The sequence below is a fragment of the Danio rerio genome, chromosome 22 (assembly GCF_052040795.2).
Source record: "Danio rerio strain M-AB ecotype USA chromosome 22, GRCz13ab, whole genome shotgun sequence".
NCBI classification, from domain to species: domain Eukaryota; kingdom Metazoa; phylum Chordata; class Actinopteri; order Cypriniformes; family Danionidae; genus Danio; species Danio rerio.
This window is the reverse complement of record NC_141042.1, coordinates 14,302,640-14,374,728: the sequence shown is the minus strand read 5'-3', so window position 1 is coordinate 14,374,728 and position 72,089 is coordinate 14,302,640. Positions and strand designations below refer to the sequence as shown.

Below are 72,089 nucleotides of genomic sequence, written 5' to 3'. Positions count from 1 at the left end.
CACTTCCAATTTGAGATAGTATTAAATGCATGAAAAATCAGTTTCACAGTATCAAGTTCTGTACGTTCACACATCCACATCTGTGACCTCTGTCCAATTTTAGCCCTAATGTGCAGTATCAGAATAGCTTCCTTATCGTTTTCATTACTGAGTTCAAAGCACCTCGGAAGGAGATTGATGACAGGTTTATAAATGGTTTCCTCAAAAGTTTTGACGTTTATTTATAACAGGAGTTTCTCTGTTGTGCCGTTCTGCTGCTCGGCTTTATTGTTCTTGTGTAAGTCAGATTGGTCGAGGTCAAAAACGCCTGTAGCAATAACACAGTCCCTGGAGTCAGACCGCAACGTGACCTAATTTAAAATAGTTTTTGATTTATCTGTGGGCTAAAGCAAAGTCTATCAGCTTTAATTGTAAACTGCTTGTTTTTTCATTATCTGAATAATCATATTTACTCTCTCTCTCTCAAAAAAAAAAAAGAAAAAGACACAAAGAGTCTTACAAAAACATTAAAGGAGAAAAACTGCATCACATACAACAGTTAAAAATAGGAAATACAAATAAAAATAGATTAAATGAGTTAAGTTTGAACAGGTGAGTTTTAGCTGCTTTTAAAAATGATGGTGGATGTAAATATATATATATATATATATATATATATATATATATATATATATATATATATATATATATATATATATATATATATATATATCACTGTGCATATATATGCAGTTGAAATCAGAATTATTAGCCCCCCTAGATTTTTTTGTTCATTTTAAATATTTCCTAAATGATGTTTACCAGAGCAAGGAAATTTTCACAAGATGTCTTATAATATTTTTTCTTCTGGAAAAAAGTCTTTTTTGTTTTATTTTGGCTAGAATTTATTTTTATTTATTTATTTATTTTTTTACGTTTTTTAAACCCATTTTAAGGACAAAATTATTAGCCCCTTTAAGCTATTTTTTCGATAGTCTACAGAACAAACCATTGTTATACAATAACTTGCCTAATTACCCTAACCTGACCAGTTAACCTAATTAACCTATATATCTGCAAATGTCACTTTAAGCTGTATAGAAGTGTCTTGAAAAATATCTAGTCAAATATTATATTATGCTTAGAAATGTGTAGAAAAAAAATCTCTTCAATTGGGGAAAAAAGTATATTTTTATATATATATATATATATATATATATATATATATATATATATATATATATATATATATATATATATATATATATATATATATATATCTATGCACGTTTGTACTTCCTAGGAAGTTGATAGTTTTTACAGATTACCCGGCCCTCCGGCAGGCCCCTTAGAGCCCACACTAATGCACCATCCGATTACATTCTGTCTCCTCAGAAGACAGCAAGATGACTTCCAGAAGGGATTTCACAGCAAAAGGGCTACTTTTCTGCCATCCTTTTCAAATGACTACAACAATATTTTCAGTTTTCATAACTTTATGGCTGTCAATAAATTACAGGTCACTAAAAATACTAGACATGCTGATTAATTACAAGTACAAATTTATATATATATATATATATATATATATATATATATATATATATATATATATATATATATATATATATATATATTCTATTTCTGTTTATCGGAGAGAAGTTTTTTTTCAACACATTTCTAAACATAATAGTTTTAATAACTCATTTCTAATAACTGATTTATTTAATTTTTACCATGATGACAGTAAATAATATTTGACTAGATGTTTTTCAAGACACTTCTATACAGCTTAAAGTGATTTTTAAAGGCATAACTAGGTTAATTAGGTTAACAAGGCAGGTGAGGGTAATTAGGCAAGTTACTGTATAATGATGGTTTGTTCTGTAGACTATCGAAAAAAATATATAGCTTAAAGGGACTAATGATTTTGTCCTTAAAATGGTGTTTTAAAATGTATTTATTAAAATTACAAAACTGTTTTTATTCTAACTAAAATAAAACAAATAAGACTTTCTCCAGAAGAAATAATATTATCAGACATATTGTAAAAAAAACTCTTTGCTCTGTTAAGCATCATTTGGTAAATATATATATATATATATATATATATATATATATATATATATATATATATATATATATATATATATATATATATATATATATATATATAAAGAAACAATATAATCCAAAACTGTTCCTGAACTATCACTTTAAGGTTTTAACTTCTTAATAAAACAATTTAACATCATATATTTCTTAAAGATATTCAATTTTAACAGGCTATTTTCTACCCCAAGCATTCTTATTTCCCCTTGTGTAAGCCCAAATAGAATTTTAACAAGCTTTATTCACATCCGCCATCAAAAGTAACTTCGAAACTCATAAATAATTAGTACATAATGAAAATTGCAAAGGCAAATAATATGCTGTAGATTAGCTTGGGACTTTGTTGATGTTTTTAATCCTCTAGTAGCGGCGTGGGGCAGTGTGAGACTTCTTAGCCCCTGCCGACAATTCGAAGGCTGAATATGTACATCACAACAGAGTTATGTCTATTTACAAGCCTATGCACACACACACATGCAAGCACACGCACACTTATACACACTCATACTGTCTCTCTCTCTCTAAACCACTCACACATTAAGTTGCTATGAATTTTAAGGGCTTTGCATACACTTTCTTTTTTATATACTGACTAAATTATATATTTTTTACCCCAGATCTAACTCTAATCCTAAACAACATGGCCCTCTGAGAATATCTGTTTTATACTTTCAAATAAAACATAATTTAATATTATCTATATATAATTTATTTATTTTATTGCACACCAAACACTTAAAATAACATGGATTCAGGTTCTGAAAAGCATTTTTGAAGCTCAAACTGGGTGCCAGCGAAAGATGTCCAGTGTCTTTATCATAAATCAAAGTTTATCACTGTTTTCAACGTTCACTTAAGGTTTCAAACATTTAAATACACATAACTACTATAGGAAAACACTACATGAATGACTTGTAAAATACACGCAGATGTCAATTGACTGATTTCACGAGGCCACCATTTTAAACAGCGAAATCGAGGCTGCAGTGGGAGAAAAAACCTGAAAGTAATGCCTGAGTCACAGAGGAGTGTTGTGTACCTGGCTGTATATCGTATCAGCAAATAGAAAGTGACACCAATTTATAAATTCACTGCCTTCCAAGTGACCCGAAGGTCCATTCTGAATGAATAGTGAAAATAAAAAGGAATATTGGACCTCATTTTCAGCTAAGGGAAATGGCACTAGTTAGCTAACGTTTTGTTTCCCAAACAAAGTTTTAGATGCCTTTTAATAAACTTAAGTTAATGAACTGATTACTTCACTATATTTGACTTGTCACAATACTGAATTTCGGTACTGAAATGTTAAAAAAAAAAAAAAAAGGCAATTTCTTGTTAACTTTTAAGCACTGTTGATAGCAATCTTAAACAGCGCTGATTTGCCATGGTGTTCACAAGCTCAACATAAATGACTGTGATTGGCTGAGAAGGTCATCAGTTCTTCCACCACTGTTTATGAGTGAAAACAAAGACAATCGTTCTGCTAATGAATTGACAATTTTGCAGGACAAATAGAATTAGAAATTCTTTTATAATGGCGGCCATTAGGTCATTAAATGAGTCCAAGGGAGAGGGAGATGCACCTACAAAATAATGTATTTTTTGTGTGGTAATATTTTGTTAATATGTACATGGAACTTCGCCTGTGTTATGGCACCTTGCAGCAATTTTTGTTTCCCTTAACAGGATAATCTCTCAGACTCTGGAAGTTTGAAACAAAACTGTAAATAATGAACAAACAATCTGAAACAATGAAGTACATTTATAAATAGAATTCTATTAGAATATCAACTAAATTTAAATGGTCTGATGGTCAAATAACATTAATAGCCATGTTTTCTGATAATTCTAGGAAACAATCACAAAAAAGCAATAACCTCCTTAAAATTATAAATGCAAACATGGCAGAGGTGACACAACTTTTAAGAGCACACAAACTGTCAGACACCTGTCACTCAAATGGCCACTCCCATAATTATGCAGAATTTAAACTTTTAATACAATTTAAACAGATCACAAAAACCACTCCTACACAGTTTTCATGAAGTGAAAATTAGCTCCATGAACCAAAAACACTTCTCGCATTGCTTCTGCTGTCAAGTCAGCCATTTTAAAACTTGACGTCTATAGGATTTACTCCCTTTTAGAGCCTAGTGGCCAGTAAGGGAATTGCAGGCACTTTTGCAAACTTCAACGTATCAACAATGTTGAAAATTGAAAGTACCAAAACAAACGTGCCTAAAACCCAACAGAACCCCACCCTTATAATAATAATAATATATATAATATATAATAATTTTTAGTATTCTTAATAGACACGCCCCTTACCCCTGATTGGCTGTGTTTTGTGATGCTGTGATCAAAAGCGTTTTTCAAATATTGCTCAACGCACCTTTAAGTCACTTCCATAATGCTTCATGAGAGAGATAGAAACACAACACACACGCACACACATACACCCACACACCCACACAGTAGGACAATCAGACACGCGGCTGTATGGAGTGGAGCTTGTGTTCTCCTCTGGGACCTTGTTTCTTAGGAAAGATGGTTTATTTAGTTGTCTTTTTCTTTTCTTTCTGCCATCTTTTGGAGCAGAGGGCCCTTAAATGTATTAAGTCCATCAAAGTGTTTTTCAGACAAAATAAGAAAGGCATGGGCGCAAAAAAAAAGACAGGCAAACCTTTGGCTTTGAAGAAGAGAGCAGGGACGCGGTCGATGCCGGGCAAATTTGATCCCAGTAGTTACCCACAATCCTCGGCTTAAGAGGAGGGGTTTACTGGTTGGCTGATTTGTAGAGTTGTGGCATCTGCCATTGTAGATACAGAGTAGTGTTGACAGGAGACATGTACTGGGGAATAAAAGATAGTATGGGTAATATTAGTTATATATAATATAAAAACTGTAAGAAAAAATGCATGGAGTTTTAATTCAGGCTCAACTCAGTACTCAATGCTAATGATATATTTGGTTAGTGTTGTTAAAAAAACATTGATTTATTAGTGATTTTATGTGTATGTGTTTTATATTTTTATACTATTTAATAGGATGTATTTTTATTAGCATCATGATTATATCATATATTTTATAATTAATACAATTTATTAAAATAAATACAATTATTAATTCACATATTTTTAATGATTGTATCTTTTGTTTGCTACTAAAATATGTTTGTGCATTAATACAATTTCAATATATGTATTACTTTTGCTGTTTCATTCATTCATTCATTTTCTTGTTGGCTTAGTCCCTTTATTAATCCAGGGTCTCCACAGCCGAATGAACCGCCAACTTATTCAGCAAGTTTTACGCAGTGGATGCCCTTCCAGCTGCAACCCATCTCTGCGAAACATCCACACAACATTCACACACATACACACACACACACACTATAGACAATTCACCTTTACCGCATGTCTTTGGACTGTGGGGGAAACCGGAGCACCCGGAGGAAACCCACACGAACGCAGGGAGAACATGCAAACTCCACACAGAAACGCCAACTGAGCTGAGGTTCAAACCAGCAACCCAGGGACCTTCTTGCTGTGAGGCGACAGCACAGCAATAACTTAATTGTTTAGTTTAATTGTTTTCGAGAAATAGTTTTTTCAATCCACTTAAATTTGTATAAAGTAATACGCTAACTTAATTTCTTTATGTTGTCTTATCACAAATTGATTGTGTGGAACTCAAAAAATGATGTTTGCTGTTTGTTCAAAAAAAACGTATTTAAAATAAGCTGTAACAACGTAATTTTGTTTTTTGGGGGGAGACAACGTCATAATTTTATGTTAAATCCACTTAAATTTTGAAAAAAAAAAAACTTTATGTTGTCCCAATACGAATAAATTGTGTTGAACTTAGAAGTTTTTACACTGTTTAAAACATAAGAAACCAATAATACTTCTATAAATGTACACCAATTATATATGAATTATTAATATCAATAGTTTTACATTACAAATTTTAAATATTGTTGTGAGCTAAGCATAAATTACATCAAAAACACATTAAAATTATTTGCTGATTACATATATTGTTAGAGCTGAAAGTACACCTAATGCATATAATAACTGAATTTTCAAACATTATTAGATATATTTAAAATATAAATTGTCACTTATTTTTTTAGGAATCCTTTTTTTTTTACAAAGGATAAGCATCTTTTATAAAGCTGATACACAATGTCATGTTTCTAAATGTATGCTTTATAAAAGTGCAAGATTTTTAAAACTATTACATTATTGGCTTTTTACAAACATGTGATTTCTGAAAAGTATTGTGCTTCCATATTACGTATTTATATAGTGTTACGTGTTTATGTTATATTGGATGAGATGAAACATTAAGTGAGTTTCTAGTGCTGGATGAAAATACAAGAAATCACAATAAATATATATGTGAAACAAAACTAAAAAATTCTTAAGCAATCAATAAAGGAACCAAATCAATATAAGACCGAATCAAACGAAGAACGAAATAAATAAATGTAACAAAACAATTCAACCAAACCCCAACCTTCTAAACTAACTAACCAAAGAAAAATGTGGAAACAACTGCTCAGACTTAAGATTGAAGATTACCAAAACAAACTCTTTGTTTCCCTACTGGATTATCTTGCACAGATTAATTGTTTTGCTAAAGTACAACAATGTGCACTAACAAAATAAACATTATAAATTTTGATGTCACACAGACTTTAATGTGACGACCCTCTTTCTTTTATGCCAATAGAAAAGATGACATTGAGAATATGCAGAAACTGACTCAGTCTTTACAAAGGTTGTGTTCAGTATGCAGTGTTCAGTTTCAGTACAAAGTGACATCGCCAACTACTATCCTGATTCTTTTTTGCAATTGTTTTCACCATAAAAAAACAATATGTTCCAAAACATATACATTTATATACGTTCTATACTTTAAAATCTGTGTGAAACAGAAGTTGCTGAGACTTTAATTTAGTATGTTGACGTACATGTAATTGAAACAGAGTTTTGAGTAGGAGGCAGGGCTTTCATTTTGAGCATTATTCCCTCATAGCAAACTAACGGTAAGAGGGGCGTGGCTAAGCATATTGTGGCTGAGGACATCAAACTGACATCATAAGAAAAGGACTGCAACTCCAAACGCGGAAGCAAATGCTCACACTTTGATTGAAGATTATCAAAACAAACTCTATTTTTTTCACTGGATTAACTTGCACAGATTACGTGCACTAACAAAATAAACATTATAAATGTTGATGTCACGTGGACTTTAATGCGACTACCCTCTTTCTTTTATGCAAATAGGAAAGATGAAATTGAGAATATGCAAAAACTGACTCCGTCTTTACAAAGACGCATAATTCAGAAATTAAGCATTATAAAATAATTTTTAGATCAAAACAAGGCTTTTTCATCTCTCTGTGCTCAAGCCTGAAACAAAAAATGAATATACGTACAAAAATCTTCTCTTAGTTCATAGCAAAGAGTCTGAAATGCAGATTAAATGCTCTATTGGTATCTCATTACCGGCTTCGCTTTGAAACGAGCTTTGAGAATATTAAACAGTGAATAATCAAGACCTAACGTAATGTAAATGCATTTATTAAAGAAGTTTACACAAAGGTTGACCCTGAGCTGATATGCACTATAAATATCAGGAGGGTGTAGGAACAGATCAAAGGAAGCCCTGCAGACTTTTTTTTTTCTCCAAACCTTTAAAAATTCAGCAACACATACATCATGAAACCTCACTTTGATACAGATCTAGCGCTAAACGTCTGTGCTAAGTCTCTTATTCTTAATAAAGTGCCTCAAACAAAGTACCGGGAGATGCGTCTTCCGCTCGCGAGTCTTGCCTTAATTAAATCTTAAATCGAGTCTCAGCTCTAATCGTAATTTTTTCATGTTCGCTTTGAAAGATACATTAGACGACTCTCCTATTTTCAGGCGATGAGCCTTTGTTCCATATTCATCAGCTGATGTATTGTTTATTGCAGTCTCTTGAGCTTATGGTTGTGTCAATGTTTATCAGTAAGGTCCTCTGAGATATTCTGTCACATCCATAATTAATGCATATGATGGTCTTTAGAGGAAACAGACTCTCCCTGCTGCTAAAGCCAAGACATATTCATTAAAACCACAAAATCCTGAGTTTTCAACCATTTTAGACATGGCTTGTTACATTGTGCACTGAAACTGCTGTGGCCATTGTGTGGTAGAAAAGGTCCTTGTTTATTACATTGAAATTACAGTATAGTTCCTAGACAGTCATTCATTTTCTTTTTGGCTTAGTCCCTTTATTTATCTGGGGTTGCCATAGCGGAATGAACCGCCAACTTATCCAGCACGATTTTACGCAGCTGATGCCCTTCCAGCCGCAACCCATCTCTGGGAAACATCCATACACACATTCACTCTCATGCACTATACGGACAATTTAGCCTACCCAATTCACCTGTACCACATGTCTTTAGACTGTGGGGGAAACCAGAGCACCTGGAGGAAACCCACGCGAATGCATGGAGAACATGCAAACTCCTTACAGAAACGCCAACTGACCTAGGCGAGGCTCAAACCAGACACCTTTTTGCTGTGAGGCGACAGCACTACCTACTGAGCCCCTGCGTAACCAGTTCCAAGACATATCGACCTAAAATAGCAACTTTTAATTTCCCTCAGTCTTAGTACACAATGTAACTACAGAAAACTTAAGCTTTAAATAGGGAAATTATCTAAACTCTTTGGTCATTTTTTAACAAGACGCTAATGATTTAATCCAATTCAATGATCTATGCTAAGCTAAGCTAAAATTGCTTCCGCCAGACCCGAAATTCAGCTGAATGGATTAAACGATGGTAAAACCCAATGAAGTTTTTAACCATTTTATGCAATGCTTGTGGGTTCTTTTTATCAGAGTTTTGTTTTATATAATCTGTAGGTCTACACAGAGACAATTGCTCTGCAATACAATAAAAAAACACTCAGAACACTTCTTTAAAGTATACAAACAGATGACCCTTCACAATATCCTAAAATTGACAATCACAAAAGACTCTGCGAAGAAACCTCAGCCATTGCACAGCATAGCAACATACTGAAGATCACATTAACAAATGCATATCAACACCTTAGCAACCAGCTGCAAAATCTTAGGAACCTGTCAGTCAACATTGTACAAATCCAACAAAAACTGTGGCAAAACAAGCATTACAATTGAATTTTTCAAGCTTATTCCAAACCTAAAGTTGAAAGTGAAGTGCTGTCTGAAATGTTCTTCTAAAATAAGCATTTTTTTCTCAGGCTCCTGTGTGTAGGTTCAGTAATTTCACTTCTGTGGTAAAGAGTAGTTTATTTTCAGGGCCTTAAATGTGAAATAACTGAACAGAAACATAGGAGTCTGAAAAAAATGCTGTTGAGACGGTGAACTAAGAGGTTTTGCATCTGAACTCTTCAAGCATAACCTATAATTGCATTTAGCTTATCATCAACTATCAAAAAATGTTAAATGTCTGCATAATATTTACATTTTAAAGGTTTATATATTGCTTGACTGATGATGGGCTTTGCTAAACAGGTCAACAAGACTCTTAACTATTATTAACTTTTTCATTTTACAAAAGTCTCATTAAAACATCTACAAAATCGTAAAACTGATCTGTGATCAGGTAAAAGCTTTGAAATCTGTTCAGTGATTGGCCACTGGAGGGCGATTTGAGTGAACCAGCATGGTTCATGTAGATCTAATGGTATTTCATTGATTGCCTCCCATGCAGAGAACAAACAAATTCATGAAATATGTTTTAAAGAGTAATGCTGCGTTTACACCAGACGTGGATGGAGTGATAAGCACGAGTGATTTACATGTTAAGTCGATGCAAAGATGTGAATAGACATCCGGCAGTGCTATTTGTGCGAATTAGGCGGTGTGAATGACGTGATTTCTGTGAATGAAGCAGCGCTAGTTAGGTGCGTTGCGAGCTGAAAGCACGTATTGCGCGAATCTCTCAAGTTGGAAAATCTGAACTTAAGCGGACATCACGCAGCGTTAACCGATCAGAAGCTTTCTCTTGTGGGGGAGTGATTATGATGTAGTGCATACTGTACACACCCATACAGGTATAGTTTCTGGAGGATTTGATGAACTCACAGAGCTGAGTGCACCTTTGAAAGGTTCTAGTGATCTCAGACACGGCGCCGAACAAATCTACACCGTTTTTCAACATTCCTAAAGCACATAAAGCACAGATACTATCTCAATAAAATCCATGTTAGCCATTAAGCAATGAAGCTAGAGTCACAGGTGGGTCCTTTAAGCCCTGCCCATGATGCAAATCCGCAGGTGCTTTGCATTGTGATTTGTATTCTGAGGTAAATTTGACGTGCGGATGAAGCGAGTAAACTTAATATGTTCACATGTCTATTTACGCACGACTTGCTCGATTTATTTAGGCGTTCCTCATCTGGTGTGAACACTGCATAATGACACACTTGAGCCACATTTACTGAAATTACATGACCAATCCAATTTGATACACACTCTGAACCACTGATTTGAAATTAAATATTCATAAAAGTTTCATAGCTTCAAAAGCAGCTATCACAATTAACATCTTCGTAGCAACACCTTGGTAACCACCTACAACAATACATAAGCAAAGTGCTAGAAAAAATATACTCAAAACCGTCTTGCAGCTACAAACACTCTACTTTAAAACTTTGTTGTGGAAGGAAATATTTCAAGATAAGCACGATAAGTGTTTGTGACAATAAATCAAACTCTCATTTCCAAAGAGCAAAATACGTGACACCCCCTTACATCATCGTTAGAAAGCTGCATTTTCCTCTTCATAATGCGCATTAGTTTTGCCCTTAAGATTCTCTTCTCCAAACACAAGCTCTCTCTGTCTGCAGGGCCAGGGCCGCCATCTTGGATTTTCCAGGTTATCAATCTCCATCCGCAAGTTATGTCTCAGATTAATGACCTCACTATCCCGCTGTCCCTCTCTGATTACCTCACCACGGCCACCCATAACAGAGCCATTTGGACAAGGGGGAAATGGAGCCCCGGCCCATCATGTCCACGGTAATGACGAAACGCAACAATAGCATGAGAAATAAAATGAGAGATGGGAGAGAAAATGAGAAATCAAGAGCCTCTCGAGGGGTCTGTTTCAGCTGAGGGATTTGTGGTACAGACTCGCTTACATACACACAAAATAAAACATGAACTAAACAAGTTTTGTGAAGAACTTAATTAACATTATGTTTCATTCTTGGAGTAGTTTTAACTCATTTTGCTAAGGGAAAGAGGCAAAAGCCTCTCATTTTAAAGACATGTAAAAGCATTCCCAATGTGATAAAATAAACTTTTCACTTATTAATTTACAACACCCCTAGAGTTTTACTATTTTTGAATCTATTTAGTCAATCTCCGGGTCTGGCGAGAGTACTTTAAGCTTAGTTTAGCATAAATCATTGAATCAGATTAGACCATTAGCATCTCACTAAAAATATTTTAAAAAGTTCCAAAAATTTTCCTATTTAAGTTTTGACTCTTCTGTAGTTACATTGTGTACCAAGACCCACACGAATTTGAAAGTTACTATTTTAGATTGATTTGGCCATGAACTAAACTCATTCTGGCTTAGTTTCTTGATTATTATGCTGGAACAAGAGTCTAGATCCTAGCCACATCATTCTAAAATATTAACTTATCATTTACTGTCAATCCTAGTACACAATTTAACTACAGAAAAGTAGAATCTGATTCGATGATCTAAGCTAAAAATGTTTCTGCCAGATCCAGCCCTAGAGGCAAAGGACGTCAACATGATGTCAGATTGACCTTGTACCCCAAAATCATGGGGATGTTGCATTTTGTTTGGAAATGAAAATCAGGTTGACATCAGAACCCAACATCAGGTCGACATCATTGTCCAATGTCCAACCTAAAATCAATCAAATATTAAAGTCTAATGATGTTACAGCATGACTTTGCCAGTATGCTGTCTATCAGATGTTGGATTTTGGTTGCCGTACCTGACGAATAAATGTCAGTATTTGATGTCAATATGACGTTGGTTTAAGATGTTGGCTCAAGGTTGGATTTTGGTTACTTTCTAACACAACCTTAAATCAAACAAATATCACCGTCATTATTGGTGTAATGAAACAGATGCTGGACAACAGATCCACATGTAGTTTATAAAAGTCGTACAGGCAATGATTAAAAACAGGAGCATAAAAGTAATCCAATAAGTGTTGTCAAAATACAGGCAAAATGTCAGGCTAGGTGGCAAAGAGTCAAAATGGTAACAAGGCAAGAATCAAAAACACAGCAAAAACAAAGAACAATGCTACATAATGTTCATAAGAGAAACAAGACTCAGCAAAGTGCTTGTGAATGTAAGTGAAGATGAGCTACAGCTGTGTCTGTGTGTGTGTGTCCGGATTGTCAGCTGTCGCAGGAGTTGATGGGTACAAAGAGCTCTGAAAATTGTAGTTTGTAAGGGATACCGGAAGAAATCTCCAGCGGAGAAAACACAGCTGGCAATCACAACAATTGGACACCAAAATCAAAGTCTTTAGATGCTGGCTAGGCAATGAATTTTGGTCACTTAACATCACACCCTAAATCTAACTTAATATTAATGTTTTATATGCCTACTGGGATAGATCGGCTGAATGGATTTTTTTTATTGTAAAAATCAACTGTTTAACTCTAGATGAGCTGTAAAATAAGGTTTAGAAAAAAAGAAAAAAAATGTTCTTTTAACATCAATAATCAGAATATGTTTTGTGACTGTACAAAATACAACAACATATGTGACATATTGAAACAAAAATACGCATTCTATGAAGTATGAAATTAATTAGGGCAGGATTTGAGTTTCTCCATCTGGGATTTGCTCAAGGATCAGGATGTGAACTTTAGCCAAGGAATTCTCTTTACAAAAAATCTAAAATGCTTTGCTATAACCTTGTAACAGAATGAACTCAGAGCTTCTTAAATGCCGGTCAGGCCTCATTTCTATGGTTGTCTGGATGTCTTGACGGAGCAGGAGTTTACTAGTTCTGTTCAAGGACTGATGTGACGGGTTGGCAGTAATCATGGAGTGGGATTTACCACCATCAGAATTGGTTGTATCAAGAGGAAGCAATCAGAATCCATGCCACTCAAGGACTAACTCTTTTTCCCCACAATAGTTTGCCGTCTGTAATAAAACAGATAATGTACACATAACTTTTGGCTTTAAAATGATTCGTTTTGATCGGACACAGGCTCTAATTGTTTTAGACAACTGTAGTTGTGATTTAAATCTAGAAAATTGATTCTGGTGATCAGTACTTAATTGATCACTGAACGTATGACCTTCAGACCTTCAACAATCCATTTAGCTGAGTTTGTCAGTCTGTCTAGAGTAGATTTAAGAGCTGTTCACGCAAGAATTGAGTCAAAAATAGCTGCATGAAGCAGAGAATTTGGGTTTAAAAATGGTGAAATTTGGTTTAGAAAAAATCTAGTTCTAATTCTCTCATTTTTAAATAAGAGAAAACTTAAAAATATAAAATAAGAGCAAAATAATTATAGTAATTAAATAATATTAATGTATACCACACAATCATATTTATTATGTATTTATTAATTGTTGTTATTATTTGCTTAAAAATAGTTTATTATTAAAACTGTAACATACGGTATCGACAATGAGGTTGAGAATCCAATTGCAGCATCTTTATTAAGCAAAGCATGTTCAGACAGGCAATGGTCAATCACAGGAGCAAATAGTTTCATACAGGGCACTGAAAAAGAGTATTCGAATCACAGGTAACGTGATTGGCTCAAGCGAGTAAAAGTAAAATACAACAAAACTTGATTAATCTGGGGTCACCACAGCGGAATGAACTGCCAACTTATCCAGCATATGTTTTACGCAGCGGCTGCCCTTCCAGCTGCAACCAATCACTGGGAAACATCCATACTCTCCCATACACTATGGACAATTTAGCCAACCCAATTCACCTGTATCCCATGTTTTAGGACTTGTGGGGAAACCGGAGCACCCAGAGGAAACCCACGCAAACACAGGGAGAACACGCAGAAATGCCAACTGACCCAGCAGAGGATCGAACCAGCGACCTTCTTGCTGTGAGGCGAACGTGCTACCCACTGTGCCACCGTGCAGCCCGCAAGGAAACATGGAGAGGAAAAATGCTTTGTGATGCAACAAGATAAACAAGACTTGGCACTGAAGTGTGTGTGTGTTTGTGTGCTGCCTATAAAGTGTGTAATTATTGAGGAACAGAAACCGGTGTGTACAAGGTGCATGCTGGGAGTAGTAGTTAACCAATGTGACAGAATTCTAGTTTTCCAGCGATCCGCAGTATGTAGATCGCTGGTGAATGTAACAAAGACAACAAACATTAGTATGAAAAAGAACAAATACATTTAATTTGGATTCAATTTAACGTAAATAATATAATCATTATAAAATAATTAAATTTACGCAAATAAAAAAATGTCTGATTTTTTATTAAATATAACTAAGTTAAGCTCAATAAAGTCAATAACACACAGTACTTAGAAAAGAATTATAACATTTATGAAACAGGACTACAGGACAGTTTGTACACAGACACGTGTTTCTTTAATTTTTTTGAAGACCTTTATAAATGGGGATAGTTTGTATGTGAAACTTATACATTTTTGTACAAACATGTCCTTATATTGCTTTAAAAACGCTGGAATTTTCAGATCAGATTTCGGATCAGATTTTCTATTTCATTGCATTACTTTGTTATCATAATGCTAGTTGCATTAAAAGTCAGACAAACATTAAACTGACATCTCTAACAGAAATGTTTCCGAAAAATAACATGACCTCAGTTCATTTAGTGAGCCTTTGGATTCTGAACCCTGAAGGATGGCAAAATTTCCATCACAATATGACGCAATCGCTTTGATCTGAAAGCTTGGATTTCCTCATCACTCTGAGCCACTATAAACTCAAAGGCTGAAAAACATGTTAACAGCACAAAGCTTTCAATCTCCTCACCACCTCTGTCAATGAAAGGCCACAGTTTGAGTTCTGCATGTGCGAATGTGACAAACAGCAGCATTTCTCCGAGTCTCACAGCAAATGAGATATGCCGGATTCTGTAAAACACGCACAAAACCATGTGAAACGTAAGCATTGTTAACTAAAGTTTGTGAAATGTGTGTATGTGCAGTCTTTCAGATTAGATCTCGAAGTATTTTCCACCGTGAGAACAGAGAGTGTTTCATGCTCTCCTGCTGAGCGTGCGGCTTTGAGGAGAGAATTAACTCTAATAGTTGCTAAAGCCCGTCTTCGGCAAAAATTATGTTTTGATCTTCTGGGTTATTGTTGGATGTGTCACGTAATGACGAATATTGGCTTCATTTTTGGAACTGTCACACACGGGGGGCCCTAAAATGCTCTTAACCCTCGTGCTGCATTTGGGTCATTTTGACCTGGAGAGGATTTTCTTTTTCCTTGAAAATGTTGGGCTAAAACATCTTACAGGGTATAATACATCCCAGGCTCATTCTGAATATGTACCTCTACATACATTTATGGAGACTGCCAAATACTTCCCAGGAGCTACGTTTTTTTTAGCTGTTTTTGTTTTTCGCGAATCCATTAGAGGCTGTTGTGTACGCTTTTTGAGATCTCAAATTTCGCTCGCGAGTGCCATTCGCACCTGCTGTTTTCTAACAAGTTCATCAGAGGATGCTGTCGACTGACTGTTTGACAGACTGAATGACTGACTGACCGATTTACTGACCCACCCTTCCCCTTTCTCTAAACCCAACCAATAGTGTTTTTAAAAAGCCCAGATTGATCTGCCCACTCAGTTACCTAAACCCAACCAAATTCAGAAAAAGAAAAGCCTCCTAATTTTACCACTTTTTCACCCTGTTATTTACTTGTTTATTTTATTTTTTGGATTGTGCTTTTGTCTTACCTGCTTTCTGGAACCGTTTTTCAATGGACTCGAACCCTGTCATCGTGGTCATCTCTTCTCCGCAAGTCCACCGACAACACGGTGAGCGAACTAAACAAACTCTTAACAACCGGAACGCCATCTATATGGAGGTAAGTGGTCAGCTGGTAAGTGTGAAACGAAATGGCATCATACCACCCTGTAGCGTTCATCTAAAAAATGAAATACAGCCATACGTACTTTATAAATGACGATATCCAGAAATGTATATAGGGCTACGTTTTCAGAGTGAGCCTATGTTGGTATAACAACAACCCCATACAGTCAAAATTATTAGCCCATGTTTGCAATTAATTATTCTTTTTCAAATACGTTCCAATTGATGGGTAACAGAGCAAGTAAGGCAGTGGTGTTAGTAAGGCCAGCAGAGGGTGCTCAACCTGCGGTAGTATACAATAAAGCCAACTTGAAATTAACATCTAGCGTTGGCTTTAAAAAACAAGAGAAAAATCGATTACAGGAAAGCCTTGTTATCTATTTTTGGCTTGTTTTTTGATGCCAGTGTTAGATGTCAATTTGATTTAGTTTTGACATTATGGTAGTCAATTGACATCAAATCGATTAGCATTTTTTTATGTCGTTTTGACATCAAGGTGCCCACTGGGTAAAATAATCAAGACAAAGTTCATTTTGATAGAGCCAAACCTAAAAAGGATTAAACACAAGTTTTAGAAGCCAGATCATCACATTAACTTTAAACATGTCTGCTAACAATAATCTTAGTCCAAATTCTTTGTGAGGACTCTGTCCACAATAACACTATATATAGTAGTTCGCTTTTACAGTAAGCCTCTAGGGTCTATTTCCAGCTACATTATTTCAGCATCTCTAAACATCAGTGAGATTGACTTCACAGACCTTTGAGTAGCCTATATCGAATAGTCGTTCTTGAATGTCTGTAAAACCCATGCTGAGAGGACTATTAGGCCTGAAATAGCACTCAGTAGGATAATAATGGCTAATAATGTTGTCTGTCCTGGTTCTAGAAGTTTACCCGAATGATGGACATGGAGGCCATTTATTGTCCCATAAATCCACTCAGCTGGAGTCATTTCAAAGGTTTCTGAGGACCGGAGGCGTGCGGTTCCTGCTCGTCACCTGGATGTCTGCTTTTAAGTTTCTGGGAGGAAAGTACTACTAATTTTGACAGCTTAGATGGGAGACTGTCACTCATGTACATGAAGAGGATGTTCAAAATCTTCTGCTGCTTTTAAAGGTGCTGTATGTAATTGTTTTTTTACTCAACTAAAGCGTGGCGATAGCTCAATATTATATCTTATGTGAACGTGAGGCCTTTTGGATTTTCACTCTAGATACATTGGCTCCAAAATGTTTAAATGACGAGTTTGACATTTATCCTTTTCTTTTATAATTCTTTAATGTTTAAGTAGGTGTTTAGGTAAAAGTTTTTTGGCTATATTTTGTTGTATCCTGGTATATTTTGTGACATGATATCATGGTTTGTTTTTGTGTTTTTGCTATAAATATCTAAGTTGTATACTTCATAAATATGTATTATTTTCCTTTTTTTTCTTTCTGTGAGATAACAGCAGATCATGTGATTCAGAAGTGTACAAAAAGGAGCATCTTACTGTGATGAACACTGTCTGATGAGGAGCAGTGTGCTCAAAACGTTATACACTTTGTGCAGCCTTTTTTAATTGAATACATTTGCATTTTTGGAGCTTTGGTGTTGCCGCTTTTTTGAATATTTGCACTTTTTGCATTTTGGCTGAGCACCCAGGTAAGAGTGATGTGGGTGCTTTTGTACATTTTTCCTATGAAATGACCACACTGAAATGTTTTATAAAGAGTTAAATTGTATGTTGAATCACTTAGGGCCTAGTCACACTATGCTATCCGTACCATGCCCAGGCCCGTTTCCCGGATCATTTGAGAAGTGTGAGTGCGCTGAATCGGGCTCAAGCACGGTTCACTTGGCCACCGGTCTCATTTGCCCAGTTTGCCCAGTTAGCACGGTTCGTTTGGCATATGTGAAACCACCAATCGCTCTCGGATTCATGCCAAATCAATCGCTCCGAGATCGCTTGAATGAGGTGGTCTTGGCTTAATTGAATCGAACTCTGGAGCGGATCGATTGCAGTGAGAAAGCGATACGATCCGAGCGCGGTTATATCATTGTGTTTTATAGATATGTAATAGGCATACGGCTATATGAAGAGAGAATTATGGATAGGGAGGGAAGTTTCGCAAGTCTCCGGATGCCCGCAAATGAGTGATAATCTCCCAGTAATCTAGCGTCTCCCTCTAGGTCCTCAAATAGGCTACGTCGCGCACCCATCTCACCTAGTAATGGGAATGCTCTTTTAAAAGATTCAACTTTTTTTTTTGGCTCTGCTCCTGTAGAAAAGCCAGCTCTTATAGCTCCCAATTGGTACTGCATAGTTTGGTTTGGTATGAGTCACTTTCAGTAGCTTTTCCACTGCAGTAGTTTTTTTTTTTTAAGTACCACCTCAGGTGAGGTTGCAAGCAAGCCATATCATTACAAAAACGGGATGGATACACAATGCTGATCTCTAACTGAATGGATAGAATCGTCACCACAAGTGTCATTGGTTTTGTTAAACAAGCCACCAAACCTGCTCTATTTAAATAGTGAGCAGCAGCCTGGTTTTCCCAAAATTAAACAAAAATAAATAAATAAATAAATAAATAAACTGTAACAAAATTAAAAACGTTTTACTAAAATGGCAGGATTGTATAAAAAACTTTTAGCTATATTCTACTGTACTGCATAGACAAGTATAAAGCCCCCTTAAAATTGGCCAAGCACTGCTTATATGACAAATTTTTATTTTTTTTTTCCATCTGAAATTGTATTACCATTGAAAGTAATCTAGACCTCCCTTGGAAAACTCAGAATGAGCAGGTTTTTCAGGAAGTCACGACAGTAGATGTGTCATAAATAAACCACAATAAACCCTTCACTCTGTAACTATTTGTTCTGTTTTTTTCCCAACTACCCCTAATCGCATCTCACTATAGTTGTTAAACATGATTTTTAATTAATCTTGTCTCTATCTAACAACTCTTTGGCCTTGTGAATCTATCAGGAAATGTGTCACAGCATCAGTACACTGCTTCAGTCTTTCACTTTCACACTTGTACTTAATAATTTTAGTGAAAACCTCAGATACTGTTGGTTGTGCACCTTTTTTACCGATCAACCTCCCGTGGAAAAAAGTGATTGACAGGCAGTAATTTGTGTGCTACTTATTTTTATTTATTTATGATTTGTTCACGGGTAAAGCAAAGACCACGCGGATCAGGTAGTTGAAAGGGTAGGCGACTAATAATTCATTCGTTATAAATTAATTAATTTTTCATAAATAATTAATTCACCTCCGCCTATGACAACGATGCCATCGTCCATCGCGATGTTTCACATTAGACATTGTACTATGCCAAATTGGTCGACATCGCCCAACCCTACTTCCAACATACTTAAACTTTACTCTGACTCCCCTGCTTTTCTCTCTTACTATGTGTACTTGTGTACCACTACACTTGCTATTTTCAATGGCTGTTTCCACTTCTTTCTTTTACCTAATGGTACAATCCCAGTCCTATTGGATTAGCGGCATAGTGTTCCCGTAAATCCAACCCCTATCTTAAACTGAAGATTCGACTCTTGCAGACCAGAGTCGGCTCTTCTATTCAACTACAAGTTATAGGCTATTAGGAAAAAAATGTTTTATGCTTGCTAGAGGTGATTTTCGACAAATAATGGGAGACATAAACACATTTACAGTATAAACTCTGACATAGCTTGCATTACACCCACGTGACTCCATTACGCTTGTCTTGTTTACTGTTTGTTACTAGGTTACCAATACTACACTCAGCTTCTCTACAACTTGATGGACACACAGCTAATTCACATTTGGAGTTTTGTTTTTTATTTGAAAACTATGAAAAGATTCACTTCATAATGTAAACCCGGCTAATATGTCAGTTGTAATGATCTAAAAGAGAAAATCAAAGTATTTGCATCAATTGTATACTGAACGATTTCAAATTGTATACTTGAATGAGGCTGAAAATGGCTCAAGCTCTTTACCTTTTTCACACTGTTAATCTAAGGGTGTACCCCTGGCCCGGTTGAAAGAGGTGGACCTGAGCGCGGTTTACTTGGGCTTTGGCACGGTACGTTTGTAGTGTAAGTGCAAAACGCGCCAATGCCCGAAACTGAAAGCGAGACGTGACTTTAGGCCACTGTTTCATATCGATTTATTAATCATTCTTACTGTTCAATGAACGCAAACTGCCGTAGATTATTAAAGACACAAACCCCTCACTGCACGACAGCTGCACGACTTCAGCAGACCACCTCATTCCTGCAGCACGAGGGCTTTATGATTGTTTATGAGCGCCAAAAGTAGCGGATCTGTTTGGCGAAATATCTGACTGCGGGTGTCCGCATCCCTAAGGACTGTTTGGCGAAATATTTGACTGCATATCACTGCATATCAAACGTCTGAAACGATATAACTCGAGAAATCTTCTCTGTGCTGAGTGAGAGCGCTTACTGAACAGCGCAGCATCGATGACGTAAGCCTGCCCAGGCCTGATTGTAATGTAAGTGCAGGCCGTCGGGGGAGACAGGAGTCGGGACAAGCATGCTTTGGCTCGGTTCGAGGCAACTGTACAAATTGACCGTGACTCAACAAATGTTATCTAATCTTTTTGACTCTCCTTTTGATTTTGCTTAACGTTCACGCTAGCATGCTAATATTCCTACTTCTGCCAGCACCAAAACTTTGCTAGCTTCAGTCATGCATAGCATTTAATAATTATGTTTCATCATTCAGTTATCATTCATCAGAGATAAAAGTGATAGTTCACCCAAAACTGAAAATTCCAACCCAGGCTCATTATTGATACGTACGCCTGTATACATTTCTGCACATCGCGAAATACGTCCCATGAGGTATGCTTCGTTGCAGTTTTTGTTTTCGCGAATCCACCAGAGGCTACTGTGTACGCTTCTTCAGATCTCAAATTTCTCTCATGAGTGCTATTCTGATCTGACCAGCTGATCGAACGATTTTCACACCCTCCCTCATCCCTTCCCAACAGACAGTGTTTTCAAAAGCAATCTAGAAAAAGAAAAGCCCCCATGGCCACCTGATTTTTACCACATTTTCAGATTTGACCACATTCTCAACCTGTTATTTGCTTGTTTCATTTGTTTTGTTTCCCGTCAATGCAGTCAACTCCTCTCTGCGTCTCAAGTCCACCGACGCACATGGTGAGCTACTAGGCAAACTGGTAACACTGGAAAAACCATCCACATGAGGGTAAGCGGTCAGCTGGTAGTGCAAAATTAAACAGAAGCAGTCAGCGGTTTCATACTGCACCTTACCATTCAATTTAAAGACAAAATACAGCCATTTGTAGCTCTGCCTACATAATTTACACTCTCCAGAAATGTATATGGGGGTACGTTTCACAATGAGCCTCTGTTGGAAAATTCCATCATCATTTACTTCCCCTTTTACTTGTTCCAAATTGGTTTTACTGTTTTTAAGTTGAAGAAAGCTGAAATGCTCTTTAAGCGTTTATCCTGCTATGGAGATCAGGGGTTACAGGTTTTCGGGAACTCATAAAGGTTTGGATACGCTTGAATGTAAGTGAATAGTGAGTACATTTTCATTTTAGAGTGAACTATCCCTTTAAATTCAGTCTACTTCATCCTGAACATTCACAATAACAGACCTGCATCAAATTCAGCAATTTACAACTGACTTTAAACAGGCAGCTTAAAACACACTTTAATTACGATCAATTACTAAACAACATCAGCTAACAAACAAGGGAGCAACTTAATTACATTAAATACATGCATTTGCACGTTCTTTGTGTTCTTGTACCAACAACGCATGCCGGTTCCTAGCAGGTCACAGCATTGCTGAGTTAATTAATCTGTTTATCGGTGCCCATTAAATATTTTTCTATTGTGAGGCTCAAGGACAACACACACACATATATTCACAGTGTTTCATTTCAAAGCTTTTTCTTTCTTACACTCCTCCATTATGACTCGCCATTATCACCTTGAATCAGCAGTAAATACTTTTCTACTGAGATATGCACTTTAATTATATTTTTGAAAGGCGCCTGCAATATATTTTACCATTCCTAAAGCGCTGGATTATTTTAAAACGCTCAGCTTGTTAGACTGACAGTAATTTCTGCTAGCTGGGGAAAGTATCTTACAAATCAGCAGCTCCGTACTTGTTACGTAAAAAAGAGAAGTTTTGAATATAACGACAGAAGAACAACTTGTCTCCCAGATTGGATGACAATCAGACATTTTGGCTTCTTCGTCGGGTGTAAAAAATGACTTATGAGAGAAAAAGAGTGCGTTTAATGCGCAACCCCGCTTTGGTGGTCTCCAAACGTGTTGAAATCATTCATCATTTTGCCCTCTTTAGAACATGGAATCAAATTCTACCCTTGAGTAAACTCTACAGAGGCTGGGCTGCTTTGCATTTTACGATCCTGGGTTTGATGCTGGCTCAGGTGGAAAGGGATATATTTCAACCTGAGAGGGCAAGACATGAGAAGAGACACCGCCGAATGAGCTCTGAATTAGATCGGTTTTTAGATATGATCTGATTTTCAAATGTATTAGAATTCAAATGTGCAAAATAAGCAATTAATTTGGTTTTGTGTCAATTTTGACTGATTTTTAAAAACATTTTGCATGTATTCTGAGAAAACATTGTGAATTATTTAGAATTAATTTGAATTCATACATAATCAATTAAAAATGTAAACATTTGATTAAGTTTTTTAGGCTCTTATGCTTACCAAGACTGAATTTGTTCAATTGAAAGTAAAGCAGACATGAAAATATCAACAACATAGGCTCATTCTGAAAATGTAGACCTATATACATTTCTGGAGATTGCAAATTATGTAGCCAGAAGTATGCATGGCTGCATTTCATCTCTAAAACGAATGCTACAGGGTGGTATAATGTAATTCCTTTTCGTGCTTACCAGCTGACCGCTTACCTCCGTATAGACAACTTTCCCGATGTTACCAGTTTGTCCAGTGGCTCACCATGTACGTCAATGTACTTGAGACACAGAGTGGAGTTGACCACAATGACAAGGTTTGAGTCCAGTGAAGAACGGTTCCAGAAAGCATGTAAGACAAAAACAAAAGCCAAATAATAAAGCAAGCAAGTTTTTTAACAGGATGAGAATGTGGTAAATATCAGGGGGCTTTTCTTTTACTGAATTGATATTGAAAACATTGTCGGTTGGGATTAGGGAGGTGAGTGGACGCTGGTCAATCAGTGCTTTTTAAAACACTATTGATTGGGTTTAGGGAAGGAGGAGGGTGGGTCTGTTGATCACTCAGCAGAGTGGCCATATAGATGCCTGAAAACACTCTAAGGACAACAAGATGGTGAGAAATGAGATTCTCTGGTTCGATGAGACCAAGACAGAACTTTTTGGCCTTAATTATAAGCGATATGTGTGAAGAAAACCAGGCATCTAAACAGCTAACAGCAGACAGCTAAAATAATGGAGTGGCTTCACAACAACACTATGACTGTTCTTGAATGGCCCAGTTAGAGCCCTGATTTAAATCCAATTAAGCATCTCTAGAGAGACCTAAACATGGCTGTCCACCAACGTTTACCATCCAACCAGACAGAACTGGAGAAGATCTGCAAGAAGGAATAGCAGAGAATCCCCAAATCCAGTTGTGAAAAACTTGTTGCATCTTTGCCAAAAAGACTTATAGCTTTATTAGGTCAAAAGAGTGCTTTTACTAAAAATACTTGGGACCAAGTCATATTTCAGTTTTTTCTTTTTTAATCTGCAATAATGTCAACAATTCTGTGTTTTTCTGTCAATATGGGGTGCTGTGTGCACATTGAGGGGAAAAAAACGAACTTAAATGATTTTAGCAATAGGCTGCGATATAACAAAAAGTGAAATCTTCAGGGGGTCTGTGCAATATTCAGGGGGTCTAAATACTTTATGTACCCATTGAATATTTATACATTTATTTTTATTATATATTTCTATATATTATTACAAAAAGTATTTAGAAATGTCTATAATTATAATTATCAGTTGTATATTTTGGGACCGAGCACCAGAACGGTGCGTAGACCCTTTCGGAATTGCTTTGTTTCTTCTTCTTCTTCTTCTTCTTCTCCAGAATGAATCACATTTTTGAGGGTCTAAACATGCTTGAAAACTCACGAAACATTGCACACATACCAGAAATGATGGAAATTTATATTTGTAATAGGTTTTGGAAGTAGGTATGGCAAAACGACTTGACATCGCCACCTATGCATCTTTGACAGAGTGGCCCCCAAGCTACGTTTCATGCACACGTACAAAAATTGGCACACACATCAAACATGCCAATACCTACAAAAACGTCTCTTGAAGCGAAATCTCAAACCCAACATGAAGTCAGATAGTTTTAACTTCCTCTGCAGAAAAAGTGCAATTTTGGGCATTTCCAGGCATTGTATTTTAACCAACTCCTCCTAGGGATATTATCAGATTAACACCAAAATTGGCTATTGTCATCTAAATACCTTGTTGATGTTAAATTGCAAAGATCTAAAGTTTTAATCAAAAGGTGTGTGTGTGTGTGTGCTTGTTGAAGTATTATAACTCAGCCGGTATGATCAGCCGGAAAGTTTTTGAGGTTTGATGAGCCTGGGTGTGGCGTTGAGCCCAGGTGTGAGGTCCCTTTCATCGCTGCTTGCAGCTTTAAATTTGTATTATTTTTATTATTATTTTACATTATTATTATTATTAATATTATATACATAAAATAAAATGAATAATAATAATAAATCACCATTATAAATATAGGATTTATTTAAATATATATATATACACCACCAATCATCTAATCTCTGCTTCACATTGATTGAAAATTTTTTGCTTCCATTCATCTGAAAAAACAAAACAAAACAACAACAATCCAAACAACAAAAAACCTGTGCATTAAGCAAAACTAGAAAAGGTCAAAATAAAGTGTCGCAAATAAACATTAAAACCTAATCTTCGTTCCGCAGAATGTGCAATAACAAATGTGACCCGGCTGACCGCTCCTGCTGTGCTTTTCATTGGCAGAACTAATTGTATTAAATCAAGGCCACAAGCAGAAAAAAAACCCTTTTAGTGCTCTGCATTGAGTCCCCATACAGCATCCATCCATTACTCTCATGTCCAGCCGAACCAAACCAAAACAGCAGGCGTATTTAATATTTACAGGCCACGATGAACCTTTAATGGGCTTGAACAACTCTAAACGCGCAGATGAGGTCTGCTGCAATATTAATGCTGCTCCGAATGAAAACACACAGCGTGAAACCACTCTCATTTGTTGAGCCGGATGGGAAAAGCATGACCGTTCAGAGCAAACATGAGCTCCATGAATGCCACAGATGAAAGCATAACCCATAAGTAATAAGACACACGAGGCTCGCATTTCCATCACAGAGACAGTAACGTGGAAATGGATCGGTAATGGATCAAATAGTTTGAGGAAGATAAATAAAGAGGGGTATTTTACCATTTTAGATTTGTACGGAATCAATAAAGTGCGCAATGTTATCGGGGATAAAGTCTCTCCCATTTGGAGGCAAAATATGAGATGGGATTTATATAAAGTGTTTCTCTTGGACAACAATAATGAGACCATTGGAGACTGAAGTGCTTAAGTGGAAAAGCTAAGACACAAATAAAAAGCTGTTTCTTCAAGACAGCATGAATATTTGTGCTCAAATCAGATTTTTCCTGTGGTCACACTTTACAATAGAGTTCTGTTAGTTCATGTAAGGTGATTTATTTACTAACATGAACTAATAATGAACATTACTTACTCAGTGTTAAAACATTTAACAAGTTATGTGTTAAAATTCTAAGGCGTTTTTGCGAAGCTTGTGTTTGTGAAACAGGCTTTTGTATAAAATTGAAGGGCTTTATTCTGCAAAATCAACCATCCTGGATGTACTTTATCCCACTTATCACACGTCTACTTGCCATAAAATATAAAAATTAGATAGAAAACATTGTTCTAAGCTGTAATAGTTGATTATTTCTTTAATTCAATGCAAAACTGACACAAATGAAAACAGCTGACGGAGTATACACTAACTGGCACATTATTCAGTCACAAGATAGCTTCAAACCATCAAAAATGCAAAGCTGAGAGAATCAAAACTGGCTTATTAAAGCATAAACTAACTTGCGTATTACTCATTAACAAGATGACGCCAAACAAACAGTCAAAAAACGCAGTGTGACTGTCAAGCAGATACACATGTGGAAAGGATTCGAAGGTTTTCACTGTCAGAGTGAGTCTGGGTTATTTAGCGGTTATTATCTCGGAATAACATACCTTAGAATATCACGTCTGACCAATCAGAATTGAGTATTCCCAATGCTATCCCACAGCAATTTGTAATCTTTTGATTCAGTAGCTAATTAGTATGAATTTTTATGATATCATTCGTACAATTTAGTACGATTTGCTCATTCCCCAATGACGATTGAAATAAGGGTTAAGTCATACACGTTAAGTCATACAACTGAATTATGACTTAGCCAGTATACTGACAAAACGTAGAATAGAGATGTTTCCTTGTGGGATTGGACTGGTGTTCCAGACAGTCGTGTAATAAGGGATATATTACATCTACCTACATGTACTTAATCCTGCTCATTTCCAGGATAAAGACAAACAAAATGTTACAAATTAGCCACAAAACATTATTATGAGCAATAGTAGTCGATTAATTCTTTAATTAATTGCAAAGCTGACAAACAAAAATGGCGGAACAAAGTATACACTAACCTACATATAACTGAAATCGTAAGTTAATGGAATCGAACATATTCACTGACGGTCAAGGTAATTCGAAGTTTTCAGATCAGCCTGTGTTATTTAGCGGATGTTATCTTGGAAAAACATACCTTGGAATGTTATGACTGACCAATCAGAAATGAGTATACAAAACAGCCGTGTATACGTAAGGGATAAAGTACATCCAGGTGTTTCTTATCAAAGGGTTTTATTAATGTTAACTGCAATAACAACCACCTAGATGAAGTATAGTTGATTAATTCTTTAACTAATTGCAAAGCTGACATAAACAAAAATGGCTGAATGAAGCATACACTAACCTACGTATTGCTGAAATCGTATACCGACCAATCACAATTAAGTATTCCTGAGAGCCATGTTAGTTAATGCACTGTTGGTTAAAAAAGAATATAATTGAATTTTCATTATATAATGTAAACAAAGATGAATAAATTGTTTGTTCGTGTTGGTTAATACAATAACTAACATTACTTAAATAGAACCTCATTTTAAAATGTTCCATTTTCACATTGTCAAAACATTCTCTGTTCAGACAGATCTGCAAAAATGAACAAAACTTTAATGTAATTCTTTAATCAGACCAGTAGGTGGCGATGTCACTTTATAAATGAGCACTTTGGACTTGTAACGCTTACATTAAATCGTTCTCAAAAACTGTTCATGAAGCTTGAAAAAGTTAACCCCATTGGTTCTCACATTTCAACCAAGCATGTCTAGCAGAATGTGACTGGATCTGAATGATGTAAACAAGTGTTTCTCAACCACTTTCCTGGTGTACCACCAGCTCCGCACATTTTCCATAGCTGCATTCGAAATCGCATACCTCCATTCTGTATAGTACGCTAAAAGCAGTATGCAAGCATAGCAGTATGTCCGAATTCATAGAATTTAAAAAACAATATGTGATAGGTACCCGGATGACCTACTCCTTCTGACAAGATTCTGAAGTGCGCATTGGATGGACGCTACACTATCCCATGATGCACCATTAGAGAACTAATAAATCGAAGTGAAACGACGCAACTGACATGGGTAGGTCACGTAATGAAAAAATGGCAGATATCGTATGCCCAAGTTCCATTCATACTACCGACATTCATACTGTATAGAGCATACTTTTGTAACGGTGGAGTAGTATGTTCAAATTCGAATGCAGTACTTACTAAGTAGTAGGCGATTTCGGACACAGCCCATGTCTTCTTAACCAAACACAGCTGATTCAGATCATCAGCTCATTAGCAGAGACTGAACTAACAGACAAAGAAGACATCCAAAAGATGTCTGTGGTGGTCCTCCAGGAATGTGGTTGAGAAACACTGATGTAAATAATGATAGCTGTGTTTTTTATATAAATAAAAGCATAACTTAAAGGTGTCCCTGTCTCTTCAAAAGACTCAAGTGAACTTTTGTGTTCTGAGGTTTTTAAAACAATTGTATTGGAACAACATGATGACTTGAATAAGTTTTGGCACAGAGTGGTTCTTTTGAGAACATTTTCAGCCAATTCATCCCAACACCGATAGCAATCCATCCCACAGAGTGCATTTATAGAAAGCACTACCAATCCCCTCCGACCAAAAACATTTATCCATGTCCAAAGAAGTTCCCAGTCAGGTGACTAATCTGTAGATTCAGGCACTTTTCGAACCCTTCCGAGACTTTCTGAAATAAAGTTGTTTTGTGCAGCGGCTCACAATCATAATCGACCTTTGGTCAGAGGTCTTGAGCTGCGGCCGACAGTTAAAGTGGCCTTTCTTCCTGAAATCAATGTGCTAATTGATTACTGTCCACAAGCAAACGGTCTCCGCGTTCTCTCACCGCTGCGTTTTCTGGATCACTGAACATTTGTGGCCGCAGGTGGTCCCCTTCCATGCCAATCTAACTGCACAAAAAAATGCTCAGGCCTTCATTATCATCTGTTTAATATCCTGAGCAATCCGGGAGCCTGAATTGGGAATGATAGGAGAGGAATAAGATTCCGGGTGAGATGCGGTGGAGTGAAATGAGCGTCACTTAAAATCTCATCAAGCTCACAGGGTCTATAACCTCTAACATTTCCACTCTTCCAAAATGGTCTATGCGTTGTGTTTAGCTTTTTTGATGAAGATAATTTAGTTAATAGTCCTGATTTGTTTTACTGACAGCATGTTAAAACTATGCTGAGATCATACAGTTACGTAAAAAAAAAAAATAGCTGTACAACATCTCTTGTTCTTTGGCTGTTTGTGCTATAGTACTTGCAAACACATTGAAAGATAGTCTTACACAATACATTATTTAGCTATAAAGTACATTTAAAAACAACTGAAGTTGACCAAAGTGCTGTGCATAGGAGTACTAAAGACAGAGAAGGAAAGAAAATGTAAAAAGAAAACAGTTCATAAGTAAGAGCAATACAAAAGATAAACAAGGAGTATTAAAAGCTGGAGAACAGTCTTAAAGAAATATAAAGTTTTATGAAGTAAGCAAACTTTATGGTGGCTTGAGAAAGCCTAGCCTGAAAGTTTGAAGTCATTTAAATGTTTAAATAATTTAAGTAGTTTTTGAGAAAGATATTAGCATGTCTTCAGTATGGATTGGCATATTTCTTGCTAGGCTGTTGATAGGGGGTTCTGAGTGGTTGCAAGGGGGTTGCTAGGGTGTTCTGAATGGTTGCTAGGGTGTTTTGAGTGGTTGCTAAGGTGTTGCTAAAGTGTTGCTATGTGGTTGCGAGGGTGTTCTGAGTGGCTGGTAGCCAGTTGATAAGATATTGCTAGAGTGTTTTGACTGGTTGTTAAGGTGTTGCTAGGCGGTTGCTAGGATGTTGCTAGGTGATTGCTAGGGTGTTCTGGGTGTTTGCTAGGTAGTTGACAGGCAGTTGCTAAGGTGTTCTATGTCAAAGCTAACTTGTTGCTAGGTGGTTGCTAGGGTGTTCTAAGTGGTTGTTAGGTGGTTGCTATGGTGTTGCTAGGTGTTAGCTAAGGTGTTCAGATTGGTTGCTGGGCAGTTGCTAAGTTTTTGCTTGGTGGTTGCTAAGGTGTTGCTAGGCGGTTGCAAAGGTATTCTAGGTCAATGCTAAGTTGTTGATAGGTGGTCGCTAGGGTGTTCTAAGTGGTTGTTATGTGGTTGCTAAGGTGTTGCTAGGTCATTGCTAGGGTGTTCAAATTGGTTGCTAAGTAGTTGATAAGGCGTTGCTAGGCAGTTGCTAAGTTGTTGCGAGGCGGTTGCTAAGGTTTTCTAGGTCATTGGTAAGGTGTTGCTAAGTGATTGCTATGGTGTTCAAAGTGGTTGCTAAGGCATTGGTAGGTGGTTGCTAAGGTGTTCTGAGAAGTTGCTAGGCAGTTGCTAACATAAATTTACATGGGTCTAGTATGAATTAGTATGTTGCTAGCATGTTTTTAGCATGAATCTAGTATGAATTAGCATGTTGCTAGTATGCTATTAGTAAAAACTAGCATGTTGTTAACATACATTCAATATGAATTAGCTAGTTGCTAGTGTAACAGAGGCCAGCTAATAAGTGCTGTGCAGGTAAACCTCACTCTTCTGACCTTTAAAGGTGCTCTAGCGACAGATGCTAGAGGCCATGGTCTTAAGCCTCCTTGTTAGAGCAACCAACTCCCATGTGGAAGGTTGCCGGTTCAATCCCAGCTTGGAGTGGGTTGGGTGGTGTAGGACCGTCAAGGTTACACTAGTATGGATTAGTATAATGCTAGTATGATTGGTATGTTGTTAGTATGTCCAATGTAAAGTCAATGGCAGTTTTTTATAATGGAAGTCTTGGGGACAGTTACTATAGGGTGTCGTAAGTGGTTGCTAGGGTGTGGCTAGTAAGTTAAAAGGTCATTAGTGATTGGCAGATTGGTAGTCTGAGTTAAATGAGCCCAACCTTAGGTCTTTATGACATTCTGACACAAAGTTATGAGGTCACAAAATTTGGTCCAATGTTAAGTCAATGGGACTTTTACAAATTTTCTAGCTCAGTTTTTGGAAAACCATTAGTGGGATCAGTTAGAAAAGATATAGCAACTTAATTCAGTATAGTGTAGAGGTTTGGAGTGAGTTTGGTGGTTGTAGTATTAACGGTCTAGGAGGAGATGCGTTCTTAAACTAGTTGAACAAGAAGAAGACGGAAGAATAAGTTTATGTAGTATAATCGTATGTTGGTTTTCTCAAGCCACCATAATAATAGCAGTGTGGAGTTCAATGTGAGAATTTAGTTTTTCCATGAAGAAAACAAATTAATTAGCAGATTAAAATCATCAATAGTCCTTTATTAGGGAGGAAGGTCAGCAATGTGCCACACATTGTTATAAAAAAAATCTATCGTTCTAAATTATGATGTAAAATGGAACATTCCAAACAATGTTCTGAAGGACAATGTGATTTAAGCAGAAAGTTGAGAATTGAGAAGGGAAAACATGCAAAAGAAGTGTTGCAAATTATAGGATGTTCATCTGAAAAGATCTCCAATACTGTTAACATGGCAACAAAAATCTGAAACACAGAATAATAATGAACAACAGTTAAAATGGATTAAAGAATAGTATAAATGGCAAAGATTGAGGCAATCATCACCTCCAGAGGGATGAAAGATGATCTAAAATAAGCTGTAAGTACAGGGACAATCAGAAGATGCTGTCAGCAAGAAGGCCCCATTAAGCTCCCTCTGTCCAGAAAAACTGACAACAACAGAGCATTTTTATTTTATTTTGGGCAAGCACTGAATTTGGAATACTAATTATTAATATGCTCTCAATAAGATATTGGAAATAATTTCAGTTAGTGGACAGTTGTTTTTCTTTTTGAAATGCAAAATTTATCTCAAATGAATGAATCACCCATTACCTTATTTTGGAATGTTTTGCCAAAATGGGTAAATGACCAGGAAATTAGAAAAAACAATAATAAGCAGTAAAAAGTTAAACTACAATCCTGCAAACCAATGTGTTTGTAACAATATTACATTATTGAATTAACATAATACGATAAGAAAACAACAGTTTGCAACTACAAGCCAATGGCAAATGAATAAGCCTGCAAGAGTCAGGGAAATTTCATTGGCACACTTTAGACCTTTACGGTCGGTTGAGAATTATTTAATTATGGAATGTGGAAATATTTAATTAATTGTTTTGTTTCTGACCATTTCCTTCCTTTTATGACCACGGTGTTATATTTAATTACTCCTGGTAAATATACCATGCCACAAAGTTCAAATAATCATAGATAGATAGATAGATAGATAGATAGATAGATAGATAGATAGATAGATAGATAGATAGATAGATAGATAGATAGATAGATAGATAGATAGATAGATTGATAGATTGATTGATTGATTGAATGATTGATTGATTGATTGATTGATTTCTCTGGGCCAGCTCTGGCGCACACAATCAGATTTTGCTTGGCCCGCATCCTGAAGTGAATTATGCTACATGACTAGATTTAATCTGGTTTCCAGCTTAGACCCAACATGGATCATATCTGAGTCAAGTCTCAGCCAAGGGCCAAATACTGCATTTTACATTTGGCCCAAATCTTGTGTGCCACCTCTGCCAAACCCAGTCCATGTTTGGCCCACATGCTATGCCAGAGCTAGAGGAATGCCTGCTGTGAACTTTTTGCCAAATCTTGACCATAATTCTCCAATTGTATCTGGATGCAGCCTATCTGATGGAATGTATGTATGTATGGATGGATGGATAGATGGATGAATAGATAGATCTGGGTCATCTCTGGCCCACACAACCAGATTTTGCTTGGTCCACACGCTGCAGTGAATTAAGGTACATGACTGGACCAATTCTGAGTTCCAGCATGGACCAAACATACACATATCTGGGTCACGTTTAAGCCAAGATAATAACCCATAACTGGGCCAGATAGGTTGGTGTAACTGCAATGCAACTGATAAACCCATGAAGCATTGCGCTTTTGGCACACCATGAACCTGATGCCATGATGCCACGTCTGCCCAACCCTGTCCATGTTTGGCCCACATACTATTTGCCAGTGCCGAATGAATGCCTGCTGTGCAGCTTTTTGTCAAATCTGGACTATAATTTTCCAATAGGATCTGGATGCAGGCTTTATGATGCAAGCTAAGATTGCATTACTCAGCGATGCAATGTAAGATGCAATGCACTCAATAGAGTGAGTGACATCACTATGAGGGGTAGGTTTAGGGGTGGGGTTAGGTAAGCCCATTAAAAAGCATTGGATGCAGCTCGGATTGCACTGCACCAGGTCTGCATCCACCTAGATAGATAGATTGATAAAAGAAGGGTTTTAATGAGAGGGATGTCTTTGTGTAATGACACGCTCATGCTTGTCTGAATACACCACAAGTGAGATGTCTAAATGTCTGTACTTTTTCGTATTGTTTGGGTATTTCATAGTGCTTAATCGAAGGCTAAAGCGATAAGTAATGAATTGTGCTTTTTACATTTGAATTATTTGGAATTTGAAGGATTTTAAGACAAAAAGACAATGGAATATAGGTTGATCCGGATTGACATAGATTAATATAGAACAATAGACTGAATGATAGATAGATAGATAGATAGATAGATAGATAGATAGATAGATAGATAGATAGATAGATAGATAGATAGATAGATAGATAGATAGATAGATAGATAGATAGACTGAATGCTGTGTTGCATTGAAACATCTGCTGATATTATTTTCCCATTTAAAAAGAACATCATCATCACAGAGCTTTATATAGAACGCCGTTATGGTCACAGTTGGATATTTCAGAAAATCACACCAATAAAGGGCAAATGATTAAAGTTCGCAAGTTATTCAAGAGCATTCCAGGGGAAAAAAAGGACGTTTATCAACAGCATGCCTCACTGACAAGCTGACGTCATTTGTTATTGGACCTGCACAGTTTGAATAAAATACGAGAAGGCTTCCTGCCGAGTGACATATTGCCAGTGTTCGACTCTGTTTGCGGGGTCGTATGTTATGTTTGTTTTCTTGCTTCGCTAGTGTTGGCTCTCGCCGTGCTGTCATTCTCGTCACTAAATTACTGTGTGTTTGCAGCCTGGAGTTCATTAAAGCCACCGGGGTTGACCGGCGAATACGGCGTACACGGGAAGAAAAGGTTATAAGAGACATATTTCCCTCCTCTCTCCAGAGTAAAAGCTAATTGACAACTGTATGATATTACATTTCTGCACAACGCCGAATCAGCAAATTCCGCCAGTGTGTTCGAGTTGCGACGTGTTTGTTTGTGTCGCTGTGTCCCATTTTTCATCGGGTTCAACTATCGGAAACTTCACGTCTGCTCTGAAAACTCATTTTTATCACACTCTCTCTCTCTCTCTCTTTCCCCTCCAGTAATCACCCACAAGCCATCTGTTCGTCTCCGTCCCTGTAACCGCTGTGGGATTGCTGACACTGTGTGTCCCCTCACGTCCTGACTGATGTGGGACAACACTGACTTCTGGTGACTTTCACTCACACCGTCCAACAGCCAAGATTGGCTATGCAGGGTTTGGCAGAGATGAACGGCCGCCGGACGACCCGTCGAGGAGGAAGTAGGAAAAAGAAAGTGTGCGAGAAAGAATAATCGACAGAGATGGAGAGAGAGAAGGGGAGATATAGATAATATTTATGTTTCAACTGGCGACAATGCAACATTAGTATTCCGATGGGTGCTGTGTACTGTGTAATACACTTTAGGCTATATATTTATAAAAAGCTCAAGAATTTTTGATCGTGTGTTATATTTAGCTGACTACTTATATTATCCCAAATGCAAAAAAAATGGCAATTTTATCTAGTAGTATGAACTTAAAAATATAACAATAATAATAATTATATATATATATATATATATATGGTCTTGAAAAATATCAAGTAAAATATATTTACTGTCATCATGTCAAAGATAAAATAAATCTATTATTAGAAATAAGTTTTTAAAACTATTATGTTTAGAAATGTGCTGAAACAATCTTCCCGCCGTTAAACAGAAATTGGTGAAAAAAATAAAAAGGGCCGCCAATAATTCAGGGGGGCTAATAATTCTGACTTCAACTGTATATATATATATATATATATATATATATATATATATATATATATAAACAATAAAATTATACAATAACTTGCCTAATTACTCTAACCTGCCAGGTAACCTAATTAAGTTATGCCTTTAAATGTCACTTTAAGCTGTATAGAAATGTCTTGAATGATATCTGATATATAGTAAAATAATATTTACTGTCATCATGGCAAAGATAAATGAAATCAGTAATTAGAGATGAGTTATTAAAACTATTATCTTTAGAAATGTGTTGGAAAAAAAACTTCTCTGTTAAACAGAAATTGGGGAAAAATAAACAGGATGGCTAATAATTCTGACTTCAATTGTATATATTATTGTGCATTTGTAAATTATGACTACAGGAAAAACAGGCATCAAAAACAAATATTGAAAAAGTTCCAAATATAATATTTTATTTTAAAATTAAATAATTTAAATTTATAAACCCATTTTCAACTACAATTATCTTACGTAATGCTACATATTTCAGATAGCTTTTAATTAGCGAGCAAATTCATACACAATCTTTTTTTGAAAACAGCAGTACGTTATTATGATTGGACATTATAGCTTATATTGGCAAAAAATTAGGTAATAATCTTGACATTTCTTTTATTTTTCTTGAAGTATTATGCAATTGTGCCCTAAACTGTTGTACAAGCAACACTAAATATTTTAAAAAGCTACCTGCTACACTGACATCAAGTTGAGTATGTAAGTTAAAAAATAAAAATAAAAATCACACACACACTCAAAATAGTATTGAGTGTGGACTTTTTTGAAAATCAACCCAGAACGCATTCACACCTCTGTGTTTTACAGCATGTGTGGCGCACCTTTACATCCATCAATAAATTTGTTTGGATCAAATGCCTCTAATCTTCACAAGTGGCTGGCTGAGAATTATAATGAACTGGAGTTTGTTCATAATCAATTGCACAGTCAATCTGCACTTAAAAAAATGTCTCGGCCATTGAAAGAAGGGATTAACCTCATTATTCAGGAAATGAAATTAATGAAGTAGATAAGCATAGCCTTGCACGCTGAATAATTCATTCACGGGGTATTAAAGTACCTCTGCCCTGGCTCTCATCAGAATAAACACTGACCCCTGTAAAGCGTCCACTGCTTTGTTGCCAAGCACTCGTTGATTACCTTTCATTTGTATTGTATATCGACCGAAAAGGTTAAAGGCTTTTGATCTGTGATGAAGAGCTCTAGTTGAAGATTTAACTCACTTACAGGTTACAACTGCTAATCAAAACATTTATGATTTGATCAATCATGGACATTTTTGAAATATAAATAAAGGAGAATAAATAAGCAATATTTTTGAATAAATGTTGTAAACAATCCAGCATTAATAATAGTTTAAACAGTCTTTGCAATATTAGCACATACCACTTTTAGTAGTGGTTGCTAGACTTCTCTAATAGTATGAGCACATCCTTGTTATCAATTGTTTGCTCTATGTAGTTTTGAGCAGATTTAGCATTTTTAGCAGTTGATGCTAAGTTATTCAGACTAGTTTTGGGCACATAATCTAGCACTTTAAGCAGTTCTTGCTAAGTCACTCAGAGTAGTTTTGAGCACACTTTGTCCAAGTTAAACCAGGCTGGTCAAACTGGTTTTAGCTGGTCATTTCCCAGCCTGACCAGCTAAGACCAGACTGGAAATGGCTAGAAAGGATCCTGGAAATGGCCAAAACACCTATAAAACCGGGCTGGTTCACCAGCTAAAATCTGCCAACCAGCCTAGGCTGGTTTATGCTGGTTTTTTTTTCAGCAGGCTTAGCATTTTAGCAGTGGATGCTAAATCATTCAGAGTAGTTTTGAGCACATTTAGCATTTTTAGCAGTTGTTGCTAAGCCACAGAGTAGTACTACACTTTCTCTGTTGGTTGCTAAGTTGCTCCTGATTTTGGCCACATTCAGCAGTGGTTGCCAAGTTAATCTAAGTAGTTTTCAGTAGGGTACATTGAAAATGTTGACAATATTAAGTCACACCAAATAGAATTAAGCACATTTAACTCTTTTAGAGATGGTCAGGCTGTGCCAAGTAATTCTGAACACATTTAGCATGTTTAACAGCTGTTGTTAACTTGCTTATAGCAGTTTTGAACACATTTATTGCTTTACCGGTGGTTGCCAAGTTGCTTTTGGGTTTATCCATTCAGTGCTTGCAAGGACATTTAATTCTGTTGATGGGTTGCTCCAAGTAGTTTTGAGCACATTTAGCATTTTTTTGCAGGTATTGCGAGTCATTGAGAGTAGTTTTGAGCACATTTAGCATGTTTATTTCACCTACCCCAGGTGAAATAAACATGTTAATCCAGTTAATGTTAGTCCAGGTTTTAGCAGGTTGACTCTCAGCCTGGCCAGCTAGGAACAGGCTGGAAATGGTTTGAAAACCAGCCTGGAATGACCAAAACAGCTTCTGTCTGAAGAAATCTATGTCACTCAGGGTAGTTTTGAGCACACATAGCACTTTTAGTGGTGGTTGCTAAGTTCCTCTTTGTTTTGATCACATCAGCAGTGGTTGCTAAGTTGCTCCAAGTAGTTTTCAGTTCATAGAAAATTTTAGCATTGTTCATTCAGTGAAACCAATTAGATTTGAGTACTTTTAGAGATGGTCAGCAGGTTGCTTTAAGTAATTCCGAACACTTTAGCATTTTTAACAATTGTGGCTAAGTCATTTAAAGTCATTTTGAGCACATTTAAAGTAGTTTTGAGAAAATGTATCATTTGTATTGGTGGTTCTGAAGTTGCTTTTGATCACATTCAACAGTGGTAGCTAAGTTGCTTTATGAAGTTTTTACTACATTTAAAAATGTACCACTGTTCACTAAGTCACACCAAACATATCGAAACACATGTAACACTTTTAGTGATGGATATTGCTAAGTAAGATGGTAAGTAATTCTGAACATAATTAGCATTTTTTAGCAGTTGTTGCTAATCAGACAGATTTAAGCACATTTAGCACTTTTGGAAGTGGCCGCTAAGCTGCTCTAAAATGCTTTGAGCACATTTAACACTTTTACTGGTGTTTTCTAAGGTGTTTTTGGTTTAGATCATATTCAGTAGTGGTTGCCAAGTAGATTTCAGTACATGTAAGTCACTATGAGCATATATAGCACTTTAACTGTGTTTATCAAGTAGTTTAGCAAGGCAACATTTAGTAGTGATATAGGTTTTTATTTAATTTAATTTACATTTTGAATTTTAGCACTGATTAATATAGTACTGATTGCAAAGTTGCTCCAGTTGTTTTTTTTTTTTTTTTGGAAGGGTTATTTTTTTTTTACCAGGTTAATTTTTTGTAACCTTTGCCAAATCTGTGCCTTGCCACAATTCTGTCTCTGAGCTCTTCTGGCAGTTCCTTTGATCTCATGATTATCATTTACTCTGACATGCATCATGAGCTGTGAGGTCTTATATGGGCAGGTGTGTGGCTTTCCTAATTAAGTCCAGTCAGTATAATCAAACACATCCAGACTCAAATGAAGGTGTAGAACCATCTCAAGGATGATCAGAAGAAATGGACAGAACCTGAGTTAATTATATGAGAGTCACAGCTAAGGGTCTGAATAGGACCATGTGATATTTAAGTTCTTTTTAAATAAATCTGCAAAAATGTCAACAATTCTGTTTTTCTGTGTGTGCAATAAGGCAGAAAAAATGAATGAACAAACAAAAAGCAAATGGTTGCAATATAACAAAGGTGAAAAATATGAGGGGGTCTGAATACTTTCTGTATCAACTGTATTTATTATTAATTCCTGATGCTTGTCTAACAACATGTTTTAATCAACACAATTACAAATATTGGTTTAAGTATGTAATATTTCATTCACAAAACAAACTAAGCTGTGCAGAGATGAAGAAAAGCCCTGTTTATAACAAGCCATGTATGCTGTTAGCAATAAGCAGGCTTCAATTACGCATCCAATATTTCATTAATCAGCATAGGTGAAGCTACATAGATACCAGAAGATGTACACGGACGAATAACAGCGAAAGGAGAGAAGGAAGAGGAAATCATTTCCTCTTGGAGACGGCCTTGATTATGGGAAACTTTATCTAATAAAGATTCCTCTTTCGCGCTAAACAAGAGCAAATAACTGTCAGTCTTAGCTGGAAAATTAAACAGTCGACTTGTATCGAAAGTCTTCAGTCTTTTCATTTCTTCATAAGCAGATTTCCCACGTGTCAACATATGAAGGTCAACCCTATGGCGGTAGCTCATCCTATTTGAAAATTGTGGCACAAGGAAATCCAGTAATTTAATTTAAAACAGAAGAGAATCTGTCTTTCTTTTTTTTTTCCTTCTCCATTTGCTCGAGGTCACCGGCTCCGCCGTCATTGTAGGTCACTTTCAGTAAGAAACCAACGTAATATGCGCAAACTACGAGAGATCTCTATTAATATTTGACCCTTTAGTTGGCCCACCGTTTGATTTGGGGGGTAAAAAAGCACACCCGCGGAGGGAATATCTTATTGTCATTCTGCATTATGAATTTAATTCTAGATAACTTCAGCCTACTTTATCGCCGACTAAATTGAGTGTGTGGCTGCAGGCGAGTACCTTCAGATTGAAGGTACACTCAGGGGAACTTGGTTACATTAGCAAATGTCATGGAGCAACCAAGTCATTCAAAACTTTCCCTCTTTTCTCACCCATGTGGCGCAAACTACTTTTTGAGTACAGTTAATGTTGAAGTGTTCGCTTTGGCCTTTGACAGTTGATAATGACGCGGCAAGGACACTTGTTCTAGCTTTCTCGAGTAAACAAACAAGGCATCTTGTTGCATCAAATGGAGTATTTCAACGTATTTGTCACCCTGGACCACAAAACCAGTCATAAGTGTCAAAAATCCTAAACGTTTAAGCGTTCCGTTGAGGTATGGTTTGTTACGGCATGGTGACTCAGTGGTTAGCACTCACAGCAATAGGGTCATTGGTTCGAGTCCTGGCAGGGCCAGTTGGCATTTCTGTGTGAAGCATGTTCTCCCCATTTTCACGTGGGTTTCCTCCGGGTGCAAAGACATGGAGTAAGTAAACTGAATAGGTAAATTGGCCATAGTGTGTGAATGCGAGAGTGTATGGGTGTTTACAATTACTGGGAAACTGAAGGAAAATGAATGTGCGTAGCTCAATTTTTTTTATACAAAGTTTTGTTTTGATTTGTTTTAATCATAAGTAGGCTTTGAAATAACTTAAATCATTTAGTGTAGTTGTACAGAGCCATAATGTGGCCAAAACCTGCCTGGAAGTACTTTAATTGCGTGTTTCCCTGAAGATAATTCCAATGTACATCAGCCAATGAGAATGACGCACTCAACAGTCCTGTAGAATACAGCAATATACATGAAAATAGTTTTGTCAAAAAGTACAATATCATTCTGTCACAGTCAAAAGTTTTCCATATCTTTCTTGACCTCAGCTTGAGGTGGCCAGTTGCTGAATCATTAACAATATAAATGAATACAGGACATAACGAGCCAGGTACACAGCACCAGCAATAATCAAAATATCATTACGATCCCTGATAACGCTCGGACCCATTCGCCTAATGACCCATCCCTGATTATGCCGTTAAAAAGTCACTGAGTGCAAATGTATGCAAAACAGACAGCCAATAGCAATTGTGCTTTCAAATACACTAGGTTTGTGCCTCCATTTACTTAGTCAACGTGCGTAATTCACACTTGCCTGCTGTAAAAAACTAAACAATACAAACCAGAGTTTGTAATGATTTAATGATTATAATGGAATTTGTGTTGGTTTTAATGAAACTTATAAATTTCTTCTGGCCATTAATTGGCCTTACATTGTTTGCTTGTTCACTGTAAAAAAAATGTAAACAATTTCACACAATCGATTTGTGTTGGGGCAACATGAAATAAATAAAATAAACCTATTAGTTTTTATCAATTTAAGTGGACTGAACATAAAATAATTAAGTTAAGAATTGTGTTTTTAGGAAATTCAAAATAAGTAGTTTGAGCAAAGAGCATCATTTTTTGAGTGTTGAAACCAATAAAGCCTAATGGAACATGTCACAAAATGCATTATAAACCATTGAAGAGTATTGGTTTTAAGGGTTAAAATGTGAAGTTTTTTATTATTATTATTTGTTGTGGAAACCATCACAGAAGATTAGAATGGTTTCCACTACAAATGCCATTAAAACATTACAAATCATAATTTAAACAAGTAAAACCAGTGCATTTTAATGGTTTCCAGTGTGTTTTGGGAAATACTCCGTAGGATTTATTGGTTTTAACATGCCATCACCATTAAATGGCAAAAATGGCCAGTAGAGACTGAATAGACATCAATACAGCCTCCATTTAATTTAATATATATAAACCAACCATTATTTAAACCAAACCTTCTGTAATGGTTTCATTTTTTTCCAACAGGATTATAAGAAAAAATAGGCTCTTTATTTTAAAATGCATTATAAACCATTAAAAAGTATTTGTTTTAATGGCTAAAATGCTTTTCCACTACTAATACCGTTAAAACATAACAAACCACTATTTTAACCATTAACACCAGTAAAATTTAATGGTTTCTTGTGTGTTTTGGGACATACTTCTTTAGGATTTATTGGTTTTAACATGCCATCATGATTAGATGGCAAAATGACCAGTAGAGACTGAATAGACATCAATACAGTTTTCATTCAAATGAATATATATATATATATATATATATATATATATATATATATATATATATATATATATACAGTATATACCAACCATTATGTAAACCAAACCTTCTCTGATGGTTTTATTTTTTTCCCAACAGCTAGGCTCTATATCTAAACGATGTTGGTAAACACTTAAGCTGTCTGACTTTCTAGTCAATAAATCATTTTATTCTACATTTACCGGCTCACATTAAATAAATATTACCTGGTAAATCCAACCCGGAGGCTGGCAGGCTCTAAAAATACAATGACCCATCCTTGACCGGGAGAGGAAAAAGACTCCATGGATTGGCGTCGAGTGAGCGTGACTGGGGGTCTGTGGAGTGGTGGGTGGGAATGAGCATTATAATCCACATGTCATGTTGGGGATGCGAAAGGCCTTTATCTTCTCGCTGCAGATACACGCTGGAGCCGTGCAGCCTGCTGTTGTTGTGTCTAAAAAATGCACAAGGACGGAGGTATGAGCTCCAGCTAAGCCACTGGGATAAGAACTCAGCAATCGGTGTGCTTGTGGCCACAATACATATTCAATTAGAGCGCTAACGCTGCTAACACGTAGCTTAGCGAGCGGCGCTAATTGCATGTTCGTGCTACGCAACAAGGTGTTTTGTCATCTTAGAGGCTTGGAGAAGTCAAATATATCTGCTGAAAAGTGTGAATAGGCATATATGAACATTTATATGTAATCAAATGAAAACTTTTGATAGTTAAAATAATATATATATATATATATATATATATATATATATATATATATATATATATATAATTTTTTTTTTTTTTTTTTTACTGCCGTTTTTGCTATATTTTTAAGTGTTAAAATGTAGTTGAATATATGTCATATTTTATATAAGTGAAATCCAATATTAACTTGTATACCATATGTGTACTCCTGGTGCTCAGGTTTTCTGACCTCTAAAGGTGCTTTAGTGAAAGAGGCTAGAGGCCATGGTCTTTACCCATCCTTAGTAACCCATCTCAGTGCAGGTTGGGTGCAGTAGGACCAGCGGGGTTGTATTAGTGCCATGACCCGGATGAAAGTGAGGTTTAGGGAGGTGAGAGTAGCAGAGGCCAGCTAGTGAAATGCTGTGCCAGTAAACCTCACTTCTCTGACCTCTAAAGGTGCTCTAGCGACAGACGCTAGAGGCCATGGTCTTCAGCCTCCTTGTTAGAGCACCCAACTTCCCATATGAAGAGTCACTGGATTGATCCTAGCTCAGAGCAGGTTGGAGGTGTAGGACCGGCGGGCTTACAGAGGCAGCAGTGGAAGACAAGAGAGGACCAGGCCTGGAAACTTTATGTTTTGCTGTTTTGGTTTTCATTATTAAAATTATTTTAAAGTTAGTCAGTTCTCAGCATCCTGTTTCCTTATAGCCAGCAACTTTGTTATAACATATATTGCCACATATCAGGTTTAAATGTTGAATGGTGTAAATAACAACATTTATATCTTACCTCTGGATGAAAATATATTCCCAATTACTAACATACTAATCTAAATTGTACATTGGGGGACAAAGCACCATTTGGCAAAAGCACAACATGGGGCTTCTTTTCTTCCCTAAAACAGCATTTCCTATACAACAGTATTCCCTATATATTTTAGCCCACATGCTTCTCTCTTTTTCTCTGAATGATGAAACAGTGCTGACTTTCACATCTATTACGCACCTCATCTTATGGTCCACACCACACAGCTGGAAACCTCCCTCACAATGTCACAGCGGCGCCATAATTGGACGTTTCTATACACCACCGAGCAGAAATCGGAGCCGCACTTTGTATGCCTCCCGCTAAATTGAAGGCAAATCCAGAAGCGTGAACATCAATCAGCCCTATTGAGTGGGCCACGCGCTGTCGAGAACACAGCCGTGTCAGATAAAGACGGCGTTGGTCCCGTTGGGTCCTGCTGAAATCTGAAGAGCTTTCCACAACGTGAGCGAAATGACACTGAGTGACATCTTCATTCAAAATTTGAGCATGCCCAGATGGAGACATTCAAAGTTTTCCCATCAGTTTTATTGCGATCTGTGAATCTGGTTCCTTTCTTGCTTTAATATCCACCTGTTAGTGTCAAAAACAGGCAGTAATTGCAGTAAATTGGATTTTGTAAAGTAGACACATATGCAAGCCAAATGGGCCTCGGGAGTAAAAATATAAAAAGGGAGATTTCTATAAGATATAAAGATACAATTGTATAAATTATTAGATATAATCACAAAAAAAAAAAAAAAAAAAACTGTGGGAAGCTGTAATTATGGATGTAATTAAATTAGCATCTATGCAGAAATTAAGTGTGTAAAATAAAGATGAAAGTGCAAAATACAGTTATGAGATACAAAGTCACAGCTAATAGCAAATATAATAAAAGTAATACTTATTATAATAATTATGATTTAATTTGCATTATTTGCATTCAATTTGATTATAATTTGCAGTTACGAGATGCAAATTCTTTACTGTGGGAAACAAAAGGCAGAAATGTAACAATAATCAGATATTAAAAAGTCAGATTATGAGATATGAAGTAATAACTAAAATTGCAAATGTAACAGGGTCTCAATTATGAGAGTAATAATTGTAAGAAATGAAGCTGCAACTGTGGGAAACAAAGCTGTAACAAAGCAAATGTAACAGAAATTGCTATAATTAAAAAGTCAGAATTATGAGAGAAAGTCACAACTGTAGAAAACAAAGTTGCATATCTAAAAAAAAAAAAAAAAAAAAAATATATATATATATATATATATATAATCGCAATATTTAGAAAGTCCAAATTATGAGAAATAATCTCACCACTGTAGGAATTGAATGGAGATGTATACAAATATCTGAATATTATAAGCAAAGTCAGAATTATACGTTAAAAATTGCATTTGTACTAAACAAAGCAGCAAATACAACAAAAATTTTAATAATTAGGAAGTTGCAATTATGAGACACAAAGTCATAACTAAATGAAACAAAGTTGCAAAAGTAACAAAAATCTCAAGTATGGAGATGTCGCAAATTTGACATACAAGGTACAGCTGTAGGAAACTAATGAAAATTTTAAAAAAAGAAAAGAAAATATTTAGAAACAGTCACAACTGTTGGAAACAAATCTACAAATGTAACAATGACAATAATTAGTGTCACAATAATGAGATACAAAGACGCAACTGCAGAAAACAGTTGAAAATGTAACAAAAATGAAAATATATTTTAAAAAATTGCAATATTTTTAAAAGTCGCAATTATAAGAGCCAAAGTTGCAACTATGCAAACAAACTTGCGACTGAAACAAAAATCGCAATAATTAGGAAGTTGAATTATGAGATATAAAGTCACAACTGTAAGAAACGAAGCTAAAAATGTAACAAAAATCGCAATAATTAGGAAGTTAAATTATTATATATAAAGTCACAGCTGTAAGAAACAAAGCTAAAAAATAAAACAAAAATCACAATGATTAGGAAGTTGAATTATGAGATATAAAGTCACAACTGTGGAAAACAAAATTGCAAATGTAACAAAAATCACTATAACTGTGAAGTAGCAATAATCAGATACAAATTCACAAGTATTGGAAACAGTTGAAAATGTAACAAAATTTTAAATATAAAGAAACATAGTCGCAACTGTAAGATAAAAAATTAAAGATACAAAATTGCAAGTTGGAAAAAAAGTTAGGAAAAGTTGTACAAATTGTAACAAAAATCTCAATAAACAGGAAATCGCAATTATGATATATTAGTTTTTTTTTCAATTAATCTTAATTTCTATAGCACTTTTACAATGTAGATTGTGTCCAAGCAGCTTATCATGGAGTTTCTAATAAATTGAAACGTGTCAGTCCAGTTTTCAGTGTTCAAGTTCAGTTTAGTTCAGTTCAGTTCAGTGTAAATTTTACTGCTGAAAGTCCAAACATTTAATAGCTAATCCATTCATGCGCACCTTCATGAGTCCCAAACCAAGCAAGCCAGTGGCGACAGTGGTGAGGAACAAAAACTTTGAGGGAAACCAGGTTCAGTTGGGCATTACAATTTCTCCTCTGACCAAACTTCTTGTGCAAAGCTGCAGTCTAGATTCTGGAGGTTAGAGAACACTGGACATCCATCGTGGAGAAGCTGCAGGAGTGAGTAGGTTACCGGTGGGTGTTCAGGCTGGCCCACGTGATCATTGCAGAGGCTCGTCTGTCAATGGGGTATTTCAGGAATCAGTCTAATGCTCTCCAGTCCTCCATGACCACCATCTGCTCACGATACAGCCTGGTCCAGTATTATGGAGGCCTCGGGATAAGGAAAAACAGACTAACATATGTACATTTTCAACAAACAGTTGAAAATATAACAAAAATGTAAAAAGTAATAGTTGCAACTGTAAGGCAACGCAGTGGCACAGTAGGTAGTGCTATCGCCTCACAGCAAGAAGGTCTCTGGTTCTAGCCTCAGCTGGGTCAGTTGGTGTTTCTGTGTGGAGTTTGCATGTTCTCCCTGCATTCGCGTGGGTTTCCTCTGGGTTCTCCGGTTTCCCCCACAGTCCAAAGATATGTGGTACAGGTGAATTGGATACAGGCTAAATTGTCTGTAGTGTATGAATGTGAATGAATGTGTATGGATGTTTCCCAGAGATGGATTGCAGCTGGAAGGGCTGAGATAATTGCTGGATATGTCAGTTTGAGTTTACTTGCTTCAATCGCATGTAAAATTAGCTTCAATTGCATGTCAAATTCACTTCACAATAGATGCGGGATCACAATAGATTAGCGTCATGGGCAGGCTTTCTGTCTGTTCTGTGACTTTAGCTTCATTGCTAAATGGCTAACATGGATTTTATTGAGATAGTAGCTGTGTTTATGTTATGTGCTTTAGGAAGGCTGAAAATCAGCATAGACTTGTTTGGCGTCATGTCTGAGTCCACTAGATCCTTTCAGAGGTGAACCCAGCTCTGTGAGTTCATCAACTCATTCAGAAACTCTAACTTGATGACTAAAGCTTCAGACTGAGCCGAGCCTAGTTTGATAAGCTGTTATAAGGTGTCGGCAAGAGAATTTCCCCTTGGGACATCAACAACAAGCTTCTGATTGGTTAAATGAGACACAAATGTCTGAAGTTCAGTTTTCAACTTGAACGATTTGTGCCGTAAGTGTGTAAAATGTGCAAAACATTTCTTATGAATTGAATCATTCATCAATTATAAGATACAAAGCCACAAGGAAATGAGACTGCGAATTAACAAAATGTGAACTAATTATAAAGCTTCAATTTTAAGATTCAAATTTGCAACTGTAGGAAATAAAACTGCAAATGTTACAAAAATCACAAAATTAGAGATACAAAATTGAAACTGTAGAAGACAAAGCTGCAAATGTAACAAAAATTCACATTTATGAGACACAATGTTGCATAGTTGAGAGCAGAGGTGTGATTGTTTATATTGCTTCACTGTTTGTCTTTCACGTAATTAACTACATGACATTATTTATGGTTATACTGCATTTCCATGTCACCGATCATAAACATTATTTGTCTAAATGTCACGATTAGTGACTTGCTTTCACAGCCAGAAACCCAGGACCTGAAATCTATAAATCTCCTGTGTGGCTGACCGTGAAGGCTAAAGCAAGTATCCACCGGGGCCCAAGATGAATAATCTGAACGTCGACCAATTCATCCTTCCCACAGACCCACTATCGTTGCCTCTAGGGACTAAATTTGCATTACGCAACCAGATGTTTGTCCTCTGCCATGATCTACATATTCAAGCCCTGTGTTTACATGGCTACTATGTGTGTGATTGGACATGTAGGCTATTAATCAAAATGAAGTGCATGAAATGGGTAAGAAACGCTGCCTCCATGACAAAAAAAAAAAAAAAAAAAAAAAAAAGAAATAACCTCCAGTCCATTCAGAGAACGGTTGAAAATCTCTTCAAAGCACAAGTTCAAAGCGTTGTTGGTACCTTGGGAAAAGGTTTAGTACCAACAACCAATTTAAGTTAGCTTGTTTGCCCCCAAAACACTACAACTTTCCCAACTCACTATAAACTAACAAAGCAGTCAACATGAAACAAAAGAGACCAAACAAATTATTTATAAAACAAAAAAACATCTCAAACCCAAACATCAGATTAGGATTTACAAACTTAAGTGTCTGGCTTTGAAATTCAAACAGTTCCCTCTGGTGTGTTTGAGTCTATTTAAGTCAGTTAAACGTCTGTTTGTGTTATGAGGTTCTTTGTTATCACGTTAAAGACTCGATGTGTTTTGATATTTCTCTGATAGAGCCCAAAAAAAACTTCAATTAAAGTAAAAAACAAACAGCATGTTTCAGTGACTTCACACAGCAGCAGAGTGAATAAACACGTCAAAACGTTTGCTTTCAGAGACTGACTGCTTTTGAGAGTCAGCAACCTGCTGCTTTTGAGTATTTACGATGAAAAGCCCACCTGATTGGATGCTTGCAAGCTTCGATAACGCTCATTAATAGGCCGTCGCCGTTTCCTAGCCCTGGTTAACGTCCAGATTTCCTTTCTGATTTTCACAATATCTTGCTAGCCTTTGATGTCACGCGTTCACCAGATGCCTTGATATCCATCTCCAGGCCGTATCAGATCTTCAAAGTGTTGTTTTCAGTAGATATTTCTATTGTTCTTGCTCAGCATACGCTAGCCAAGGGCACTGCCTTTTTAATCTTGTATTCGTTTTAATTAACAAGGCCTGTCAAACTTCACCGCACACACATCTTTCAATGGAGGTCTAGCTGTAAAAGTATCTGCAGGTCTGCATTGAAGGAAACAAAGTTGTAAATGTAAAGAAAAAAGTATTAGTATACAAGTTATAGATATGCAAATGTGAGATGTGATATGCAAATTCACAAGAAGTCACAAATATACTGTAAGGAGCTTGCAATTCACAATGGAGTTGCAGCTGAAGGAAACAAAGTTGTAAATTGCAACCTGCATAAATTTGCAAGTTTACACTTACAGATAATAAATAGTGTAAAAGAATGTATATTTGGTTATGCTGATGTAGAGAGCTCTGAATTGTTGCCCATACCAGAGGTATAGCTCTGCTGTATATGCCTATAAATCTTACGAATTAGGTTGATTACTAATCATGCTCCTCCTTTTGTTGATTATATAAATATGTTTATCTTTAATTTGGTTAAAAACAAATAAAAACCATAATTTATGAGAACATTTTAGAGAAACAAATTGTCAACTAAAGATTTAAATGTAACAGAAATTTTTATTAATAGAAAGTTGAAAATTTGAGAGTCACAGTTATGCGAATGAAAGTTGTAAACAAAGTGGTAAATATAACAAAAGTCACAATTATTAGAAAGATGTGAATCACAATTGTAAGAAATAAATTACAAATGTCGTAATTAAATTAAGTTGCAAATGTAACAAAGATCCCAATTATTAGAAAGCTGCATTTTATGCAAGTCACAATTTTGAGAAATAAGGTTACAACAGTTGTAAACAAATTAGGTTGAAAATGTAATACAAAATCACAATAATTATAAAGTCCCAATTATGAGAGACACAATTGTGAGAAAGTCATGCTGTGGTAAACAAAGTTGAAAATGTAACATAGGTCACAATTATTATTAGGTCGCAATTATAAGAGTCACAATTGTGAAAAACAAAGTCATAACTGGGGTTAAGACTGACAATTGTAAGAAATTAAATCAAAATTATGGTAAGCAAAGTTGCAAATCAAACAAAACTTGCAATAATTCGAAATTTGCAATTATGAGAGTCACTATTGTGAGAAATAAAGTCACAGCTATGGTAAACAAAGTCGCAAATGAAACAAAAGTTGCAATTATTAAACAAATCATACTTCACAATTGTGAGAAATATAGTTACAACAGTCGGAAACAAATTAAGTTGCAAATGTAACAAAGAAAACCATTTTTAGAAGCTCACAATTATAAGAGTCACAATTGTGAAACAAAGTAATAACTGTGGTAAACAAAGTTGTAATGTAACAAAATTCGCAATTTTTAGAAAGTCGTAATTCTTAATTGTGAGAAATAAAGTAACAACTGTCGTAAACAAATTAAGCTGAAAATGTGATAAAAGTCACAATAATTTAAAAAAACGTTATAAGAGTCACAATTCTAAGAATAAAGTTACAACAGTCGTAAACAAATTAAGTTGCAAATGTAATAAAGGTCACAATTGTTAGAAAGTCGCAATTATGAGAGTCACAATTGTGAGAAATAAAGTTACAAATGTCTTAATCAAATTAAGTTGCAAATATCACAAAGGTCCCAATTATTAGAAATCTGCATTTTATGCATGTCACAATTTTGAGAAGTAAAGTTAAAACAGTCGTAAACAAATTAGGTTGAAAATGTAATACAAAATTACAATATTTATAAGGTCCCAATTATCAGAGACACAATTGAGAAAATATATAGTCACAACTGGGGTTAAGACTGACAATTGTGAGAAATTTAATAAAAATTATGGTAAGCAAAGTTGCAAATCGAACATAGCAATAATTCGAAAATTGCAAATGTAACAAATGTTGCACTTATTAAACAAGTCATACTTCACAATCGTGAGAAATATAATTACAACAGTCGTAAACAAATTAGGTTGCAAATGTAACAAAGATCACAATTATTAGAAAGTCACAATTATAAGAGTCACAATTGTGAAAAATAAAGTTACAACTGTGGTAAAAAAGGTTGTAATGCAACAAAAGTCGCAATTTTTAGAAAGTCGTAATTCTCAATTGTGAGAAATAAAGTTACAACTGTGGTAAACCGTTGTCACAACTGTGGTTAAGACTGACAATTGTGAGAAATTAAATCAAAATTATGGTAAGCAAAGTTGCAAATCGAACATCAAACAAAGTTGTAATGTAACAAAAATTGCAATTTTAAGGAAGTCGTAATTCTTAATTGTGAGAAATAAAGTAAGTACTGTGATAACCAAATTAAGCTGAAAATGTCATAAAAGTCACAATAATTAAAAAAAAGTTATGAGAGTCACAATTCTGAGAAATATAGTTACAACAGTCGCAAACAAATTTTGCAAAGTTTGCAAATGTAACAAAGGTCACAACTGTTAGAAAGTTGCAATTATGAGAGTCACAATTGTGAAAAATAAAGTTACAACTGTGGTAAACAAAGTTATGAATTTAACAAAAGTCGCAATAATAAGACAGTCGCGATTATGAGAGTCACAATTGTAAGAAATGAAGTTGCAACTGTGGTTAACAAAGGTCATATTTATTAATAAGTTTCAATAATGAGAGTCACAATTGTAAGAAATAAAGTTACAACTGTGGTAAACAAAGTTGCAAATGTAATCAGTCACAATAATCATAAAGACACAATTGTGAGAAAGAGTTGTAAATGTAACAAAAGTCACAATTATTAGAAATTCGCAATTACGAGACTGTCATTTCTGTCAAACAGTCATGACAGTGCGATTTCACAGGTCAGAGTTTACCAACTTGAAGTTTGCAATACCGCGAACTGCAAAACTTGTCGCACAAGCTTTCATTTCCGGGCTGTCGCATTTACATGAGTATGAATGGAAGTCCATGGGGCAATAATGCAGCATGACCGCGACTTAAGTTGCAAATGTGACAACAGTCCCAATAAAAAGAATATCGCAAATAAGAGAGTCACAATTGTTGGAAATAAAATAACAAGTGTGGTAAACAAAGTTACACAGGTAACCAAAGTCACAATTATACAAAATGCACATTTATGACTTGCAAAAGAGAGTAAATATAGGAAAGCTACAGAAACAAACTGAAATGCAGAGTGCAAGTGTGTCTATTCGTGTTGTTGCACTGTTTATCTTTGAATTAATTAACTATACACAATGACATTACCTTTGATTATACTGCATTTCATTGTCACTGATCACAATCGTTATTTGTCTAAATGTCACTTTTGGCGACTCAGCAGTGAGCAGAGAATCTGATACAGTATCTAAAAATGTGTGGCTGATTGTGAAGGCGATCCACCAGATGAGTAATCTAAACATCTTCATTTTCTGATAATATTTCAATCGCACTTGCTCTGTGGGTAAACATATGCTAGTCAAGGGCACTGCCTTTTTAATCTCATATTCGTTTCAATTAATCCCATCAAACTTCGACGTGCGCACATCTTTAAAGGGAGGTCTGGCTGTAAACATATCTGAGGGTCTATAATGAAGGTTGTACTGAAAAGCAGCGAACAGTACACAAAATTATCTTCTGATAAAGACGCCGTAAGTTCTCAATTATGAACTATCGGGCAAAACGAAACCTTGCACCTCTCGGAACCAATTAGTTTGTGACTTGCCAAATCATTTACATGTAAATTGCAATTTTCAATGGAAAGTTGCAATGAAAATCCATCTCTCGCCAACAAAGTACAAGCAGACAGCCGAATGCGTGTATTTACAGATGGCGGGACTGGTTTAAAGACCTGCCTCTGGTCTATTCATCCACCAAAGTAGCTGTAATTATTGAGTCCCCCTCCGAAACCCTTTCTCTTCATCTCCCGAGTTTCAAAGGAGAGCGTCTGACAGGCCGTGAAATCATAATTTAATCAAAAGAAAACAAATGTTTGAATGCATATTGCAAAATGTGCACAATGATTAATGAATTCTAATGAGGAGAGCATTATGACGCTTTCATCCCAGATAGCAGGAAATGATGTCACTCCTTCGACATACTGACAAACACAGGGTATTGTCGAGAGACATTTTGTTTTATCTTTTGATTGTTGTAGAGATTTTATGGATGTAAATACTGCACTCAAAAAATGAGTTTTGCTGCCTGTTCAAACTACTTATTTATTACAAGTTGAACCAACTCAATTCTTAAGCTTTTTGGGGGACAATTTAATTATTTTAAGTGGATTGATTATAAAACAATTAAATTAGCTAATCTGTGTTAGGACATCATGAAAGAATTGTGTGGAAACCTGCATTTCTTGCAGTGTGTTTTTTTATATATATGTGTGTAAATGCTGTTTAAGAAATTTAAGCTAAAGAAAAAGAAATGAAAATAAATTAGTTTATTAATAAACAGGATAAATATTGATAAATTTAGTATGGTTAATATAACATAAACTGTTCTAAAATATACCCTTATTTTCAGAGATTATTAGTTGAATATTGTTTTTAAATCATTGTGTGTCGTTTAAAGGATTGTAAATCAGTTGACTATGCAATGTATCTGGAAAGTATTAATAGCGCTTCACCTATTTTCACATTTTTTAATGTTACAACCTTATTCCAAAATTGATTTAATTCATTTATTTCCTTAAATTTCTACACACAATACCCCATAATGACAATGTGATTTTTTTTTTAATTGTTGTAAACTTATTAAAAAAAAAAAAAACCTGGATGCACTGTATATTTTTAAAAGAGGAATTAGAAAATATTTACTTGAACAGTTGACTAAATAAAATATATAATATTTTAACAACTTTTACAAATATATAAATAAAATTAGGCCTATAAAACACAGTATATACTCTTTGTATTGCTTTCGTATTAACTAATTGAGTGAATAATTGTTTAAAATACTAAAATGTGTGTAACTGGATTATACAGAACATTATATTTGTAATAATTTAAAGTGGCTAATTAAAAAATTAATTAATTTTATAGTTTTCAAATGTGAATATATAATACTATCTGAAATTGGCTTTTATTGCAACCATTTTAAAAGTTATTTTATTAATTTTTCTATTTTTGTTTCTTAAAACATTGCTCTTGGATATTATATAAATGTATGTATGTATGTATGTATGTATGTACAGTATGTATGTATGTAGTGATGTTTGTAAACAAATTTCGGGAGGAGCATGCGCAGAAGTTTCAGTATCGAATACATCAAATCAGTTTCTGAGCAACGCCAATATATACCAAACCTGTCTTACCTGCAGCATCTCACGACTTTAGCATCCCTCCACCACCCCGTCACCTCACCTCTTGCATTACATTCCCGGGTGGAGCGTTCTGGGGCCGGGCTAGATACTTCACTCGAATCCCAACTCCTCTTTGTTTCCTTATAAGGGGAATAACTCGAGTTGGGGTGTCTCCTCGAGCTCAGAGCCCTCCCCCCGGACAGCACGCCAAATATGCTTTATACTTAAACGAATGCAAGTGTGAACTGGTGAATGTATATCATTGTGGTGGAGAGAGAGCATGGCCGAACACCCAGAAAGTTGGGAGAGCGAGTGGAGACACCGGCGGCTGGTCAGTAGCCCAATCAGAAATAATTAATAACACCTGTTTTCTAGTGATTGTGCCGGGGAGACACCTTAGCTGTGTCCCAAATCGCATACTTATGCACTATTCTACGCCATTTTGTAGTATAAATAGTGTAAGTAGTGTGTTCACACTGAAAACTCTAAAAATAATAAGAGCACTTTAATTACCCGGATGATGCACTCATTCAGCCGCTAAAATGAAGTGTGTAATGATGGACACTTCACGCACTCAACGACCGCAGGTTTGCTTACGTAGTGGAAGGGGCGGAGCTATCAGACGCACATGTTGAATAACTTTATTTATTTTGGATGGTGAAAGCAAAATTCTCCTACGAGAGTGATTTTAGCGCCTCCCGCTGGTGAATGCGGCAATACACACGGCAGGTATTATCTGATAATTCGGTCATTTATTTCACTGATTTGGCAACCGTCAAACGTCATCAGGAAAACGGTTTGAATTTCCGCTTAGTAAAAACACATTAGTGTGCCATTTGGGACAACACTACATACATATACTATCCTGTTGAGTGTGTAAGTGCATAAGTACATAGTGCATGAGTGCATAGTGTATAGTGTGCCATTTGGGACGCAGCTCTTGAGAGCGAAAGAGACCAGTCGATAGAGAGCCGAGCGACAACCTGCACGCAAAGAGCTGTCGCAAAAACATTGACAGAAAAAAAAAAAAATTATCATTTACTTTAACGCTGACCCTGTCTTCTTCCCACAACAAAGAACCGTTCTACAATCATCAATAAATCCAATGTGTTTTAAATGCTTCTTATTGATTCATCTGTTGTGTGGAGTATACAGCAGCGTCCCTAAGAGAGTCACACTTAAGTAAACTAATCACATACAAATTACCTTATTAGATCTGGCTTTTTATACAGCTAGATATATGTATACCATATTCATTTTGATATATTAAATGTAATAGTATTAAATTTAGTAAGTTAGTAAGTTTAAAAAATCTGACAAGTTAATAAAAAATTAAAAGGTTGCAAACAGTTGATAAATTTCATTGTGATTTTATTTTTATTTTAATTTTTTTTAGTGTACACAATTTAGAACAAATACAAAACAAACAAACAAACAAAAAATAAATAAATAAAAGCCTTGTGTTTCTCCAAAGATGTAGTTTTTTGTTTCATCTGTAGGGAACCTGCAGGACTAAACAGTTATTTTTATTGTACTTATTTACTTACGCTATTTCTTTAAAAATTGTTTGCAGAGCTAATACTTTAGTCACTTTCTATTACATTCCGACAGCTGACTGCAGACAAATTGCGAGACTTTCCTGAAAAGCTGCTGGAAAACTCCTCATTTAATCTCATTGCTGTCCAGGTGAAACAAACTACATATTAAAGAGATCCTTAATCTTCCCTACCGGTATATACAGTATTGCATCAGAAATGTTTTGTTGAGATTGCAGTTTGGACCGAGATCAATATACTGCCATAGAAAATAAATGAAAGCAGAAATACAATAAAGATTGAACGGGAATGCTTATTTTTCACACAATTGTGATAAACAACCAAACACCATCACATACAAATTAAACACATCCCTTTCTAACAAACAAACAAACTATTCCAGCAGAACTACTGATGAATTTATCCAGTTTTGTTCGAAATACAGTACAAATTTGAAATGTTCTTTGTTAAAATCCCTGTTCTGCCTATTTGTTTAAACAACAATACAAAAAACTGTTTACAAATTAAAATAACTGTTTTCTTATTGAATTTAGTGTACAATGAAATTTATTCCTGTGATTTAAAGCAGAATTTTTAGCATCATTCCTCCAGTATTCAGTGTCACATGATAAAAAAAAAAAAAAAAAAACGTTTATTATTGGTATTGAAAACTGGTAGGCTTTTTTGAGCGTTCATCAAGGACATATTCAGTTTGTTCAAAATGGAAAGCAAAGGCATTTAAATTGGTAAAAAGTAAAATATATTTTTTTATTAAAACATAAATGCTTTTATCTTTAAAGTTCTTTATCTTGGATGTTCAACAAAAAAGCATAGAATTTGAAGTGTCATGTAGGAAATTCAGGGAAAGTTAATTTACGGAATTTTACTGTTAAACAGGACCAAAATAGCTTCTTAAAAAAACATTTAAAAGTATTCAAAAGCCCTCAAAATTTGAAATAGCGTTGCATATAGACCATACCATGTTCAGACATAAGGCTTAATATGAGCATGAGTCCATAATTTGTCGAATTTCAGCTAATTGTGTGATATTTTAATTGCCGTTTGACAGATGATAGCGGGGCGAGGAGGCTTTGATATGGAAATGTTGAGGAGGAACAGTCTGAGGAGCTCTGGCTTTCCCTGGTAACTTCAAAGGCCCGTCCTTGAATGAAGAATCACCCTGTGAAGAGCAAACGGTGGCGTGAAGCTTCGGGAAAAGAGGACAACATGAGAGGGCAGGAAAATGAGGACATATTTATGTTTGTGAGTGTTAATGTGAATAATGATGAACTGAGCTGCTAGTTTGGGCATTCTCGTTTCAATTAAAAGCAGTGTGAAATCAAAATTTACAATGTTTGTTTTGCTGGAGCACATTGGTATTCTTTAGGTGAAGGTTTAATCTCTGCTAGTTAATCTACTGATTTAAAAAACATGTTTCGGTAATCTTTAATCAAAGTCTGAGCATTTTCTTCTGCGTTTGGAGGTGCGTTTTTTTCTCTGATGTTGTCAGTTTGACAGCTTCAGCTACAATATACTAACACTTACCATTAGTTTGCTATAAGGGAATGATGCCCAAAAAGAAAGCTCCAATATTGAATATAAATCAACTGATAATCTTGATTATAATCTTATCTATTATAGTAATCTATTTAATCTTATTAAATAGTGAACAACTATTTAAAGAAACAAACTTTTCAATCTGCACATTGTCTTATGAATAGTTGTAGTGAATCTGAACCTTTCATTATAAAGTGATTCATTTTAAAGAATCAGTTTTTAAAGGGATATTTCACCTCATAATAATTTGTTTTACATCTAATGGCACTGAGAGTATAAGTAAAAACATATACAGGCAAAATAAAATTAATAAATGTGACTCTTAAAGACACATTGAAATCTTATGAAGTGAAATGATCACTCAGTTCATAAAACTGAACATTATTTTGCATCCAAAACCAGTAGTTTTGCTTCTTCGATCATTATTTTGTTATTAGTTTAATTTTACCTCAATTAGTTGTGAAGTTTATTTATGAAGTAATTTTAAGAGGATCACATGCTTATGATTGACAAGGCTGTTGTCAAGATCTACCTGAGCTCAAACTCCCCTTTCGTCCTGCAAACGGGAGGGAGCCCCGGGCTCGAGGATCTTATAAGGTCAAGGCTTTCTCCTGGGACAGTATGCCGAACATGCTTACCAATCAACAGCTAAGTGTGAACTAGTGTGAACTCTTTTTCATCTTGTTTTGCATTTTATAAATCACCAGGGACCATGCTTTCAGCTGAAAAACTAAAATCACCTACATCTTAGAAGGCTAGAAATTGAGTAAACTAGTATAATAGCTCAACATAAATAACATAATTCATAATCCGTAAAGAAAAAAGTAAATAAAATATAATATACGCCATCATACCTGTGAGGATCAAGCACTGGGAATGTCATTCTGCTGTAAATAACATAAGTGGCTCTTCCACTATATTGAGTTTTACCCAGCCTTTCCTCATTGAACTTTATCCAACTTGACATTGTTCTCCATTTCTTTTTTAAAACTTTTCCACTTCCCATTCTGTCAGTGTTCATACAAAAAAGGAAATGAAAAAATGAGACACCCTTGTATAGCTTTTGCTTTTAAATTTGACAGATTGTTACAGTACCTTCAGCCCTGCCTGTGATGTAATGCAGGGTCTGTTCAGTTAAGGGTTTATTGGGAAGAATGTCTTTTTCTTTTACATTTTCTGAAGAAAAAGAGAGTGGTATAAAACTCATCACCACAATGCTGATTCGATTCCCAGTCCGACGATATGTGGTTGCTTGAGTGATGTGGATGGTTGCTAGGTGGTTACTTACTGGTCAATTAAATCTGGTCAAGTGTTAATGATACTATGGTCACTAAAATGGCTTGAGACCATCCTCAACCCTGCTGAAATCTTCAAATCTCAGTACTACAACTTAAGCTGAAGACTATCGAAACCCCTTTAAAAAAATCAAACTAGACTAGCTAAAGCAGTTGCAAAGTGCCCAGATTTCTTCTAAAATTACCAAATAGGACAAGCCTAATTAGCCGACAATGATTATGCCAAAAACCCACTAATACAATCAAACTACACCAGCAAAAGCAGTTGTCCAGTGCCAGCAATTCCCCCCACCCTAAAAACCCATCCAAAAACTAACAAACTAGTGCAGCCAATGGACTAGACTAATTCCCAAACCCATCTAAACTACTTTAACTGACAAACATTCGAAATCCTCCTAAAACCAGCAAACGGGATCAACCTCATTAGCAGACAAGCATCACAAGTACTCTCATTGCTGATAAAGCTCCTAAAATCCCTTCAAAATGACCAAATTGGACCAACCCAATCAGCTGACAGAAGCAATCTATATCCAGCAAACTAGGCCATGTCGAGTACCTGAAAAATACTTAAACTCCTCGAAAACAGCACTGCCTTTAGAGTACCCAAAACTCCCCTAAAATGACCAAACTCGACGAACATGACCAGCCAACAAGAGCTTAAATCTTCTAAAAAAAACATCATTGTTGACAATCGGTCAAAACCACTTAAAAAACCTTCAAACTAGACCAGCCTGAGCACCCGTCAAATGTTCAACACTCATATTTAACATATATTTAATAAAATTCCCAGTTAAAATTACAAACTGGACCAACCAGAGTAGCCTTAACTGCCCCAAAACCACCATGACTGACAATGTATCCAAAACCTTTTGAAAACAGTCACTGCTGACAACTATTACAATATATAAAACATTTGGTTAGTTTGCCTAAAAAAAAGTAAGTAAACTTGTTGCTTAAAAATGTCAAGTTGACTTTCTTAAAAAATTGAGCAAACCTGTTTTGCTGCGTTCACACGAGATGTGGATGAAGCGTCAAGCATGAGTGATGGAGCGGTGCGAATGAGGTGACACAAATGAGGTTAACCAATCAGGAGCTTTCTCTTGTAGGAGCGTGATAATGACGTAGCGCTTGTTGTTGGTCTCCCTAGGGGAAATCTTTTTGCAGACACTGGACAACAGTTCTTCCAACTGGGCTCGTCTGAAAGCCTCAATCATCCAGTTTCTGGAGGAGTTGAACTCACAGAGCTGGGAGCACCTCTGAAAACATATAGTGGACTCAGACACAGCGCCGAATGAATCAACGCTGTTTTTCAGTCTTCCTTAAGCACATAAACACAACTTTTATCCCAATAAAATCCATGTTAGCCATTTAGCAATGAAGCTAGAGTGACTGGGCAGACAGACAGGCAACAGGTTTACAACTACACAATACAAGCACACTGGATTAATCAGAGTACCTAACAAATGGACAAAAACACATTTAAAACTAAGTGTGGTTTATTCATAAACTAATTTCGAGAGGAACACATGCTTATGTTCATCACGACTGGCTTCTAATAAGCTCCGTAATCTGCCCTATTAGATGATTATGGAAGCATTATAAATAACCAGAGTTTTCCACTCCAGTTATCTTTGTCTTGAAGCTTTCCCCCCTTCCACCCCTACTTCCCCCCTTTTTCCAATAGGGCAACACGGTGGCCCAATGGCTAGCACTGTTGCCTCACAGCAAGAACACCGCTGGTCCAAACTCCTATCGGGCTGGTCGGTGTTTCTGTGCAGAGTTTACATGTTCTCCCCATGTTCGCGTGGGTTTCCCCCGGCTTCCCCGGTTTCCTCCCACAGTCCAAAAAACATAAACCATAGCCAATCGACTAAACCAAATTATCACCTAATACAATCTTAGTTTACACTTCTCACACGACGACAAGCAGGGGAATTCTCGAGACCTACGTGAGCTCGAACTCCCTTCTCGCCCCTCTAAAGGGAGGGAGCCCCGGGCTCGAGGATATTTTTCAAGATCAGGGCTCTCTTCCGGGACAGCATGCCAAATATGCTTTATTGATTACCAGCTAAGTGTGAACTCTTGAATTACTGTCAAGAGTCTGCTGTTGCTGTGGTCTGTGTTGTTAATTCTTGTTTTGGTGGCAGAATCCAGACACTTGTGCTGTCATGTCTTGTATGTTGTGCTCGGCTTGAGTTTTCTCAGGTCGAGCACTCATATTCTGTGATTGTCTATCTTTGTCTTTTGTATGAGCGCCATCTTGGCCGCACTTGGTCTGTGCATGCTCCTGCTTGACGCTCAGGAAGCGCACCTTGTCTTGGTGTGTTTTGTTCATGACATGGTGTTTTCGGTTTCAAAGCTCGAGGCTAGTTGGTTTCAGTTTCAGGAAACGTGCATGCTGCACGTGAGTGCACGTTTTTTTTTATTTTTATTGTGTACTTGTATCTTGTGTTATGTCTCGTCTTGGTGTGGTGTAGAGCATGTGGCTCCTTATTTACACGTTGGTCATGTTCTTTAGTGTTGTGTTTTATGTGAAGACGCCCTTAATGGGTTCTCCCATTGGCTGTGTTCTAGTTCTGTTTTACTTGAGCACATGGCTTATGTTGTGTCTTTTACTCTCTGTTCTCCTGTCTATTGTCTATTTCAGGGGTGACCAACCCTGTTCCTGGAGAGCCACCTTCCTGCAGATTTCAGTTGTTACCCATATCAAACACACCTGAACCAATTAATTAGGACCTAAACACCACGTGATAATTACAGGCAGGTGTGTTTGATATGGGTTGCAACTGAAATCTGCAGGAAGGTGGCTCTCCAGGAACAGGGTTGGCCACCCCTGGTCTTGTCCCATTCTCCTTGTTATACCATTATTTGTTTATTATGTTATGCCTGTCTGTTAATTACTTAATGTTAATGCCAGTTTATCATCGTTCTTGTTCTTGTCCAGTCTAGTGTATCACTGTCATTCTTCCTTTACTGAATCTTTTGGTTCTGTTACCAAAAACCAAAATACAGAGAGCCACTTGTATCTATCTGCCACAATAAATAAATAAATAAATAAATAAATGAATAAATAATAAAAATAAATAAATTAAAAATGTTTGCAATGGCATGCAATGTCTGCAGGAGTTGTTTTTGGATGAGACGAGCAGACATTATTACTGTTGGCACTGGATCTTGTCACCAAGGTAGGTGATACACAGACATGCACGAATGAACGCTATAAAAACTAAAGTTTGTTGTACTGTTGTACACAGACCACCTCTTTCAGGCGGACTCGGGGGACAGTTCACGGGTGCGCACCTGAGTTCAGAAGACACGTTCACACTAGCTAAACATACCATACTTTGACGTCAAATGAACCTGAGTGTGGACCAAAAGTGCTAGTGTGAAAAGCACTCTTACTTATGTTTTTCCCTCTCTGGGTTGTTTTTTTTTTTCTTTTTGTTTTATTTTGATTATTAATAAACCCATTATTTACTGCACTTTTGTCCTTGCTCCCTTTTCCTTCCTGAAACTGTGACAATTACAGCTTTAAAATCCCAAAAGTCAACAAGACCAACTATCTAATATTCTAACCCCCCAAAAATTGCTGGTGAGAGCCAAATACCAATCTAAAATTAGAAATCTTATCTAAAACAAATCAATTTAACAGCCGAAAAATGGCTATTAATCCCTATGAAACTGGCACACTCTGTAAGTGCTCTTATAACCAGTAAACCAGACTGCAAGAACACCATTAACTACCAGCAACTACCAATCTCCAATTTAGAATTAGGATTTGAACGCCTGTCAGATTTTATGAAGATATTACCCTCAAATTATCCTCTTTTTTGTAATGTAACCCATAACTGTTTAAGAGTTACTTGTCCACCCCTGTAATTTTGTACCTTGCTTTGCAAGACAGCAACATTTTTTTGTTTGTTTTTTCACTCCAGTGAAAATGTTGCTTTTGAAAGTTTGAAAGACATGTCTGAAGTAAATGTTTTTGTTGGCAGAAAGTTGCTAGGCAACAGAGGCACGGATATTCAAAGGCACTGCAAAAAAAGTAAAGGACTCTGAATTGCATGCGGTCAGTTTGACCATTATGGTCACTCAAGGTAGAAACACTCAGAACTCTGCTGCGTTTGTAACAATGTTAGAATGAAATTTAGCAAAAGCCAGGATACTACAATTACATGGTTTTATTTAAATAAAATTATTTTATTACGAAATTTAATATTTCTTTGGCTAGACTAAGGTGTTTTTATTTCTCAGAGAAATAAAGTCTTTAATTTTTTCTCCAGCTCTTTCATCCTCCACCATTGGAAAAAAAAAAAATCATACGTGCCTGATTTAATACTCTTTAAACCACGAGCAAAAGAGATGCTCACCTTGACATTTCCATACCAAGTAAAACCTTCATCTAAAAGCGATTACAGCAAATGGAAGCAGAAATTCAAGACCATTTAGAACCGCATGATACGTTTACTGTTTTCCAGCAGAACACACGACCACCGTTGGGCATCTCCCTGGCAAAATCACATTAAAACAGTGGGTCTTTACTCATCTCAGGTGAGATGTCTAATCTTATGAGCGTATATTCCAAAGCGGATTTTACTGACACATGCCTGGTTAGGTATATCGGCGGTAAAGCTCTGCCCACAGCTATGTGTCTCTTTTCATTGTGTAGGCAGACCAAAATCTCCTTGGAGGCACCGGCGAGTAGAAAAGTGCCTGCACAGGCTGTCAAATCACCTGATTTTTATTTATTATTTTTTTCCAGCAGCCATATGACTGATCCTCTCGCCACATCTTGGACGGAATGGCTGATTATTTCCTTTCGTTTCATTTTTTTTCTCGTCTTTCTCTCCAAGGAGCGACAAGAGCAGACCGTCGCATCGCAGATGAGAAGTCCATGCTGCTTTGGCAGAGAGGATTAATCCAGGGCTTACTTTTAGATCCCGCTCTGTTTATCCATGGTGGAGAATTTGCTATTTATGAAAAAAAGGCGCAGTATTTCCGTGGTTGGCTGAGGCTCCGGGCATCGACAAGCGCATCTTCTCTGCATGCAAGAAAAAAAAGAGAATTGATTCAGAATCAAGTAAACAGCTCCAAATGTCAACACAATTACTGCTATTGGCATTAGTTTCATTACAGAAGTTGCTCGTTCGAGATTGGAATTGTCATGCTTTTCGAAACAAATTAAATGCTGTGACCTGACTGTTTACATGTGGCTATTTTCGCAACACTTGCTTAAGTTCGTTTTATTTAGTCTCAGAATGGAAAAACAATCCAAATGGATTTTTCTGGAAGGTAGATTAATTAAACGAGTGATGAAAATACAAACTCTATATATCAAGTTGGATATTTTGACAGTTAATTGGCAATATGTACTTGAAATTGTAAAAGTTTCATCTTTGTTTTAAAAAGAATTGTACACTTGACAACAGTGTTAAAAATGACTTAAACACTTTATTAGATTATCTGTTAATTATGGTGTGAATTTGGTCAAGAGAGTATGGGCCCCATCATAAGGTGCTTGGCGTGCAAACACACAAAGTTTTTGGCGCGAGTTGCTGCTATTTTCACACCAGCGCAACCCTAATTTTTACATTTTGCACCACATTGTTTAAAAAGCGAATCCATTTGCACCACTTTGTGGACTCGTGGGTGTGCCATTATAAAGGAGGTGTGTTAAGGTGCATTTTTGGCACGTTGCTATTTTGAGAAACTGAAATAGACTGCGCCATCGACCAACTAAAAGCTGGTCACTTTGTTATCATTGTTCATTTATTTGTTTGCTGGAAATTAAAACTGAATTTAGAACTAGTTTTGAAACAAATCTTAACAAATTAAATTAAATATATAAGCTAATAGATGTCTTCAGTGGAGAGCGTACAACATTGTTTCCTTAACCACGGAAGTAAAAGAGTAAAGTAATGAGTAAAAGTAAAGTAAAGAGAAAGTAAAGAGACCAAATGAAGGAGGCTTGTTCTTTATCCGCATGCAGATGTTCTGATAAACTGATTTCTTGCTCGTGAAGCATTCAGTTTTTCCACTTATAAAGTGGTGCATAGCATGTAAATAGCAAATGTGCCATAGCGCGATGCAACTGACTATTAAAGAGAATAGGAGATGATACCCTGATTGGTTTAATGCACGTTATGCTGAAAAGACACTCATAACTCACTAAGAGAATAAGCCTAACCCTGTTGGACCATGCACTGGGGCGCAGAGGGTATTTCTTCATCCTTAAAATAACAAAAGTGAATTCAGACACACCCTTAATGCGTTTGCACCATGTGCTTTAGACTTTGCGCATAGATCAATAAAACAGAGCCCTATATGTTGACACACACGTCACAAGCAAGTATATCACTGGGATATGGTGATATACGACACAATTTTATAATCCTGCAAATTCCAAATTGCATGAAATTTTGCACCAAAAATGCGGAAAAAAGGAAAACAGACTTTCAGCAGTTACAATTAATCCACACTGAACTAAACTGAACTAAACTTCAACGCTAAAAACTGGACTCTATGTTAAACTGCTTTGACAACAACCTACATTGTAAAAGCGCTATAGAAATAAAAATGAATTGAATTAAAAATTTAAAGTGATATTATTTTAAAATATAATTTTACTTTACCCAACAATTCATTTGAGCATTAACAAATTTTTATTTGACGTCACCCAAAAAGATAACATAAAAAAACATAAAAATTGTCACAGTGTCAATCACACAGTGAGTTTGCCCAACTTAAGAGTGTTTTAATATGAAAAAAAAACAAAAAAAAATGTATTACCTTATAATTCTTCTTGTCGCAAATAGTTATAGATTATCTGTAGATTAGCATCTGCTTCACATCACAAATAATGTTCATTTATACTTCAAATTCAGCTTTATTTCTAGAGTTTATTTATACTTTATTTTTGCCAGAATTATTCGACAGAGTGATTTGAATGTGTCGGAATGACAGTTGCCTGTCTTTGACGCCAGTTTGTTCAGATTATCTGCTGGAAACTTCTGACCAGCCAAAAGTGACATTTTTTTCAAAATTAAATAAAATTTCCAAAGTACACAATCTTATTAAGTTCCCAGTTTACATTGGAAAAAATAATTACATTTTGTGATCATTTTAACTATTACTATTTGTTAGCAAAAGGTTAGTGATGTGAATTAAAGTCAATGTTGTCTCAATTATTTTATTCCAGTTTTAACTAGAAGCAGAGTTTAAATATAGTATAGCTTTAAAGAATTATTTTCATATTGTAAAGCTTGTCCTTAAGTGACTTGTGAAATATAAACCATATCAAATATAAATCCAGAGTGGCTAATTTCCTCTGGCAATTCTTTCCGTTTCCCTGTTCAATCTGAAGCATTTCGAGCCGTCTGAGTCACCTTTACATCTCATCTGCTGCAGTTCTCCGGGGCCACAACCATGTTTCTCCTGGGTTCAGCCTGGTCCTACCGCCTCTCTGACCTTCACAGGCCTCCCAGGCCTCAACGTCACCTCCAACATTAGCTGGAGAAAAATTAGTCCCCCCTCCTCTGGAGTCAGCTCATTTTTCTTGTGCTGTCAGAACGTATGCGGGCGTGCGGTCTCGGCCGGGTGTATATCTAAAGTACATTCGGCCTTTATTTAATCTTAATAAGCTCATATCAGCAAGGCCTGGGTCATATAAACTCAGACACAGTTTTTGGCAGGGTGGCTGCGTTTCTTCCGCACTCTGATCTCATGTGTGAAGTTTGAAAAGCTGATGCTTCAGGGCTCAACAGATCATCTCAGTGCATAAATGCATTGACTTTCTGCCATGAGATTTGCTGATTATTAGTTGTTTGCTTTAATGAGCACTTTGAGCCTGACAAAGTGGCCAATGAGTGTGTTTGTTCTACTACAGTAGTAGTCATACCACAGTATCCACTTCAATGTATGTCCTGTGTCCAGCATGCAATATAAATTTACAAATATTACTGCATTTGTGTCACAAAATGTTTTTAAGACTTCTAGTTGTGCTGACTTTAAATGTGGTTCATTTATAAACATGTCTTTATTAATTTGCATTCATTCAGCTCTTAACCACCCACAAAAATAGCCTTACCATAGACACTTTTTCTGGAATCTACTAGGACTCTGATGTGGGTCTGTATAGTGATTAAGTGAAGTTTAGTTTTAAACTAATTTCGAGAGGAGCATGTGCTCATGATTTACCCAGCTGGTCCACATGAACTAATTATGATCCTTCAATCAAAGGATCCCAAATCACTATATATGTCCTCATTTCCTTTCTACAACTATCTTCGTCTGGAAGAAACCCCCCTCCTCCCCTTCTTCCTCCTTTATCCAGAATGGGCAGCACGGTGGCCCAGTGACTAGCACTGTTGCCTCACAGCAAGAATACCAATGGTGTTGGGTCCTCGCTGAGCCATCTGGTATTTCTGTGTGGAGTTTGCATGTTCTCCCCGTGTCCGCGTGGGTTTCCCCCGGGTTCCCCGGTTTCCTCCCACCATCCAAATGTGCTCTATATTATAGATAAAACAAGCCTAAACCTTTTTTATAATGTCTTACTCTCAGGAAGTTCGCCTTGGCCTCAGCAGCGGGGGAGTTTGAGATAGACCTGAGCTCAATCTCCACTCGTCCTACAAAAGGGGGGGAGCCCTGGACTCGAGGATCCCTTGAGCTCAGGGCTCTCTCCCGGGACAGCATGCCAAACAAGCTATGTATAAATCATGAGCTAAGTGTGAACTCTTGAAATGTGACATATGGTTAAATTTGAGTATATCTAGCAGTAAGTCCTTAGTTCCTTTAATCCAGTGGTTCTCAAACTTTTTTCATCAAGTACCACCTCAGATTTTTTTTTCTCTTTCTGTACCACCATAATGCCAGTATTGAAATAGAGTAGCTTAGTAGGCCTATTCAAGCCAAGTATGTATAGCTGCAGCTCCAGCTCTGCACAGTTCAAAAGCATGGCAGATTAATTCTTATTGTTATGAATATGTATTATTGTCAGTCACTTTAAACATTATAAATAGTTTGAACATTAACACTGTACTGTGCTCACAGGTAAAAAATAAAACGTCAACGTTTAAATTAAAATGTGATTTTGAAAGTTGATTAAAAATGACACTGTTCTTAAAAGTAAAAAGAAAACTACTGTACTTAAATGTAAAGTATTATCATGAAGTAACTTATACATCAAAACTTATAAATATAGGCAATATGTCATCATATTCATATATAAACCCTTTGATAAATTTTGAAATATATGATGCATGTACACACGACTTTTTTATATCTTTGAAATATAAATGTTAACTTGTATTTTAAATATATGAATTGAATTTACATATTTAAATTAGAAATAAGATCTGCTTAATGTGCGTTAGAGTAGGCTATGTGTGTCAGAAAAGCAAGTGATTAAACTATACTGGTCAACATTGGGATATAAAAATAGAGGATACGCCCCAACAGCCATTACAAATATAGGGAGGAGATTAACTTCACATGATAGAATACATAACAAACATTTGAAAATTAAAAATAAAATAAAAGGTTTACCCTATTAAAATCAGGGTTTACTGATCACATCCGGCTTATCGGACGCATCACAGGGTTAAAAGTGTTTTTATTTCTTTTACTTTATTTATTCAGCGAATCCTCAGTGTTCCACAAGAAGGAAGCCTGCGTACCACTAGGGGTACAAGTACGATAGTTTGAGAACCACTGCTTTAATCTATTATTGGTTTCAGAGTAAAGCTGCGGTCACACTTGACTTTTCTCCCCATAGACTTCTATTCATATGAACGCGAATGCATCAGACCGGAAACGCAGAATCATGCGTTAAGTTCGAAATCACATCACTTGACTGCATGAGACCAATCGAAGATCGAAACATGACCTCTCTGGACAGAAATTTCAAACATTTAGCAATCGCTCACTTTTTTAATGTCTAATAATCTTTTTTAATCCCGCCCCTTTTCGCAGCGCCGTACGACAGAATTTCACTCACACAAACTCTAGTGTGTCCGCAGCTAGAAGGTTCTGTGGGTTTTGGATTCAATGAGTGTGTTTGTTCTACCACAGTATATAGTAGTAGTCTTACCACAGTATACATTTCAACCCTCTATCTATCATATATCACAGTCAGTGTGACCAAAACACTATAAATATTACTGAATTTGTGTCATAAATTGTTGTTTTAGGACTTCTAGTTGTCGAGACTTCAAATGTAGTTTATTTATAAACATGTCTTACTGATTTGCATTCATTCAACTCTTAACAAACCACAAAAAATAGTATTATTATAGGCACTTTTTTTTCTGGTATCTACCACTGGCTCTTATTTGGGTCTGTATTAGGCATGGGACGATAACCAGTTTCAAGGTTTACTGTGATTTGAAAAAGTCAAGGTTTTAAAACTTTTTTCTGTTGTATCGTTCCTACAATATATGTAAGTTTTACTATATTATTATTTTTTGACTATTTTATTTTGTTTTTTTAGGGCAACAGATTCTCCACATTAAGAGCTACTGAGCCTGTTTATACAAGAGCCCACAATTCATGAACCATTTGTAAAACAAATTACTTTAGTACCAACATCCAGCCTGCTGTAGAGCTGAACAGAGCAGTGGCTTTAAAAGAAAGATATCCAAAGATGCCATTTCAAGATGTTTTTGAAACTAATTAAGATAGCAGGAGTCAATGATTTATTTTAATTATTTAGCCTGACGTCTTTACTATTCTAAAATATGTTAAATGCTTCTTAAAAAAAATATGTTGTGTTCAATGTGGGGGAGAAAAGTTGTTTTTATACTGTTATACTGTACTGTGAAACCATGACATTTTTATTCAAGGTAATCATGCGATCAGAATCTTATACCTGCCCATGTCTAGTCTGTATACTGGTTAAATGTGATACAGTGGGGAAAATAAGTATTTAACATGTCACCATTTTTCTCAGAAAACATATTTCTAAAGGTGCTGCCATCACCAAAAATGTTTTTAAAATAAGATATCAAATACATTTCAGTAATTCAGTACCTTCTCCTTGTCATTTGTCACAATTTTTCATATTTATTTATTTATTTCATGCTTGTATGTTTTAGTTTCCAAAATCTGGTTTAATTCCATGTTAACAGATCCTTTGAAAATATTAACCAGTAAAAAACATGAGGTTTTGAATACTTATTCCCTCCACTGCATTTTTTAGCTAAGGAAAAAAGGAAAAGTTTTGACTATTTGACTAGGCTTTTAAGGCTTTTGTGGTAATGGCAGTTTAAAGATGACTCTCATATGTAGAAGGAGGTCACATGCATTGCTCAGGTTGGGATTTAATTTTTTTTTCACAGACTTCAACTGAGTGTAAAAATCATCAGGGTTCTGTGGGTTTTGGATTCAAATCAGGTGATTGGCCGGGCCATTCTACAACTTGATTTTCTTTCTATGAAAGCATTCTAAAGTTTTCATGGCTGTGTTTAGGATCATTGTCTTGCTCCATCCTGGTTTCATCTTCATCTTCCTGGGAATGTAGATGTTGGACTGAAGCAGCAATTAATTTACACTGACGAAGGGCAGAGGGTTGCTGAAGAACTAAAAGATTCAGCTGCTGTCTGGGCGTTCACTGCCTTTCTATGTCTCCCTTTCTTCATGTGTTTAATACTTTTTCCCTGTTTTATTTTGTTGCACATAACTTAATTTGTAATATTGTTTTCTTTTCATATATGGATTTCTTAGGTTGTTACCAGCATCTGGTGAAAATTTCAAGTCAATGCCACGTTAAGAAATATGTTTTCTGAGAATAATGGTGATGTGTTGAATACTTATTTCCCCATTGTATATGGTAAAATTTTGGTATATTTAGCAGTCAGTCCTTAGCTTCCTTAATCTATCATTTGTTTTAGCATAGATTAGATTTTCTGCCATGTGATTTGCTGATTAGACATTTGCTAATACTTTGGGCCACCAAATGTACAAATGTTGCTTTAAATGTTGCTTCACAAAATGTAGTTTTAAGTTATCTAGTTGTGCAGACTTCAAATGTGGTTTGATTATAAACATGTCTTACTCATTTTCATGAATTCAGCTCTCAACAAACCACAAAAAACAAATAGTCTTACCATAGACACTTTTTCTGGAATCTACCACTGGCTCTGATGTTGGTCTGTATAGTGGATAAATGTGATATATGATTGAATTTGGGTATATCTAGCAATCAATCCTTAATGCCATTAATATACTATTTATCTCAGACTAAAGTTTAGGCAAATTTGATTAGATTGTGATGTAATTTTAATACCATATCCACTGCTTTTTTTTAAATCTGCAATTAATGCATTTTTTTAATATTGTTATTTAAATTGCTACTATTGCTTTAAAAATGTTACACAAATAATATGTGATAGATTTAGATGGCTCTGTGAGAGAAAAAGTAAATACTGGTCGCTTTCTCTCAACAAGCATTTGACTTCACAGAAAGTCAACATTATTTTCTTGATAGTTCTGAAAACACGTTGTTGCTAAAAATGTGATTAAATGCTACTAAAGAGATTACAATGTGTGCATTTCTGAAGTGGCACCAGTAACAGGTTAAATAAAAAAGTATAACCAATATCCTGCAAAAAAAAAAGCTAACCCTTTACAGTTCAGCCCTGAGCTTATATTTTCATTTCTTTCATCATGTTATCTGTTGTCTCCACTCTTGTTGGCTTAGTTGTCTCTTTTTTTTCTGTGTGATTGTACTGATAATAGCTCACCAGTGTCAAGTCCAGTACATTTCTTTCTGTTCCTCTGTCATTTTTTTTGTTCTCTGCCTTGGATCACGAGGATCCAGACTGGCGTTGAGCTCTTAAACTGATAACGTCATGTACAATATTCAGGCTGAGATGTATTCTTCAAACACCCAGAGCTCTTTATATCCCTGTCACTTCGTTTCTTGCTAAAATATGCTAATATGAACTCCGCAATCTTGATGTTCTTCTTTGACAGGTACACAAAGCAATTGTTCTCATACATGCTGATTTTGTTCTGTTTCAGAGCTTAAGGAAGAAAATGCTATGTTTAACTGCGCAGGAGAACATGCCTATAACAATGAAGATGATTACAATTGTTCTTAACTAAGAAAAAAATCTTCTAGTAAGACGTTGCTAGCATATACGTCTGCACATAGTAATTGTGGGGTTTGTATTTAAATGACTTTGATTTGTAGTTTTATGAAATCAAAAACAGAAATGTGAGGTAAACTAAATTGTCATTTTAAGTCTTCTATCAAACATATAGCTGTTTGTTTTGAACATCTGTATGCCCAAAGATTGAAATGGATATATTGTACATTTAAAACCATATTTCTTTGGTAAATAAAATCAAAAGAAAATTATTTCAAACTAAATCTAAACATTAAATAAAACTAGAAATGAATTTGGCATCTAACTGAAAAATAAAATTGTTTAATAAAAAACAAAAATCTCTTAAACTAAAATATAAAATAAAATTAAAAATCCAAATCAAATAAAAGAGCTAATTTAATTTTTCCAAAAAAACCAACATAGGCTTACTGTGAAAATGTAGATTTATATACATTTCTGAAGAAATGTTGCTAATTATGTAGCCAGAGGAACGTAATATGGCTGCATTTCAACTTTAAAACAAATGCTAAAGGGCGATATGAGGAACAGCTGACTGTTTTGTCTCATCACGTACGTCGAAGGATTTGAGATGCAGAGCGAAGTTGGCTGTGACGACGAGGTTTAGTCTTGGGGCTCTATTTTGACAGTCTATGCGCAAAGCGCAAAATGCAGGGCGCAAACGCTTTCAGGGCGTGTCAGAATGCATTTTTTTGCTAATTTAAGGATGGGGAAATCCGCTTTGCGCCGTAGCATGGTTTAAAAGGGTTGAGTTTATTTTCTTAATGAGTTATAGTTGTGTTTTGAGAATAAACACACCTATACCACTATGGTGGGGGGTATGATGCCGTTCCTTTTCTCAATAGTAGCTGACCGCTTACATTCGTATGTTCGGCTTTCCCACTATTACCAGTTTGTCCAGTGGCTTGCAGCATACAGT

At 35.9% G+C, this 72,089-nt stretch overlaps 1 long non-coding RNA gene across 1 annotated transcript; it reads right to left on the bottom strand.

The window, feature by feature from the left end:
* Positions 1-44,635: 44,635 nt before the first annotated feature.
* LOC141380104 (uncharacterized) lies at positions 44,636-54,078 on the bottom strand. Its single transcript, XR_015521795.1, has 3 exons — positions 53,672-54,078; positions 48,204-48,537; positions 44,636-46,045 (listed from the first exon to the last, which is right to left on the bottom strand). It is a non-coding gene; the product is annotated as an uncharacterized LOC141380104 (long non-coding RNA).
* Positions 54,079-72,089: the final 18,011 nt, after the last annotated feature.